This window comes from Hippoglossus hippoglossus, chromosome 14 (assembly GCF_009819705.1).
Source record: "Hippoglossus hippoglossus isolate fHipHip1 chromosome 14, fHipHip1.pri, whole genome shotgun sequence".
Taxonomy (NCBI): domain Eukaryota; kingdom Metazoa; phylum Chordata; class Actinopteri; order Pleuronectiformes; family Pleuronectidae; genus Hippoglossus; species Hippoglossus hippoglossus.
Window position 1 is genome coordinate 21,786,374 of NC_047164.1, and position 51,750 is coordinate 21,838,123.

The window sequence follows — 51,750 nt, forward strand, 5'->3', positions numbered from 1 at the left end:
TGTCATCCATTAACTGTTTATGCAGCAGCCTGTCTATAGGGGTAGATACAGCTGTTAACTAATACATTGATAAACTCTGGTTACAACATCAAACTCCAAAATAAACCATTTATTTAGTGTACTGATTGTAAAAGCTAAACAGAGGAACTTGCCACATGATCTCCGTTTCAGTTTTTGTTGGTGTTTCAGCTCTGAAAAAACATTACGGAAATGTATTACTTAAGCCTTGTGAACACCAAACTAAATAAATGACATGATAATTAAAAAAAAAAAATAGCTTTCTGTGTATTCTATTACATGTTGACAAATGCCACCATGCTCACAAAAGAGAAAAAAAATCCTTGATTCGCCACCTTAATCTGCTCCAAAAGGTAATGAGCTCTACCTTGCTCTTGCTCAATCAAATACATTGACCATTACCATGCATGTACTCACAACATCCATGGTTTGACTTGCACAAAAACCCTTATTTCCAAATATCTCTATCACTGGTTAAAGACTGAGACATAATATATATCCTGGACCTGATCTACACCAAAAGCTGTTTCACTTGTTCAGATTGAGGATACTAAAATATATTATTTCTATGCCTCACTTGAGGGATCATAAAGAATATAAGCCTGTATGATTGTGTGTCCATCATCCAGGACACTGTGTGTTCTTTAAACAGAGGAAAGGCAGGTGCAGGTTGGACATAAGCAGCATATGTACTGTATCGAACTTGTGCCCCAGGGGCTAATTTATAGTTCAGCTGTCAATGACATAAGGAGCCAGACGCAGCAGGGTTCATGGATGGCAGTGAGCCAGTGAAGCAACAGGGGGAGGCAGACAGCTTGTCTGACGGGCTGCTGCACCCAACATACTGTGCACATATCCCTCAATACAAAGCAGTGTTGTATGTTATGTAGGTAACTGCAATGCCAGGGCTTAGTACTTGAAGTGTTTGTCCTTTGAGTGACGCCACAGGCTGTGGCGGAAAAGTGGGTCAACACACAGTGAGATTATGTAACAGACATTTAGTGACATGAGCACAGCTGCTAATTATTGGACACGTGCTACTGTATGGACAGACATTAAAAAAATTTAGGTTTTGAGTTTTTAAACCCAGTCAAATAACAGTTGGGCTCTGTGGTGGGAGCAGTCAATCATTTAATATCTATAAACTCGATAGAGGAAATCCAAGCTTGAATTCAAATTCCAAATAACCAAGTCATGTAACAAGTCAGCATGGAGAGTGAGTTTTTTAAAAACATATCAGCACCATTAAGTGTTCGAAAACAATGCACATACAGACACGTAGGCTGAGAGAACTTTCTCGCCTGGTGATGTCCAAATAGTCATACGACACCTGTCGACTACCCCCGTGCCCCTGTGCATTGTGGGTTTGCTGACCAGCGTCTGTTAGAGGTGAACTCTGGCTGCCTGATAATTCATGAGTTAATCCAGTCAAGTGGTAAAGCAGATGAACAAACAGCTCTAGCCTCACTGGAGGGATGATACACACATTATCTCTGCACTTAGCGGATGAAGAAGAATCCCCTCCAATAACGATGGTGGCGCGCAGCTGGAAGCTGAGTTAAAGCAGAGCACCGCTTATTTCACACATATTTGACCTGACAAAGTTTCAGGTTTAGTTTCAGTGTTTTTGAAGCATGTCTCATACAGGCAACTAAAAGCCAATTTATCTACTGCTTTGTCTTTGAGTTTGGTTTAAAATAAAATATTACTTTATAGAAATGTAAAAGTAAATATGTCAAAAAATGCATAATCACTCACGAGGACAATAAAAGAACAGATGAATGTGAGAGCACCCATGTGTAACACAAACTGAAGACAAACCTTTAAATGTGAAAGTTGAACTTAAAACTAGATTACCACTATATATACATATATATGGCTGTGAGCCAGGTGTAGATTCACGTTACATTGCAAAGTTAAGCAGTCACATCACATGTGCAACGATCATTACATACTGTACTCCTGCCTCTGCCCTTAATTCATTCAGATGCACTGATACATATTTGATACGCTTACATGAATATTTTCCAACTACAGCACATAGTGTTCATGTGTTTCAAGTCCAGTTAATCCTATTGAGAGGGCCATACCTATTTGCTTAGCAACAGCACCTGGATGACTCACTTTTTAATACTGTGGTGAATGGAGGAAGTGAAGGACAAATGCCACGTCCCTCCCCCCCTTAACCCACAGTTTTATGATAAAATGTGTTTTTTGTCTGATGCAAAGCTTTACAATGCATGCATGAAGTGCATATCATGATCATTAGTGATCATTCGTTTAATTTGACCACTGATTGATCAACTAAAATTTGAAGCTACTGGAAAATTTGAAGGTGTCTAGCTTAATGTTGACTGGCACAGCACCACAGCAGCTACATTTTTTAATGCAGTAATTATGCAAGGTCAAGTTGATCAGATCCCATTTTGATGCAGGTTTCGCTAAAGCTTGGAGATATGTAGTCAAGTCTGAGATTGATGGAGAACTGACTCGATGAAATTGAATCAGGGTTCAGGGTGGGCGGAGGCTCCTGTTTGACAGGGTGCAGATGGACCAGTAAGCCTGCTATAATTATAGCCTCCCCGTGACCACACTATGTACAGTACATGTGACACTAGTTGCTTAACTTTCAATGGAGAAAGACCAGCACCAGTACTTCAACAAGCACTGCAACAAGAACACCAACCCAGGCCTGCATTGTTACATTATATTATAGAATAAAAAACTAATTTGGCCAATTTAATATAATCATCATTCAAAACTTTTGAGTGGTCATTCAGGGTTTGAAAGGTTTGTGTCAGTAGATAAAACAAACTTTTAGGAAATAATATGGTTCCTTCAACTTTATGTCGTGTGCATGTTCTGCATCTCCCAGCAACTTCTCTATGGACAGGTGTTGAATTTAATGTGGGAGAGAAGTTTTAAATAGTCTGCCATAAAGGTGTTATTTATAGAGGCCTGACCCTAACCCTAACCCTAACTACATCATTGTATTTGGTTGCCAAGCACATAGTGTTACTTTTCCAATCACTGAAATGGTTCCAAATTGATGGAACAGCTGATAGGTCTCACTACTCCAGGAAGAGGTAGTGCAATTGCACATTTCCACTTAACTGACCCATAATTTGCTCTGACCCAATACTCAGGGTACCATGAAACACAGCTGCAGCTTGACACTGTGCTATTCTAACACAGGTCAGTGCAGTTGGCATGAATTCCTTTCCAAGGGTCAGGTTGTATATGTTTCAAGAGAGTGTTCCGAGACAGAAAAACTCCACCAGCACTTGCAGTCCTCACCGGGGGCATGATAAAAATCATTTTTGTAATTTTTAAACAGGGTAGGATATGAGGCAGAAAAAAATACAAAAATGCCCAATATATGCAACACATGTGCATAGATGGGTTGGGGAAGAAATTATCCTGCTGGGCCCTAAACAAAGGCTCAAACACAGAGGCACAAGAAAAAAAATAGTTCCAATTTTGTGCACACTGAATTGAAATCCTTCCACTAGCCACAAAATTATTCATCACTCAAAGCTTTTACACCTTCCATCTTATGACAAAAATACATTAGAATTATCCTCATTCAATAAATGTCCAAGCTGTGCCAGGTGAATATTTCTGTGGCCTGAATGTTTCAGCGTTGTGCAACACTTGAGGAACTATGTGGGTGACATTGGCGAAAAGCGCATGCATCATATTACTGCCCTGTTGCATAACTGTTCCAGACGATCATTATTTAATTGCTCTGGGTGAAATGTCAGAAGGTATGGCCACAATATCTGGTGTCATATTTGTAGGTGATAGAACTTCCTTATAGAGACTAAATGTTAGCCAAACTTATTATTAATTACAAACAGTAGCTTATATATCAGAAATATACTGTAAGAGAAATAGTCTCTTCCAATGCAAATTATAGGTATTTGCAGTAATCAGTTCACTTGTATACTTGTGATATAAAATGCTGCAGGGGTTAAAGGGCAAGACTGATATATGGAGAGTTGGAAACTTGCACCGATAACATTTTTTTCCTGATGATTCTAAGTATAATGTAACCTTTACTGCTAACTGTTGAGTTCTGTCTTTCATAGTTTTTGTAAATTTTTCTTCAGCTAAATAGAGTTTGTCAAGGAGAAAAAGAATGAAAGAAAGAAAGAAACCTGAAAACACGCACAGAAACTAATTTGGAAAACTCCCCCTCGCAGGACATGGCAGTAGACAGCTGGGTAACATGAGACGGGGTTTCAATTCAAGGCAAGGGCACAGTGACCAGCCGACTCTCCTCACCTCTACGTCTGTGGAAACTGGCTTTCAGCTGCAAAAGCAGAAAAGGAGAGCACATGGCAAAGTACAACACAAGTAGAGTTATAGAACATTTATGCATAGAAAGCAGAAAGTCTTGCGTGCACAGACGTGTGTGAAAGGGATACGAGTGTGGTTCTACTTGCTGGATGACAGTGGGTGGTAATGATGCAGAGGACTGGAAGGAGCAGGTGTGAGCCAGTCAGAGTTGGATGGGACATCCCACAGACGGGGCCGCCCCCACCAACCCCAACCCCTATTGGTACAATGCCTGTGATAACGTCCCTGTTGAACGGTTGATGCACCTTTACTCTTTCGTCTTAACATACTTAAAATGCATGGGGTGATGTAGCTTGCACAGCAACAGTGGACCAACACAGTGTGGAGAACAGCCTTCTCACCTCATCTGACAGAGAGAGCAGGCTGTTTTGACTTTATTTTTCATCTTCATTCATTCAATGACAGAAACATAGATTTTATTTTGTCTTTTTTACATTACAAATATATATTTAATTCAGTTATATAATAGCAAATGTAGTCAGAATGATGACAATAAACATTTTGGGTCTTTTGTCAATTTGGCATGATTGAAAATACTGGGAATTTGTATCATTAAACATCACTGTGTAGTTGTTAAGACCAGGCTTTGGACGCAGAGGCAGAGAGAGGCTTGAGACAGAAGTCAAGTCAAACAGGGTTTAATAGTATGACCATGTGGAACAGGTAGGCAGGCAGGAATCCGAGGCTGGAGTCAGGGGTGATGAATGTCCGTGTGGAGCAGGCAGGCAGGCAGGCAGGCAGGCAGAAATCTGAGGCTGGAGTCAGGGCTAATGTCCAGCTGTTGATCCTGGGCAGGGAGACAGGGAAAGTCAGGACACAGCAAAACAGGAAGTTTCAGAATCTTCTAATATCGTTTACTAAAGGTGATGGCTGGCAGTACTGACGGTAACTTAGTCTATAGTCCGGCGAAGACTGAGAGCAGGGCTGGAGCTTATAAAAGGTAGCTGACCGATCAACAGCAGCTGTGTAGCCAAGACCCCAACTCCAGCACACCAGGTCCTCATCTGCAATTAGTCTCCACACGCACCGAGAGAGAGAGAGAGAGAGAGAGACACTAGGGGTCAGATGAGGCAGAGGGCATGACAGTACCTCCCCCTCTACGGCGGCGATCCCGGCGAAAGTCAGTGATGAGGGAGGGGTCAAAGATGTCCCGCCGGGGGACCCAACAGCGTTCCTCAGGGCCATAACCCTCCCAGTCCACCAGGTAGCGGAAGCCACGCCCCTGGCGCTGCATGTCCATGATGCGCCGCACCGTGTAAACGGGACCACCGTCCACCATCCGGGGGGAGGGGGGGCAGCATCAGGAGGAGAGAGGGGACTGGACTGAACAGGCTTCAACTGGGACACGTGAAATGTGGGGTTAATCCTACGAAAGGAGGCAGGGAGCTTCAGCCGGACAGCACAGGGGTTTACAACAGCCTCTACCTCAAACGGACCAACGTACCGGGGGGCAAGCTTCCTAGAGTCCACTTGGAGAGGGAGATCCCTGGAGAGGAGCCATACCCTGTGCCCCGGAGCATAAGCGGGCGCCAGGGTACGGCGACGGTTGGCCTGGACCTGAGTCCTGGAGGAAGCACGGAGCAGGGCAGCACGAGCACGCCTCCAAGTGCCACGACAGCGGCGCATATTGGCCTGGACCGAAGAGACAGCGATCTCGGCCTCCTGATCTGGGAACAGAGGGGGTTCATAGCCAAGAGAACAGAGGAAGGGAGACATACCGGAGGAGGCGTTAGGGAGCGTGTTATGGGCGTACTCCACCCAGGGCAGCCGAGCACTCCAGGACGATGGCTCAGCAGCAGAGATGCAGCGGAGTGCCGCCTCCATCTCCTGATTGGCCCGCTCGGTCTAGCCGTTGGATTGGGGGTGATATCCAGAAGACAGGCTGGCGGTCGCCCCCAGGGCCGTGCAGAAGGCCTTCCAAACCTGGGACTTAAACTGCGGCCCTCTGTCAGAGACGATGTCTGACGGCAGACCATGGATGCGGAAGACATTCTGCACCAATAAGTCAGCAGTCTCCCGAGCAGAGGGTAGTTTGGGCAGGGCAATGAAATGAGCAGCCTTGGAGAAACGGTCAATTATAGTGAGGACCACAGTATTACCTCCAGATGGGGGAAGACTGGTTACGAAGTCCAGGGCAATGTGGGACCACGGACAACCGGGGATCGGCAGAGGACGGAGCAAACCAGAACTGGGCTTGGTGGAGGTCTTATTCCGGGAACAGACGGTGCAGGCTGCTACAAATGACCGAATATCCGTGTCCATGGTCGGCCACCAGAAGCGTCGTTTGAGGAAAGAGATGGTTTGATGGATCCCCGGATGACAGGTAAGGCGGGAGGAGTGTGCCCACTGTAGGACCTGAGAGCGGACAGAGTCTGGGACAAAGAGGCAGTTAGGAGGTCCAGTACCTGGGTCGGGCTGGGTGGTCTGAGCCCGATGGACCGTGGTTTCGACCTCCCAGGTGAGGACAGCAATGATGCAGGACGGAGGTACGATGGTCTCTGGTTCAGCGGGGGCCTCCTCCACCGTAAACTGGTGTGACAGGGCATCCGGCTTCACATTCCTGGAACCTGGACGGTAAGTCAAGGTGAAATTGAATCTTCCCAAGAACAGGGCCCACCTTGCCTGACGAGAGTTCAGACGCTTGGCAGTCCGGATGTAGGAAAGGTTCCTGTGGTCGGTCCACACAATGAAGGGGTGCTCCGCACCCTCGAGCCAGTGTCGCCATTCCTCCAACGCCAACACCACAGCGAGTAGCTCCCGATTGCCAACATCATAGTTCCTCTCCGGGGGATCAAGCTTGTGGGAGAAGAAAGCACAAGGATGCAGCTTGTTATCTTCGGGAGAGCGTTGGGAGAGTATAGCACCTACCCCAGTTTCAGACGCATCCACCTCCACAACGAACTGCAGTGACCGGTCAGGGTAGACAAGGATGGGAGAGGAGACGAACAGGCACTTGAGGTCGGAGAAGGCCGCCTCGGCCTCAGGAGTCCAGCGGAATGGGACTGAGGGGGAGGTGAGCGCTGTCAGAGGAGCTGCTATGGTGCTGTAGTTCCTTACAAACCTCCTGTAGAAGTTGGCAAAGCCATTGAAGCGCTGCAGCTGCTTGCGGTTGGTGGGAGTGGGCCAGTCCGCGACAGCAGAGACTTTGGCGGGATCCATCCGGAGCTCCCCCTGAGAGATGATGAAACCGAGAAAGGAAGTAGTGGCGGCATGAAACTCACATTTCTCGGTTTTGACGAACAGCTTGTTCTCCAGGAGTCGCTGCAGCACTGTGCGGACATGATCCTGATGATCCTGGAGAGAGCGGGAGTAGATAAGAATATCATCCAAATAGACGAACACAAACCGGCCTAGCATGTCACGGAGCACATCATTCACCAGGGCTTGGAAGACTGCTGGGGCATTGGAGAGACCAAAAGGCATTACCAGGTATTCAAAATGACCTAACAGGGTATTGAAAGCAGTCTTCCATTCATCACCCTTCCTGATGCGCACCAAATGGTAGGCGTTGCGCAGGTCCAGGGTGGTGAAGATGGAGGCTCCTTGGAGAGGGACAAAGGCAGAGTCAATGAGAGGCAGAGGATACTTGTTTTTGACTGTGATGTTGTTGAGCCCTCTATAGTCAATACAAGGTCTTAAGGTACCGTCCTTCTTCCCGACATAGAAAAATCCAGCACCCATCGGAGAGGATGATGGACGGATGATCCCAGCCGTCAGGGACTCCTGAATGTACTTCTCCATGGCCAGCTGCTCTGGGCGATTGAGGTTGTACAGACGGCTGCTGGGATGAGGGGCCCCAGGCAGAAGCTCAATGGCGCAGTCATATGGCCGATGGGGAGGAAGAGAGAGAGCCTGCTCCTTGCTGAAGACTGGGGCGAGGTCATGGTAAGCTTGGGGAACTGAGGACAGGTCCGGGGGCTCCGCTACAGACGGCGGCTCAGATGTGGGGGTTTGGGCAGAACGGAGACAGTGGGAGTGACAATATGGGCTCCAGGAATGGATCTTTCCTGTAGTCCAATCAAAATGTGGGTTGTGGAGTTTCAGCCAGGGAAATTCCAGGAGTAGGGGAATGTGCGGACAGTCGATGACATGAAAACGGATCTTCTCCTGGTGATTTCCAGATAGATGTAAGGGTATGGGGACGGTCCTTCAGTCAACCCTGGCCAGTAGCATACCATTTAGGGCCTTGGTATCCAGTGGGACATCGAGGGGCTCCGTCTCGATGCCCAACTGTTGACAAACCCTACTATCAATAAAACTCTCGTCAGCCCCTGAATCAATTAGGGCCGTGAATGTGAATGACCTCTCCCGCCACACTCTGCGTTACCAAGAGTTCCTCGTCATGAACACAAGGGGAATCAGGTAGGTGTCTTCAATGTCTCTCTTTATTACTCCACACACACGTCAACAAACATAAACTTAAATCACACATAAAGCAACTAGCTTGGTTACTCTGAGTTTCTAAGTCCGGGAGTGATCTCCTGGTTCCCGCGCCCCAGCGCGCTACTGCTGATAAAGAGGAGAGAGTCATTAGTTGAACTGGAACACCTGTGTACAATCAGACTCTCTCCCTGGCACCGATCCCAGAACCCCAAGTGGCAAGGGCCCCCAAGGGCCCTTGCCACTTGGCGAGTAATTTAGAGCTAGAAGTGGGGAGCAATACAAGTACTTTTTCTCCCGGTGTGAATTGTCTAAGCTTGGCTCCTCTGTTGTACAGGCGCTGTTGACGTGCCTGGGCCTGAAGCAAATTCTCACGTGATAACTGCCCCAGTGTGTGGAGTTTCACTCTCAGGTCCAGGACGTACTGAATTTCATTCTTACTGGGGCTTGGACCTTCCTCCCAGTTTTCTCTAAGTAGGTCCAGTATGCCCCGTGGTTTTCTGCCAAATAACAGTTTCCCGTGGAGGCCTGGGGCACCTCCCGCACTGCAAACAACAGAGGATCAAGCCATTTAGCCCAATTACGCTCGTCTTCGTGAATGAACTTACGGATCATGGATTTTAACGTCTTATTCAGCCGCTCGACCAGCCCATCAGTCTGTGGGTGGTACACGCTGGTCCGAATAGACTTAACTCCCAGTAATCCATAGAGTTCCCTTAGTGTTCCTGACATAAACAAGGTGCCTTGGTCAGTCAGGATCTCTTTTGGGATCCCGACTCGGGAGATGACCTGAAACAGTGCCTGCGCAACACTCTTTGCAGAGATGGTGCACAGCGGCACTGCCTCTGGATATCGCGTTGCGTAATCCACCAGGGCTAACACAAAGCGATACCCACGTGCAGTCCGGGGAAATGGCCCGATGAGGTCCATACCAATGCGCTCAAATGGAACCTCCATTAATGGTAATGGGCGCAATGGCGCTCTAGGAATGGCTGGTTGGTTCACCAGTTGACATTCACGGCAAGACGCGCACCAGCGGCGCACCACCCCGCGAATGCCAGGCCAATAGAATCGGGTTATTATCCGGCTTAGTGTTTTATCATACCCCAGGTGACCAGCCATTGGGTTAAAATGAGCCGCCTGGAAAATCATTTCCCGACGGCTTTTAGGCACCAGCAACTGGGTGGTTTCTCCTCCTATCTGAGTGTCTAATTTCCACTGTCACCATCGGGTATCTGTGAATATCCCCATGCACACACTTAATATTTACCCAACCCGCCTCCAACAAAGCCCCGGGTCGAACCAGGTTCTGGTGAATCATTGACTGCATGCAGCCAGAATCCACCATAGCCTGGTGTACACCCCCCTGAATCCTTACCGGGATTCGGTATGTCGCTCCTGCACCGGGGGAGGGTGTTGCAGGGCCGGCAACCCGGATCACTTGCCCCACGTTGGGCGCCAGTGTAACAATGCCTTTGCGTTACCGTGAGTTCCTCGTCATGAACAAAAGGGGAATCAGGTAGGTGTCTTCAATGTCTCTCTTTATTGCTCCACACACACGTCAACAAACATAAACTTAAATCACACATAAAGCAACTAGCTTGGTTACTCTGAGTTCCTAAGTCCGGGAGTGATCTCCTGGTTCCCGGGCCCCCGCGCCCCAGCGCGCTACTGCTGATAAAGAGGAGAGAGTCATTAGTTGAACTGGAACACCTGTGTACAATCAGACTCTCTCCCTGGCACCGATCCCAGAACCCCATCCCCACTCCCTCCCTCCTGCAGCCGATGCTGACCACGCCCCACTACCACAGATGCTATGCAGGGCCTCGTCGTGGTGGCCCAGATGTGCTCCTTGGAGGGCCATTGTCCGTTTGAGGGCCTCAGCTTGCTCTGCCAAGTCCATTTTGGCCGGACTATACTGTTAAGACCAGGCTTTGGATGCAGAGGCAGAGAGAGGCTTGAGACAGAAGTCAAGTCAAACAGGGTTTAATAGTATGACCGTGTGGAACAGGTAGGCAGGCAGGAATCCGAGGCTGGAGTCAGGGGTGATGAATGTCCGTGTGGAGCAGGCAGGCAGGCAGGCAGAAATCTGAGGCTGGAGTCAGGGCTAATGTCCAGCTGTTGATCCTGGGCAGGGAGACAGGGAAAGTCAGGACACAGCAAAACAGGAAGTTTCAGAATCTTCTAGTATCGTTTACTAAAGGTAATGGCTGGCAGTACTGACGGTAACTTAGTCTATAGTCCGGCGAAGACTGAGAGCAGGGCTGGATCTTATAAAAGGTAGCTGACCGATCAACAGCAGCTGTGTAGCCAAGACCCCAACTCCAGCACACCAGGTCCTCATCTGCAATTAGTCTTCACATGCACCGAGAGAGAGAGAGAGAGAGAGAGAGAGAGAGAGAGAGAGAGAGAGAGAGAGAGACACTAGGGGGCAGATGAGGCAGAGGGCATGACAGTAGTAAAATAGATGTACAGAGTTACACAGTACTTTTTGTCCTTTTTTGTCTCTGTTAAAGACCTGTCAATCAATTTGAGAGGGACAGCTGGTTCCAAACTTGGGTTTTGAGTTTTAGTGGAGGGGGATTTCATGTAATTACATTAAATGTATGACATATTGAGAATTGAAAATAATGAGGCTCATCTTGACTGGAAACCATTTTAATTCTTCCAGGCAAAACTTAATTCATATAGTGTACAGAGCAGCTGCATGGCATAAGCACTGGTAATATAGTGTAAAACATTTGAGACATAACCGTATCAAAGACGGGTGCTAATGAAGCTAATGCCAAACATGGCATCATCTTTCATCCTCAATGTTCCATCTGACTGTCAGTATTCCCATCGAAGATTCAATGTCTTATAAGCGGCATATCAATCAGAGCTGAACTGAGTCATGGCTGGTTTGACGTTCCTTCCTCTGCAGGTCGTATGGGGTCAACATCAGCACCAACACAGCATTAAGACCTGCATAACCTCATGGTATCCCATTCAAAAACCCTGCAAACAGTTATTCTTATGAAGTTGTGGGTGTTCAGTTTTTGTTGAACCCAAAGTGAGCAGGAGGTGGACCAGTAATGGGTCGGTTTGTGGAGGTTTTGAATGTGTGCACTTGAGAACTGGCACATTTGATTGCATTTGGACCAAGTGACCATGAAGCCCTGGAATAGTTTAGGTTGTGTTGTGGGTGGGATAAAGGGGTATGCTGCCCTTTCTAGGTGGGTCAACTTTGGGCCGTGATAAATGAAGATATTTCCTGAAGTTTGGTCCTGTTCATGTAAACACATAAAATTAGTTGATGAATTAATAAGGCCTGGGCAAGAGGCTGAGTACAACCTAGACAGGTCACCATCATATCACAGGGCCAACATACAGAAACAAATGACCATGCAGTCACATCCATTAGTTGCCAGTTAGCCAAAACCCAATCTCCATGTCTTTAGATGTGGGAGGAGGCTGGAAAATCTGAAAAGAATTAAAACATCACTTCTTTCTTATTTTTAGGGGTTTACCCCATTAAACATATAATTGAGGGACTTTGAGCACATGCGCTGTTCTGTTCTTTCAATAAGAATATATATTTCTGGGAATAATTAATTTTGATATGAAACCTTAATTTAGTGTGATGTATTAGAAATACAAATCTGACATTTGTAACAAATCAAACTAGATGAGAAGTGATGCGACATCTGGCGATTGGCGGCTGTTTCCTGAGAGAGAGCAAGCTCAAATCGTGGAGGCGGCAGCTCGTAAAGACACTTCCGGTGGCAACAGAAACTGCCACTGATTTGTAAAGGCAGTTGCTGCGATTTGAGGCAGCTGTCAGTTGCCACAGCTGTTCGGGGGCAACTACCGCTGTTTGTGACTTATTCCCTGAGATTTTTACGTAGTTTATTAATGTTTATCAGCGTGTTACTGTTCTGAGCACCAAGAATTATTGATCTGTATTTCTTCACTTGTATTGTGAAACATGCTTGTTTATTGTTTATTGTCATATTTGTACTGATTCTCCTTAACTCCTGTTAATGCTTTGCCTATGTTTTGTCTCATTGAACGGGAAGCTTGGGGGGCTGCCAGGCTGCATTAGGGCACCTGCCGCTGCTGCAGCTCCAACCTTTGTTTGGAGGCATCTGCTGCCTCTGTTGCCACACTTTTTGGAGGCACCTGCTGCCTCTGTTGCCACACTGTTTGGAGGCACCTGGTGCCTCTGTTGCCACACTTTTTGGAGGCACCTGTTGGCTCTAGCTTCCTCCAAATAGTGTGGCAACAAAGGCATCTGGCTTTAAACAGTCTGGCATTAAAGGCAGCTGGTTTACATATCATTGGCAGTTTCTGTTGACACCGGAAGTGCCTCTACCAGCTACTGCTGCCACGATTTGAGATTTCCCTTACTGCTTTTCCTTTGTCCATTGACAGCTAACTGCTACTGAGGTGAGCATATTATATTATCTGTCTTTTCTACCATGTAATGTTGTGGGAACGGAAAGATAAATGACAGATCCATTTCACCTTTGTTTTTTATAGATGAAAAGTCCAAATGATAGTTATTTAGTAAGTAATTAACTAAAACATACCACACCATAAATTAAATTTGGCTGTGTCTTTGGCTGTGCCTCTGAGCAAACATAGGATGATGTTATTTAGAATTTTCTCTTTTTTTTATCAAACTCAAAGATAACCTTTATCCTAAACAATTGGGGCCTTTGCTCTTCGTTTTTTTTTTAGCAAATATAGGATGGTTGAATAAAACTTTTTTCTTTTCTTTTTTAAATCAAACAAACAACCAAACTTTACACAATTAATGTGAATGTGAAATCTGAATCTGAGCCCATCTGTAGAAGCAGTGTTGAGCCAGTTCACACTTAAAAAGAACGAGTTCCAAGTTCAGTTCATGCGGATGAAAATGAAATAGTTCACGTTCATAGTTCATTTTTTATTGGGATGATTAAGGAGACAAACGTACGGTCATGTGTTTGGTTATGAATCTATGGTGTCGGATCATGTCTGCGTGGTGCTCCGCTCATTTTAACACTGAGTCCTGACTGTGAGCCTCACGTCTCGTGTTGTACTGAGCACAACATGTTGACGAGTCATTTTCATGATGTTTAAATGCAGCCTCATAGACTCTGGAGCAAATCAAACAAACAGTAAGTTACTTCATGTGCTGATCAGGTCCTGATAACTAGTGATGAGTGTTTATTAGTTCAAGTGAGAGCAGAGTGGAGGAGGACACAGAAACTCCAGCTCGGTACAAACCAGTTGCAGCTTCTGCTCTGATCATGACGCAGCTGTGACCAGAGAAACTCTGTGTTTCACTGTTCTTCTACAAAGTCACTGACCGGCGGCGGGTTAAGTGTAAACTTAAAATAGTTGTGAAACATTACATAGCTGCTCTCAGACAGTGTGGTAACTGCCCCCAAACACGTGTGGCAACAGAGGCAGATGCCTCTAAACAGTGTTGCAACAAAGCAGCTGCCTCTAAACAGTGTGGGACAAAGGCAGCTGCCTCTAAACAGTGTGGCAACAAAGCAGCTGCCTCTAAACAGTGTGGGACAAAGGCAGCTGCCTCTAAACAGTGTGGCAACAAAGCAGCTGCCTCTAAACAGTGTGGCATCAAAGGCAGCTGCCTCTACATATCAGTGGCAGTTTCTGTTGATACCGGAAGTGCCTCTACGAGCTACTGCTGCCACGATTTGAGCTTGCCCTTACTGACTTTCCTTTGTCCATTGACAGCTAACTGCTACTGAGGTGAGCACTTTATATTATCAGCCTTTTCCACCATGTAATGTTGTGAATAACCAGTTAGCTCATTTAAACCCATTTGAACCCAGTACAAAGACATTTTTAGCTATCTAGTATAATTTAACACTAGATTACCTAGACAGGGCTCCAGTGAATTTATTGCGCCCCTCGAAAGGACAGGTAGTGTCAGTGGTTAAGTGTAAACTTAAAATAGACTATTTGGGCTTTTTAAAGTGAAGTTCAGCAGCAGCTCTGACAGCTTTTTTTCTCTATCTCTAAATGAATAGACTATTTAACTCGGTAATTTGCATTATTATTAAGAGCACAGGGCCCAAAGAAAAGTTAAATGACATAGTAAATCAAATCGCTTACAGGAAAAGCAGGGAAATGGAAATGCACATGCAAAAGGAAGTTGCACTTTTAAATACCTGATTTAAATCAATTAAAATTAGTTCAGTTTGTGAATCCAGTTATTCTTTGTAAATGATCTTGAAATTGACCCCCATTTAATATGTAAAATTCAAAGACCAATATTTCATTTATAAGTTATTTTTATCGTTCATTTTTATTGTTATTAACATATCAAGCAATTAATTAACTTGTAATTTAATTATAGATTCAAATGGATTAGCAAACATTTATTCATAGTTATTTCTAATGAAGTGCTTTCTTACTGTTTCTGTGAGCTTTGTTGTCTTTGTGGTTTTTGCAACATGACAACCCATATTACTTCTCTTATCAAGAAACAAGGGCAAAATTGTAGATTTCCAAAATGTTTCATATAATTTAATGTTTAAAGCATTTCCTTTATCCAGAAAGCTGGAAGAAAAAATTCCGTCAACCACCTGATGGGTAAATTGCGTCTTTGGTCAACATTTCCACCTATGTGTGAAAAGAACACAAATCATTTCCAACCTTCATGTCTGACACAAAGACGCCTGATCTCCATAGCATGTTTGTCAAATGGGAAGCTCAGCTTTTTTCAGCTGCTTCAACTCCCCCCAACACACCCCTCACCCACCTTTATGCCCCCCACCCACTTGGATACTCCCACCGACCAACTGGTGCTATGTATGGGCCAAGGGAGGGTGAGGGGAGGCGAGGATACAGCTGCAGTACCCGTCTTGGATGACTGAGATGTAAATGTGACCCTTTCACAAACTGTTCAGAGTATCATTGCAGAGGCTCTGGCCAATGAGGGCTAAGCAGGCACTAAAATGGCCTGACCAATGACAGAGCGTTTGCCAGCTATATAAACAGGGAGCAGGCACCCCCAGATTCGGGTGCCCCTATTTTGGCTGTGGTGAACAGGATTTGATCCCAAGGACTGTTACCTTTATTTTCTTGTCTGGTGTGCAGGTAAAGACTTATCACAGCGATGATTACTTTGTGGAGTTAAAGGAGGAGGAGCAGATGTGTGGATTTGGATAACCATTGAAACACTTTTTAGACTTGCAGTCCTCGATGAAATCCAAAGATTATTACACAACAATTCTGGGATGTCTGAATGCATTCGATGCATTCTCTGAAAAAAAGACTATGTGTCAGATGTCATTGAACTTTGTCAGATTATTGTTAGTTAAGTGAAAACGGGGATGAGCATGTTGTTTTAGCAGAGCAGTAGCACCACTTGTTAAATTGTATAACATATGCTGTTGCTCTCTGCAAATGTTTTTTCCTTTGGACAGCGATTCAAGTAGACAGGTGGTTCTCAGTTTGACACGTCTAAGAGCGATTGCCTGAAGGCCCTGAATCTCCTATTACTGAATTCGGCCATTAAGCAGTCACACTTTAAAGCTTTAATCTAACAAAACTGTTCTGAGCAAAGTGATAACTGCATTAAAATGTTAGCTCTACAAACCAATATGGCCTGTTACCAAAATGCTATACTGTAGTTCAGCACTGATTAGATTTCATGTGATCTAACTCGTGTGTAATTGTATGTGTCATGCCTTTCTTACTCGTGTGATCATTCTATGGAAGCAAGACTCAAAGTGAAAAAGTATCACTGTGTAACTATAAGTAGTTAGAAGTAAATTGATCTTGGTAGATGGGGGGAAGCATCTGCAGCTTGTCAGTCAGAAGTTCAGCATAGTGACAACTTTAAGTGATGTGGTAAGTGTTTGATCCTGTCGACTCAGTTTGATAGAATGAAGGTGATTGGTATGTGTAACTTGTTAACATGTGAACTGTGAAACTCAGCTCGTGTGTGTCATAATAATATAAATGCTACGTTTAAACGCTGGGGACATTTTAAGGACAGGGTTAAGAGTCACATGTTTTGGTGCTAAAAATACCCAGGCAACTATTTCAACCGGACATTTGAGCTTTTGAGAATCGAGCGACACTTGTTACCAGGATTCCAACGCCGACCCCACTCGAGCTCTGCAGCTGTCCTGCAGAATATCTCACATCTTCCAATGCTGAAGATCTTTTGTGCATATTCAGACAACCCTCAGAGACACTTTCAGATTTAGAGAATTGGTTTATAATAATTGTCTCAGCTTAAATTTTCTCATCCAATGTTTCCTTCTCTTTGCAGTGTAAGAAAGCAATCATGCCTTTCGGAAACACCCACAACAACTTCAAGCTCAACTACAAGGTTGAGGAGGAGTTCCCCGACCTGAGCCAGCACAACAACCATATGGCCAAGGTTCTGACCAAGGAGATGTATGGCAAGATTAGGGACAGGCAGACACCCAGTGGCTACACTGTGGATGATGTCATCCAGACTGGTGTCGACAACCCTGGTGAGGCCCAGAGACACACTTCAATTTAGACTTACAAATCTTTTTAGGATTCATAAAATCATTCTGCCCTATTTAGGTCTACAAATATGTACAAAGCTGCAGTTATATAAACATTTCTTAATTTTGCCTGTGAATAAACACCTAATTAAATAATCACACTGTACAGAAGCTATTATCTTCGTTCCATCTTTTAATTCCTGCTTTCCTATTCTCTTCTGATGTTTAGGTCACCCCTTCATCATGACTGTTGGCTGTGTCGCTGGTGATGAGGAGTCCTATGAGGTCTTCAAGGAGCTGCTGGACCCCATCATCTCTGACCGTCATGGTGGATACAAGCCCACTGACATGCACAAGACCGACTTGAACTTCGAGAACCTGAAGGTACAGTACTTTTAGCCAAGAGCTGACAGCACTATGGGTCATTGTGTTAAGGCTCTTAGAAACTTAGAAATCACTAGAGAAAACATATCCACTGTATAAGACTTTCACTTTGTAATCAAACATGATCATTTTTGTTTTTAGGGTGGTGACGACCTGGACCCCAACTATGTTCTGTCCAGCCGTGTTCGTACTGGCCGTAGCATCAAGGGATTCACCCTGCCCCCCCACAACAGCCGTGGGGAGCGCAGAGCTATTGAGACTATGTCCGTTGAAGGTAAACTGTGAATAAATTGAGTACATTAGTATACCATAGGCTTTTCACAAGACTGATAAATGCAACAATATTTCACTCTGCTAATTGATTTTATGTTAAATCAGTTTAAATGGTCCTACATGCAGACTCCTAACAGCGCGTCTCTCTCTGCAGCTCTAGCCAGCCTGGATGGTGAGTTCAAGGGAAAGTACTACCCCCTGAAGTCTATGACTGATGCCGAGCAGGAGCAGCTGATCGCTGATCACTTCCTGTTTGACAAACCTGTCTCCCCCCTGCTGACCTGTGCTGGAATGGCCCGTGACTGGCCTGATGGCAGAGGCATCTGGTGAGTACAACCCAGACTTTAGTATGGATTTACACATTCATTTTGAATCTGTGGGCTTTATGTTAATGCTTTTCATCTGTTTTCATCCAGGCACAATGAGAACAAGTCCTTCCTGGTCTGGGTCAATGAGGAGGATCACCTGCGTGTCATCTCCATGCAGCAGGGTGGCAACATGAGGGAGGTCTTCAGGCGTTTCTGCGTTGGCCTCAAGACGGTAAAAGTCCAAAAAGCATGATTTGATTTGGAGAAAGCAGTGTTGATTGCAGCTGGATGTTCCTCTGACTTATCCTCTTTCTTATTTGCCAGATTGAGGATATCTTCAAGAAGCACAACCGTGGCTTCATGTGGAACAAGCATCTCGGGTACATCCTGACCTGCCCCTCCAACCTGGGCACTGGACTGCGTGGTGGTGTCCATGTCAAGCTGCCCAAGCTGAGCACACACGCCAAGTTCGACGAGATCCTCACCAGGCTGCGTCTGCAGAAGCGTGGCACAGGTATGCATGTGCACACTTTTAAAAATGTACACCTGTGGATCAGCATGGCCGGTTCATGAAGATCTCTGCTGGGCGTCTCAGCACTCTGAGCTCTTATGTGTAATCTGTACCTGATCCCCTGTCCTTGGTCCTCTTTAGGTGGTGTGGACACAGCCTCTGTGGGTGGTGTGTTCGACATCTCCAACGCTGACCGTCTGGGCTCCTCTGAGGTGGAACAGGTCCAGCTGGTGGTTGATGGTGTCAAACTGATGGTTGAGATGGAGAAGAAGCTGGAAAAGGGAGAGGCAGTCGACAGCATGATCCCTGCCCAGAAGTAGAGAGGAACAATCTCATCTTTCCCCGTGACCATTCATTTACGTTCAATGGAGCCAGCTGATGGCTTTTCAGAGGAAACAGCTGCTCATCTAGAGACTCTTGACTCTGCTCACCTTTTTTCTCATTACAGCTTTTTCTTTCTTTTCCCTGTCATAAGTTTTTTTTTCACGTTCTCCTGTGTTGGTTGGTAACATCCTGGGATCAGCCTCCACTGAGCTGGGCTCGCCTAGCAGACGTGGCATCACCCACTTTTTATAGTTAAGAGTAATGGTTATTGAAGGTGTTCATATTACTCAATAAAAGGTGCCCCGTTTAACAACTGAATGAAACATTGGTCTTTTTTGTTGTAACATTGAGAAACTCGAAAAAACTATTTTGAGAACAAGAACATTCTTTACATGTTGATACTAATCATGATGCTCAGAAACTATCAACAAGTTAAGATCATGTGTCATAACTGAAAACAAGACACCAAAATGAAGGAAAAAATGCCAACATCAGTGAATTTTATTAATCTTCAGCTCCATGTTCTCCTTAAATACCAGAATGACGCAATCTCACATTACAGTTTCTTTCTGAGGGGAGGAATTAAACAGTAGAGCAGTGTAAAATTACTCATTCAGGTAAAACTGTTATTCTGTCTTTTTTGCATATAACATCAACAGTTTCCATAATCAGTTTTGAAATGACAGTGCAGGTTAAATACTGAGCCCCCAGGGGTCTTAATACTGTACCATCCACCATCTGATCCAGACCAGTTACACATGGTCTCTAGCAGGTACACAAGCATTTACTCAACACTCAGGTCAACAAAAAAAACTCAACTCTTTAAGAATTTTCACAGTAGATTTCACCTTAAGACAATGTTCATCTGTCTTATGCTAAGACTGAGTTGTTTTACACAAAGTCATTTGCTTTTTAGCCTGTTTCATGTCAACAATTTCCACTGAATTACTTTGCAAACAACCTGATTTATATTTGCAATCAGGAGACATTTCTATGGCTTGAATGCAACCCAGGGCTGTCAACGTGTAAGGGACTTAACTGGGATCTCTGTAATTTCAAGTCAAGTAGCAATTGGCAATAAAAATTGCACAATTTATTCCCTATGTCCCTATTGCGATTTATTTGAATTACACACTGTATATTGTGGTACATTTCATGGCATATCTAAATACTTCTAAGACCTCAGAAGCCCTCTTGAATGTACTAAACCTATCTTTTATCCAACACGGTGAAGTCATTGTACCTCACCTACACCGTCCTGTTTGTTTTTGTGAAAGGGGGGAATGACCTGGTGCTACGTCTAGCACCATTTTCTTTGTATCAATTCATATCTTGAAAACTGACTGTGTCTGCATCTCACAAAGCTTCTGATTCTAGGTGTGCATCATGTTTCATTTTTTACCCTAAAACCCAAACTCTGAAGTCATGCAGGATTGCAGGTTGATTTTGTTCCCCATTGTCACTGACAGAAACTGCTTTAAACTAGAATTACTTCCCTTGCTCTAGCTATAAATAAACCTTGAGCTCTAAGATATATACTATATTCATATATTTTATATACAGCCATCAACTGACTGATATAAATCCTGTTTTTTTAATGATATTATTCTAAAAAATAAATAAAGTACCTGTGCAAATATCCACAAATTGAAGTGTTTCACATTTAAGACATTGGCGCCCTCCAGTGGCTAGTTCTGGGTATTACCTATACAGGTACACTGGAAGGAGCTGATTCAAGTCAAAGCAAAGTGCATTGAGGTCTATATTACCTAATGCTAATATACACCACAATGAGAAACGTCCAGGGAGAGGACAACAACAGACTCCTAGCGCCCATATTGGTTTCTGCTTCTCACCATGAGGAGGAGGACGGGTCAACACCACCCTCCCCACTCGTCGGGCTCCAGGAAACAGCACGCACCAAACAGGACTGAGAAGATGCCATACATGGGTCTTACAATGTGAGAGTGTGGATGATGAGAGTGCTCCCCTGTGAGAAAAACCTCCAACAAAGAGCAGAGGTAAGCCATATGCTCATTGTGCCGACGGAAAGAAGTAGGTGGTACATATGCGTGTGGACAGCTGAGCCTGTTAAATTTAAAGAGTTTAACATCAGTGGGGAAGGAAATGAGGGTGGGGCTGGGGTCTGTCTTGGGTCACTGTGAGCAAAGCCACAACTGAGAGAGAGTATCAACAGTAAATTAGTAGCCAAACAACATGATCCGTAGCCTACAGAAATATCACAGTATGTTTTTCACTAAAATAAAATGGGGAGGGAGAATAGAAAGCTCTCTGTTTTTTTTTTGTTTGTTTTTTTTTAACATTAAATATGCACTGTATGAACGCGCTGGGGGTTGTTCACTTTAAAGGCAACGGACTGAACAGAAGAAAGTACCGTCCACACTGCCTCCATCATTTCCAAATTCAGAAGACGCCCCCTCCCTGATACCCACAGCCATCAACAATGCACACACCAGTTTATACACTGTGCCACAAAAACAGGAGGGTGGATACTTGGACGTGTGTGTGTGTGTGTGTGTGTTTTCATTGCTTGGCTGATCCACTTTTGGGGGTTTCCCATCGACATACTGACCTGATGGCTGAGGTGAGGTCACATGGCACAAAACAGAACCATAGAATTGCATTGCACTGAAAATACATCAGACTTACAGTGTGTCTTATTTTGAGACGACTGACTGCTTTCACAGGGACAGGTCTGCATGACGTTAGGAGCTCATGCTGACTTTAAGCACCTCGCCCAGTTTTTAAAAGTCGAGGGTTGCGGGTTCGAAAGATTTTCTCAGGTTTGTGTCACTGCTGTTGTGTCTTCAGAGCGATGCTTTTGAAGAAAGGTAAAGGGGCAAGAATGAGGTGGGAGGTTACTGTCATTGACCAGCACTGACAGGCAATGAATCTAGCCAATCAGGGAGCAGCATGTATTGCGCACGTTGTCTTTCTGAGCGCCAGTATAGATGAAAGTTGTAAGTTATTTAACTAAATCAATTTTGATATTAATGCAACAAAAATCTAGAATTCAACATGATTTTTCCAAATTTATGAGGGTTTTTTTCACAGTAAAGTTTATCTACATTTCTATTTTCTGCTTGTCTCATAATGTGATTGGGAGATGAGAACTCTACTGGATAATCAAGCTCAACATGTCACTGGTTCATTAGTGTCAGAGTCAGCCTCTGATTGGCTGTTCCAAAGGCCTGTCAACCCTGCTCCCACTGACCTTAATCCAGTGCAGCCGTCACTGCTGTGTGTGCACCAATCAATGCGATGCAACCCTCTGCTACTGCTCACCTTCTCACCGAATCTGACCATCTCCACATTTGTGCATGTTATTGTCCCCAGGTGATGAAACGTCAGCAGGTAATCATTGTGAGGAGAAACAAATTAACAGTGTACATAAACATATAAAAGAACAGTTTAAAAAAAAGGACTGGCTTGTCAATGACGTCCACTACACAATGGTGTTTTTCCTGTAGTGGTGATAGTGACAGTGGGTAAAAACAATTATCAGAGCAATAAATAACAAAATTAAGAGTCATTATGGCTAGAGTAGCAATAAAAAATATTCAACTAGATTCCATCTGATCCAGGTCCAGTGGGTGCAGCAGCTCAGAGAAGAAGTTGGCTGAGCTGGGTGGGGTGATAGGGTGAAGTGTGGGTGCATCAGTCTATGTGACTTTACGGGTCAGGCGTGTGTATGTTTGTGTGTGTGTATGTGTGTGTGCGTGTGTGTGCGTGTGTGTGTGTGTGTGTGTGTGTGTGTGTGTGTGTGTGTGTGTGTGTGCAAGGGGGGTTGTAATGAAAGAAACAGAAGGAGAAGTCTTTTCTCTCGGGTCCAGCCCCTCACCCCTTCTCTGCTTTTTTTTTTCTTCAACTATTTCCACCCCTTTGAATTTGCACACGCACACACACACGCATCAACACTCACACAAAAAAAGCACAAGCCTACGCAAACACACCCTTTGTTCAAAGTTCAAGGTCCTTAGAGATTTGGGTGGCAATGTCCCGAAAAGCTAGCGGTGCCCCCCAGAGTCGCGTGTAGCGCACCCCGTTAGAAGTCTCGGAGTTGCCCGTGGAAAGATGGCACACCTCGGCCTCGAAAGCCACGCGGCCCCCTGCCAAGCCGTGGGTACAGGAGAGCAGAAAGGGGCCGGCGTGGTGGACCTGGCAGCCACATCCGAACGCTGCCTCCCGCAGAGCCAGTACCACCTCCGCAGGGTCCCGCCGCCCCCCGCCTCTCAGATCCCAGCCACGTCCGACGGCCCGGGGCTCGGACGCTTTTTGATACCCAGGTAAATGGCAACTAGAGGCAGGAAAAACAAAAACAAAATGTTGGTAATGAATCATGGCTGCAAGTACTGCATTGGTCTCATAATAGCAAAAAGAACTATCATCTAGTTGCAGTCAATGCAGTAGGAACATGTACTGACCTTGTGACCGCAAATCTCCTGATTCCCTCAGATTCATTTGTGACCCTGTAAGACAAACAGGCTCAGTAAGATGTAGTCCACTGCAGTACAGTACCACCAGCCCACAACTCTCAGATGAGATGGTATTCAGCAGTGGATATAATACAGTGAGACCAAGCAAACATCAACAAGAAGCATGAGATGTGTAGAACAGTTTCTCCCTCTCCTGCACTCACAGGGATGTCCTCTTCTCTCACTCACAGCATGCAGAATCATTGTTGTGTATGGTACTGCACATTCCCATCCACTGTTCCCAACAACATATGGAATAAACATTCAGTGGGTTTCATCCCATCAACCACAAATACTTAATGAAAACATAAAACAACTTTTCTAAGGGTTTATCTAGGATGATCATGGAGTAAAAGCCAATGTCTTCCTGAAACTGAAAGTTCAAAACAAAAGTCAAATGGATTTTCCTTTATTGCAACCATGCTTGAAACCAAATGTGTTAGACCTTGACGACATGAAGATGACGAACAAGTGCATGCAGACAAGCAATAATTCATAGTTGGAGGTATAAGAAAGTCAGGCAGGCATTCATGGACCGGAGCAACGTTCCACATGACGAGGCAGACAGATGGGGCGGCACAGGTAGACAAGAAAGAAGCGTGAGACATGGGAACTTACTAACTGTTTTTGATCCTTGTGGAAGAGTACAACCCGAGACTGATTTGTTTGAGCCCTGGCGCTTGGACGGGTCAAGGTTGACCCTGATGCCATGACAGGGGGAAAACAGAACAAGAGAGAAAGAGGGAGTACAGGGTGAGAGCAGGGCGTTGGGGAGGGGGTAAGAGAGAAGATAAATGAATCACAGGAGAGCAAGTGGTGAAAAAGAGCGCAGCGCAGCAGCTGATTGGCAAGGATAAAGATGAGGTTTGATAAGATTAGACATGTGTGATTATGACGACTGGGAGGGAGAGGGGAGTGGAGGATAATCCAGGGCCACACAAGGGCTTGCCAAAAAGCCTGGGTGAATAAAATGCTCTGATAAGCATGGATCCATACTCGGGCTGCCTCCAAGCTGAAAGGCAGAAGCTGACAACAACAATGCTTCATGTTTTAATTTCATATATATTAAATTTAATTCAATAGGAATAAGGGAATCTTGTTCTAACTCTAAACAAGCCTTAACCACCAATGACCATGCAACAGCATGTGGGGACAAGATATAAAATAAAAACCACCCAGTCTAGAGAGTAAGGGAGGTTTGTAGCAACTGATAATGCAACCACAGCTTTATCTTGTCAAATCAAAGAAAATTGAGAGCAGTACTAAATCCCCTCTACATATTCTGATATGATGTAAAAAATGCTAACATATAACCTTAATCTGACTGAAGTACCTACAGAATTACTAAAAACATTTGACAGCGTATGTGTAGTTAAGGGAATAGTTTAAACATCTTTGAAAATGTGCTCATTCACTGTCTTACTGAGAGTTAGATAAGAAAATCAATGATTTTTGGTGCAGTTAAATCGCAATCCGACTTCTGGAGCATTCACATGCTCCTCAGAAGGTTTTCCCAGTTGTGAAGTTGTTGTTCCGACTTTGGTGTGTTCAAGTGCTTTGAAGTTGGAGTGGGGAAAAAACTTAGACTGTAAACACAATTACGATTGTAAAATACGTTAATTTGTTTATAAGTGATGATGTTAGTCATTTGGCAACTCATGAACAAAACATTTCCGGCGACTTTCTGAGTTGTCCTGACTTGAGATGGCGTTCATGTCAATTTTCCCAATCTGAATATTCCAATTATTCGGACATCACATGAACGCACAATTTATTTCCCTCCTTGGTGTAATTCATTTGTGCAGGTGTGACAGTCATCACATTTGGGTGTGGACCAAACTAACCACACCTTAACCCTCAAGAGGAGGTGGTCTCGGTTTGGTCCCAAACCAACTTGGAGTGGTTAGTTTGTGGTGAGAATGGGATCGGACCAGCTTTACTCTGTGAGCGTGAGCTATTCAGCTCCTTTAGCCAATGTTGCTTTGCTTTCTGGGATGCAGCCGCCTACGTAGTAGCAGCAGCAATGTTCCTTTCACAGAAGTATTACCACTGACAGTACTGGACCTTCTTCCAGTACTTCTAGTATTTACATGCTCCTGTCCCTGACACATCTAACCAAGTTTATAGGTTTGTAGGGAATTTTCTTGTGTGAAAAGAAACAGAACCAAGTGTAAAACGCTGCAAGTCGACTGATTTGGAACAGATCAAACAGACTCTAGTTTAAATATGAAGCTACAGCCATGAGAATGTTAGCTTAGCTTAGTTTAGCTCAATGGTTTTAAGCAGAGAGAAACAGCTTGTCTGGCACAGACATAAGAGTGGTATTGATCTTCCCATTTGAGATATTGTCTGAATGAGACAGACTATATAGCTGCGCTGTGGGGGAAAAAATCGTAGTAAAAAGCATATTCAAATATGAATAATAAGTTCAGTAAGAGGTGACTGCTAGTTTAGCTCAAACTAGCAACGGGGAAAATGTCAGCCTGGGGCTGTAAAAAGTTTCAAAATACACCAACAAACATCTAAAACATAAAAACTCACTTTTTAAACTTTAAACACATTACATCTCATTAGACTTACTATTGCTAACTATGCTTGTATAAATAGTCCAGCAAAAAGACCCTGGTTTCTTTATGGATTCAAATACGTATGACGTGCAACTGATAGGATTTAAAGGTGTTTGGCCGGTGTATTTTCAACTTTATATTATGTAGTTTTCCCCCATACCTCTAGTTTCTATGAAGTGACGGCAGGACAGGTTGTCCTAGATTACTAAGACAACCTGTCCTCCGTCACTCCAGCTTCATATGAATTGAACAAATATATCTTCTCAATAGGCATATTCCCCCAAGTTCAAAATTAACTTTACAATGTTAACCTTTTTAAAGTAAATATTAAATTTTCATCATCATCATCTATAAATAAAATATATTATTCTACATTTAATATATTAACAGTGACTGGGGAGTCTGATTAGGTCTATTACACCTAATCAGATGTAAACTGCATCAAAAACTGGTGTGCTTCTTGTGTTTGGAGGCCTAGGACAGTTTGGTGCTCTGATGCTCCTGTAGAAGTACCTGCGAGTGAGTTTCGAGGTCAGCTTGGTGAAGAGGTTGGAGGTCGCCCTGGTGCGGGCGTGGGGCAGGGGGCTAGCGTCATGGTGAGACAGGGTAGGTGAAGTGGGTGGGGCAGAATAAACCGGAGGCCCGCGGTCCCTCAGCTGTCCCCCGTGAAAGGTGCTGCGAATTGTGGAGCCTCGGGTCAGGCGGCATCGGTCCGAAGAGGAAGAGGAGGAGGCTGCCCCCGCCCCAGAGATGCTGAGCGTGGAGGGAGACGCTGCAGGCAAGCGGTGGCTCAAAGAGCTGCAAGAAAGAGAGAGGAACAGGAGAAATTAGTTAATAAATGATGTCTTGAGGAAAATCAGTACTATCAATCATTCATTCAAGAAAACACCTTCTGCATTGGTTGGGTCAGAAAACTACAAGTTTGAAAAGTAGAAAATATCTGAGAGGGTAGAGTAAGGAAGGAACGAACACCTTAGTAGCCTGCTACTTATATTTGCTGTTACTATGGCACACTCAGAACGATTTTTTTCCCCTATCTTTATTGGAGAGCATGATCATTCAGTTTGAGAGCAGAAAAATTTCAAATTTTTCAGATTTTGTAATGCTTTTAATCAAAACCCTGCGCTCACACTCTAATAGCCCCTGCCTGGGCATAAATGTGCTCTACTTGTGCTCAAACTGTACGCTTACACTCAGATCATTTTTTTGCAGATTTCCCGCGCTTCAGCTCTTCTCCTCACTCTCAGATTTTTTCTTCAGAATTTTTTTGTGCAACAAATTCCCTAACCAATAGAATGCCAGGTTTAGTGTTGATGAATGAAATTGTCCTGCCGGTGTTGTGGTTGTGTTAACCGCAAACAAACAAATGGTTGCATTGTGGAAGGAAGAGGAATATATTTAGTAAAAAAGACAATATTTCTGGTTCTGTGGCATCAAATTTGATCCCTTTTTGTCAATTGTTAGTCTGAAAATTATACATGAGTGTGATGCTAAATTTAAGCAGTAAAGGCAGCCGTGCCTGAGGGGGTAGAGGGGTTGCCCTCTAACCAGCAGGTCAGCGGTTTGATCCCAATCTTACCCTTCGGTATGCAGAAATACTGAACCCCGAATTGCTGCCCACAGATGCACTGTATGAATATTTGTGTGAATGGGTGAATTGCAATAACCTGTACTGTAACAAGGTCAACAAGACTAGAAAAGCTCTATATAAATGCAGACCATTTAAAGCAGAACTGTCTTAATATTGTCTTATAATATTCACCACAGTAAAATGTGTGTTATTATAGATACATTTAAATCTACATTAACCCATATTCAAGCAAACTCTTTTCCAAATTTATTCAGTACAGGAATTCTTCCATTTTCTTGCTCACAGTTGAACCCCAACTGTCACCCCAACACATTTGACATCCAACAGCCACACACAAGCATACCGAACAGCTACGCTCCCTATTCAGCACAATATTTAGCCTGTGGCTGTGTGTATATTTTGGTTTGAAACAACTGAAGGTGATGACTGCCAAGTAAATATTATTACTCTAAATGATAATAAACATGCACCCATCTTACATTATTTTAGTCTTAGTGTGTGTTAGTGACTTGTACCGATGCAGCTCCATCAAATAGTTGGTGCACTCACTTAAAAGTATCCCATGGTAGCTACTGTATGAAAACAGCAACCACTGTGGTGTTAAAACATTAAAACCTTCAGTAAAAAGTGGTACCTGTTGTCTTTGCCGTTCTGCAGGAGAGAGTGTCTGTCAGCGCCCGAGCGGTCTGTGCACACGTATGTATTCCGGCGTGTCATGGCACTTCCAGGGATGTTATTCTACACAGAGAGGAATAAAGTATGATGCAGATTAGATTAGACTACTCCGACTCTTAAACAGCAAAGCTGCATCTGTATCTATATCTGTGTATTTCACAAAACTATTTGCATATGGGTCTATACAAGAAGTGGTCTTGGTTTTCATAAATTGTCTAGATTGCTCCATTTTCTCTGTTTATTCACTTTCTACTACTAATTATGTTTCTGATACAAATACATGCACAAAAATATACAAAAGAACAATCTTATGTTTTAAACATCAAATAATGACTGTTATTCATCCAGGAGGAAATGATTGGTGGAAATAGAACTGGATATTTTAACAGTGGCAAAATAGAAAACCTCCTTGGGTCCTGTCCCACCCCTCAATGATAAAGGAGAGAAGTCTCTGAAAAGCTCTCCTGGGCCATCTACATCTTTGTACTTCTGTTTTTTTGTTTATATTCTGACAAATTAGTATCAAAGAAGAAGAGGTATGGTGTTTGTGGAGAAGTGTGTCAGGGTTGATTAGCGAAAAAGTCAAAATTAAAGCAGGTTGGTAATCATGCTAGCAAGAGCATGCTACACTTTCAAAGAATGCATGCGATACGTCCCATCCCCTCCCATCAGCCCTCTCGTCAAAGCTATGCCCCCAAAGGAGCAGTGGAAGAAGTCGACTTTTCCGTGACTTGCTTGCTAACTCCTGACTGGCATCTCTGATCATATGCAGTGAGAGCATGGGTAGGATGGTCGCAGGCAGGGAGGTCGGTTAGTGACAGACAGGTATCAATCATTTCATTTGGTCCTTGTCTATTACAGCACTGTGAGGGCCACAGACACCAGCTTTTTTAAGTAGTTTCAAAGCTCCGGGCCCTTATGGCAAAGCCTGGACCCCTTTTGTTCAATGCAAGTAAGACATAAATTCATAAGAATTCATAAAAACTCACTTGAGAAGCACTTACTGTGGTGGCAGTCATGTCTTTGCGGCGGTCTGGGATCTCAGACTTGTTGGGGTTGTTGGCACTGCTGACCATTGGGCTGGAGGGAGGGAGGCTGTGGCTCCCCATCACGCTGCAGCTGGCCTTACGAGAAGGCATTCGCCCCTCCCGTAGCTCCCGGTCACCTGTGCTGGTCGGGCTCCGTTTGGGGTGCATGACGGGCATGGAAGGCCCACCTTTGTTGTGGAGGACAGCAGAGCACAGACAGACAGAGACTCATATAAGGAGTATTCTGCAGTGAATCTGCAAACAGCAAAACGCATTATCTATTCAAGATGAAATCTGCATGAATTCTGATCGAGTTATTATCTTATCTTATATTTCTAACTGTAACGCCTCATGAATTAGGAGGTTAGAGAAGAGACTCACAGAAGTCACTGTGCCGTCGCTGCCTGTGGTAAGTGGAGGCACTGCGCTGGGTCTTGCTGTGTGAGGAGGAGGTGGAGGAGGAAGAGGAGCCAGTGGCTGAGGAGTGCTTGTTGGTCCCGTTGGTGATGGGGCTGGGTCGTACCCTTGCCAGGGACAGGCTACTGGCAGAGCGAGCCTCACTGGCCTCCTGTAATGTTGCAGTCACATTGGAGAGCGAAGCGTCAGAAAGTCTGAGCCAATATAACGTTAGATAAGCTTAGTATCACAGAGAGAAGGCTGAATGGGTGATTGAACACACCAGTGTTTAGTCTTATTATTGAATCACATTTTCTGAAAAATGTTGCTGGGTTTTTAAACGTAGATACTTTTTGAGAACTGAACCACATGTGACAGAAGCACTGAGTATCAAACACTGCTGTTGTATTGGATGTTTGGTCACATTCCCTGCAGCTCCTGAATGAGCACTCTGATGCTGGTCAGATAGCTCCATTGTCAATATATCAACACATGAAGCAGATCCCTGATAGAGCAAAGGAGCATATGGAGATTGCCATCAATTTTTGGAGGGGATGTAGAAACCTCAGAGAGAGCCACATGTGAGAGATTCCTCTCCCAGGATGGACTGAAGTGCAATAGATGATTTTGTCTAAAAACCTTGATTTAATTTGTTAAGCAAGAGATATTGGCAAAAGTCACTTGAATGAAAAACAATTCTGAGATTTTCAGAGTTTTATAAGAAAAAGTTGTAATTTTAAATAAAGGCACAATCTTACAACAGTAAGTGGTAATATTTGTAAAATAAAGTCATCATTTTAGGCTATGTGTCTTTTGACAGGGGGGATATCAGAAGATCAGTCTGTTGCCCATGTTAGAATGAGGAATTTGTAGAATCTTGTTTCGCATAAGTATCAAAAATAATGAATTACTACTTTTTCCTTTTTTACACATCAGCTCCACATTATTATAAGTATCAGGACTTTGAAAAGATTGTGCAAGAAACTGAGTCTATTTCAAAGAAAGAACCACACAGACTTGAGATTGGTAGCCAATAAACATTTTGGATCCAGAAGTAGTGGAACTCCGGCGAGCCTGGATTCTCCTATTGCTGGATGAATACTGTATTAACCTGCATTAGGTAGATCTATGTAACTCACGTCGCCTTTGCGGCCCAGCAGTAAGTAGGTGGCGGTGACCTCATTGTATTTCTGATTGAGCAGAGCGTCCTTGATTTCCTCTGAAGTGAAGCCCATCCCCACCATCACCTCTGAAAAACACAAGCAAAGGTAAGAATGAGACGGTGATACAATGAAACATCTTTGAGTGTATCTCGACAACGATAAGTTTGTATTGGCACGGCAGCTGTCTCACCTATGCGAGCTGGATCACTGAAGTCCTCAACAGGTTCTATGTGGGGCTTCAGGTCCTCCCCATCATACCCTGAATTTATCCACTTGTCCTTCATGACTTGCTGTAGAAACAGAGAGACAAAAAAAGCTTCAGCTGCGTTCAGATTTAAGGTTACATTTTTAATCCATGTGCGGTTTGGCACTCCTCACCTCAAGGGTGCAGCGTTTGGCAGGGTTGAGCACCAGGAATCTGCGAAGGATCCCCTCGCAGTCTGTGGACATGTAGAATGGCACACGGTACTTTCCCCGCAGCACACGCTCCCTCAGCTCCTATTGTCACATCAGAAGTATGTTACACGTAAAGCACATTTCAAATGCAACAAGCCATACACAAACCAGAGGCAGCTTGAAACAACAATATACAGATTATAAAGGAAGAGCTGGTAAACTTTATATGCTTTAGTGTCAGGAAACAGTCAGAGTAAATTGAACTCCATGGAAGAAATTCTGACTTTCCCCTCTCACAACTGTTATTCTGTCCATTTATATAGAGGTCTTACTGACAACATATCTAATAGTACATGAACATATTTCATGATATTCTGAACATCTAAGACCAATCAGTACAAAATCATAATGAGTTGCACAAAAAGTGAATCCCCCGGTCCCTCGCTGCAGGCAGTATGCTAGGGTACAGTCACATATGAGAGGGGTCAAATACACATTTGTCTCCACCCTCTGGCCGAGCTCTAGGGGGCCATTCATTGCCATCTGCTGGATTATAAGTAAAAATACTACTTTTACTTTTCTGTCCAACAGCAGGTTTTACTCCAGAGTGCAGTAACATTACTGAATACAAACAAAGAGAGAACAACATCATTCTTTAACACCTCAATTATTCATGGAGGCAACATTTGGAATAGAAATTATTAGCTTAATTATCAAGTACTATGAACATCTGTGATAGTGTACAGCTGAACATTTTAAATGGCAGTGTATCCTGTATCCAGCTGTAGATTTTCCATCTTTTAACGGCTAAATTAAATTTTTTATGCAGTAAAATACTCTTTTATAGTGAGCAGGCTTTAAATTGAATCATCAACCTTTAACAACAACTCTTCTGCATGCTCAAAGGTGAAAATCGTTTGAGGTTGCCAAGGTCCACCTACAGACACCGACACAAAACTGAATGAAAAAGCGTGAAGCCACAGTCACAGTGTCCTCTTGTCCCATGTCAGGACCCATGATATTCATCAGTTTAGAGGACACACATACTGAACATACTATACATGCTGTAACGTGTTTCACACATCTATTGACATCAGGACAGCAGAAAGTCTACACATCTCCCGCCGCAGGCTAAAGACACATCTCTTCCGACTACACCTTGGTTAAGGAGATGATGTCTAATAACCACCGTCAACTCTGGTGTTTATATAAAAACAATTCATAATAATAATAATAATTATTATGTTTAGTTGCATTTATATATTTGGCTTTTTGAAGCTAATGTATTTACATGGTTCTTGCTGTTCTAGGTTTGTACCCTAATTGTTGAATGCACTTGTTGTAAGTCGCTTTGGATAAAAGCGTCAGCCAAATGATATATGTAATGGAATATGTAATGTAAAAATTCAGTGTGTAGAATTTAGTGAAATCTAGTGGTGAAGTTGCATGTTGCAGCTCACCTCACCCTCCCCTTCCAAACAAGAAAAAACCTTCAGTTGTCATAAAAACTCAAAAGTGTTTAGTTTGTCCAGTTTAGACTACTGTAAAAAAACATGGCGGCCTCTGTAGAGAGGTACCGCTCCCAATGTAAATATAAAGTATTTAAATATAAAGGGCCCATTCTAAGGTAAAGAAAACAACAATTCTTACAATTTACATCAAACATACTAGTGAAAACATCATTAGGATTATTTACATTAAATTTCCGCCAATAGATCCCTTTCACCTAAACCTTACACACTGGAGTTAAAACAATCAACTGCATTCTGATTAACAGTTAACTATCTGTTTTAACAAAACATTAAGGAGATACTTTTTATCTTATAATTAATAATGAAGATATCTACATCTCAACAACTATCTTACATTTGGTCTGTGTAAAGAATTAGCATGAACCTTAAATAACCATTACACACTTTGGCAAACAGGTTTAGCAACTAGCTGGAGAGCACAGTGCAGCATTAAGCAGCTAAGGGGCTGATATTTCCTGATGAGACAAAAAAACAAAGCAAAAACCTCACATTAGTCAGATGGTCAGAAAAATGACCCTAAATGAATGTTAATGGTGCTTTGTGTCTGCTTGATTTGTGTGTGATGCAAACATGTTCACTACGTCAACTTTTTCTGGCAATAAGATGTTGGTGTTTACAGCTTCTTGCCCCCAAAAGGACAAAAAGCACTTCAAAATACAGTTTGTACTATATTTTTGCTAATGTTATGTGGCAATGTAAAAAATAGAATCGATTTCGCCAATACCATTATCAGATTTGTATCAAAAATCCATACCAGCCTTAAAATGTCAGTATTGGTTTGGCTGTAGTTCCTTCCTTTCAAATCTCAATTTCAACCACAATTTTACAGCCAATATTTATAGAAATGCAATTCTATTTTTAAAAGAAATCTAATTTGGCAGCTATTTAATGGACATGAAAAATTGTGACCTATCAAATCAGAAAAAGATCATAAACAGAGACAAATGTCCTGCATCACAATCAGGACCACAAAGCCACAGCTACACATTGCAAGCTGAAGCCGCTTTTCCACTGGTCAAGAAAACCCACTAACATCTGTTTTTTGTCTGCAATGGGAATGCACTCCCAGGTCAAATGACACTGCACTAGACACAGATTTGAATCAGCTCCGGCAGTGATAGAAACCTGACATGAGACTAGCTGCTCCTATATCCCTGAACTTGATCCAGACTTTATGCAAAGGTGTATCAGCACTTAGGGGCCACTTAAATAAATAAATAACATGTCAACATTACAAGGACGTCTCACACAAATCAGGCAAATAAATTTTGTTTATCAGTTGTACACAAGACAAGTTAAAGACATGTGTGAATACTGTAAAGGCAGATTCAATCAATCAATCAGTCAATCAATCAATCAGTCAAATTTGATTTCTATAGCCCATATTCACAAATCAAAAATTGCCTCATAGTACAAATGGTAAATGGCCTGTATTTATATAGAGCTTTTCTAGTCTTGATGACCACTCAAAGGGCTTTACAGTTTATCGCAATTCACCCGTTCATACAGTACATCGATGTGCAGCACTTTGAGAAGGGGCAATTTTAGGGTTCAGTTTTTCACCCAAGGACACTTTGGCATGCACCGGAGCCCTGAGACCCTGCGCCACAGCCGGCCACAAGCTTTCTATGTATGATGCACTCACATTCAAGACAGTAAAACCAAATAACACTCTGTGTCTCACCCTCTGTATCTAACCAAGCAACTTGCCTCAGTTGTCATAATTGACTTAGTCAGATGGATGTTGGAAACTATGCACTTCAATAAAGTGATGTTACCATGCCCCCTGTTGGACACAGACTCTCCTCCCATCCAACTTGCCTTCAGGTTCTGCCCGTCAAAGGGCAATGAGCCGCTGACCAATGTGTAGAGGATTACTCCCAAACTCCAGACGTCCACCTCAGGCCCGTCATACTTCTTGCCTTGGAAAAGCTCTGGGGCAGCGTATGGCGGCGAGCCACAGAACGTGTCCAGCTTGTTGCCCAGTGTGAACTCGTTGCTGAAGCCGAAGTCTGCGATCTTGATGTTGGCGTCGGCATCCAGCAGAAGGTTCTCCGCCTGAGTTATAAATACATTGATGCAGAGGACAAGGAGGCAGGGATGGCCAGCCAGAGAGAGGGAAGGATAGCATAAACAAAACAACATATAGGAAGGGAAGGAAGGGGGGAGCAGTGGAGAAAATATATGGATGGGGGAGGAGAAAGTGGGTGGACACAAAAATTGGAATTGTGATGAAGAAAAAAAAAAGAGCACGAATGAGACAGATGGGGAGGAGGGGTGTTAGCGTGTTGTCCAACAACATAGATACTGGACATGACTCATACTTTATATATGTCACTGCATGTGATGAGAAATGTTATAATCTATCACAAGAGGCAGACTGTGACTGTTTTACCATTCCCATCTCGGTAAAAAAAAGTGCTTCTCCACTCACCAGTGCTTCACATGCTAAAGGGCCCTTCTCAAAGGGAAAGATTAGGACCAGTCCAAGAAATTAACTTTCCCTTTAGTGTAATCTGTCAGCAAAATAAATGTCCCAGTTTTGGACTAGCCTTAATCCCTTGTCTCTGAATGAAGCCCAAAACATCTTCTGAACTTTTCTCACCTTCAAATCTCTGTGGACAATGTTCTTCGTGTGGCAGTAGTGGACAGCGGAAACAATCTGTGAACAGGAGGACACGGACAAACCTGAAGAACTGACAGTTAAACGTGAGGATTGGTCCAATGTGGGCATCGAGAGGTGGTTAATTCATACCTGTCGAAATTTGGCTCTGGCTTCGACCTCCTTCATTCTCCCATGAGACACGAGGTAGTCAAACACTTCACCTGGGAGTGAGCACAGGAGAAACGGCTTGTCAGATCAGTCATTACAGTTAATGCCATTATTCAATCATATATTACTGAAATACATAATCAATTTTACATCAATTGAGTTCTTAATATTTCTTAGGTACAAGTTCTGTCAAGGTGTCAATTTCAACATTATTCTCCTTAAGAGGAAAGACTTAAAGGTTCAGTGTGTAAGATTTAGTGACATCGAGTGGTGAGGTTGCATGTTGCAGCTGAATACCCCTAACCTCGCCCTCCCCTTCCAAACAGGAAAGAGAACCTGTAGTAGCCTTCAGTTGTCATAAAAACTCAAAAGGTGTTTAGTTTGTCCAGTTTGGGCTGCTGTAACATGTCGGCCTCAGTAGAGAGGCCCCTCTCCTGATGTAAATATAAAGAATTTAAATATAAAGGGCACATTCTAGGGTAAAGATATCTAGGATTATTTTATATTAAATTTCTGCCAATAGATCCCTTTCACCTAAATCTTACACACTGAACCTTTAAAGGAAAAGATTGATATTTTTGGGAAATACGCTTATTCATTTTCCTGCCAATCGTTTGATGAGAAGATTGATATCACTCTCATATCTGTCTATTCACTGTGAAGCCGCGGCTAGTCAGCTTAGACTGCCATACAGACAGGAAACAGGGAAACAGCTAGCCTGTTGCAGGCAAACGTAACATGATCCACATATGTGCAAATCTTAAACTCACTATGCTTTACCTTGGTAAATCATTAAGTGAGGCAATGTTTATTTGGAAGGAAGAAATTACACCTTGTTCTTTCTGAATTCACAAACAATAAAATGCATCCTTGCTCAGTTCAGTACTCCGGTTGGTTTTGCTGTGACCACAAGCTTATGGTGGCTAATGTTAGCTAAGATGCTAATTGGCTAATGTTAGCAAAGTTGCTAAGTAATTGACATACTGATGCTATGCCTCTTTCTACCTTATTAATGATCATTTTAATTATTATCACAGTGTTATTATGTAACTTGAATTGATACAAAACAAAAAACGTAACATAATATTGTCTTTCTTTAATGTCAAATTATGTCAAAATTAAAAAACATAGAAGGACATACTGTGAAACAAAACCCAGTGTAAAAATGATCATAAAACAATATCAATCGACAACATGAAACCTTGAATACATGAGAAATGTGCTCGCTGTTGGATTTAAGGGAGCAAACTGTTGTTGATATGATACTGAAAGATACATAGCACTTTTTGTTATTCACAGGCACACGTCCCTATAGTCTTTTTATCTGTGACTTAAAAGTAATATGGAGCAGAGAAAAACCCACATTTCAAACTGTGTCTATGACATTCTCCAAGGTCACGGTGAGCAAATGATATGGTCTGGGCCAGAACATAGAAAAAAGGGATTGGTGACAAGAAAGCGACACAAATAGAAACATAAAGAGACTAATGGAGGAAAAAAAGAAAAGGAGACTTAAGATGCACCAAGCTGGCTCTGCTCCTGAAACTTTTAAGAGTCTGTTTAAACAGCAGCAGCATTACGGCACAGGGACTGCTCAGTTATTTATGCTGTGGTTCTACACTCTATTAAGTTCGAATGTAACACTGTACAGGACAGTCTGCAGTCATCTTTAATTTAAAGATACTGTCCTTCATATCAGATTAACAGGAAAAACGCTGACTGTACACTGCCTTTTACTGTACATGGCCTCAACATCTCAGGATTACCAAACTCATGGGTTTGGATAGAAAAAATAATAATGTCAATTTCACTTGTTTAAATTCTCTAGAATAAGTGATTTCAGGAAAATAAAAATGACCACTGTTGAAAAAAGTGATATATAAAGAAGTGACAGGTTTAAGGTAATTCGGTAAGACTATACAAATATAAATATCAATTACATTTGATATTTGATATATGATATATAAATACAATCACTATCAATTTGCTTAAGTGGGATGATCTATATTGGTATATTCATATTATGGATATACGGCATGGTTTTTCATTTTCATTATTTGAATATCTGATATTAAAATTAGTGAGAGTTGTATTGCAGGTAATGACTACTTTTTTTAATGATTTGTTGTCTGGCTTTTCACAGCATAGTATACTGTGACACTACATTATGTAAATAACTGTTATTACCTGCGCTAAGGAGGTGAAGTTTTCATCCGTTTATTTGTTTATTAGTAAGCAGGATTACTTAAAAAATATAAGAGTGATTTTCATTAGATTTTGTGGAAGAGTGAACCAAGGAAGAACCCATTTAATTTCGGTTGTGGATCCGGATTAGGAGGCAGATCAAGAAAATGTCTTTCAATTTCTTTAATGTTGCTTGATAGGGCATTTTGCATGATGTTGTGTACAGTGCATATTGTGTACAGTGCATATTGTCCTGTTCAAAAAGAAAGAACAATACCTTTGCACCCAGCTAAACTAGCTGTTTCCCACTGGTACCAGTCTAAGCCAATCAGAACATTAGCTTTATATTTTGGAGACAGACATGGCAGTGATATCAGTCAATATCAGAGTATTTCCACAAATGTCCAACTATTTCTTTAAACTGCTTTATAATTATGCTAAAAAAACAATACATCCTCAAATTTACCAGTAATTTTGCAATGTGTTTTCGAGCCCTTGTTCCTCACCATTCTTCCAAATGCTAGAACTTAACTGCATAATAATCCAAAAAACAATCAAATACTCACACATAATCATTTCCTGTTGGAACTGAATTTAAAAAGGTGTACTTCAACCAAACAGGTATACTTATAGCATTGCCTGGACATGACGGCCAATATACCCACCTCCACTGGCGTACTCCATGATTAGGTAAAGGGTCTTATCCGTCTCAATCACCTCGAACAGCTGCACTGTAGGCCCAAACAGAATCAGATTAAAATCAAATGTATATAAGCAAATCCTGCTCACGTTATAAATAATAGCACAGCCGGCTGCCTGTCTGTCTTAATACGGAGGAACCCGCTGTTAATGCTGTGGGGGTTTTGATCCATATGACATTTCAGCTTTAGAAAATCCCACATCGTGACCTCTGTGTAAGGCCTGAGACATCGGCTGCTAGACTTCGGTCAATGAATGTTCTCAAGCTTATTCAAAGCATTAGGCTTCCGTCTGGTCACATATGGAAACAAATCTATCTCTCTCACACACAAACACACGCACATACGCACAGGCTGACACACAAAGATTCAGACCATGATGTATGTCTGTGCCTTACCTATGTTAGGGTGATTTAAGCCTTTCATTATTCGTACCTCCCGAAAGAGCTGCAAAGGAGAAATGTCATTTTAATGTCATGAATATACTGGTCATAAATAAAATGAAATAAAATCCAATCACTGCCTTTGAGTATTGAACACTGTCTCTCCACACTGCAGTAAATCTGTTATAAATTGTACAGATAAAGACTCAGTTGTTATCGTGTTCATCACAATACATTTACAACATAGAATCATGTATGTTCTTTGATGATGAGGAGTTTCTCATTACCCCGTCTTTAAGTCCCAGAATTCTCATGACCCCAGAGAGCTGTCAGGTTGTCATGTAAAAAAGGAGCATGACACACTTTTGTATTTTCACCAGCTGGAATTAGTCTGAAATGTCCAAAAAGCTGCAATAGTCCTTTTGGGACAAATGTGATCCTCTTATAAACATAAAGTTTTAATGTAAGTCTAAATCTCATTTTTAACTGTTCAGTTTAAGAAAACAAAAGGTCATTGAATTTCAGAAGTGGATCATCACCAAAATCACTCAAAAGACCAATCTGGCTTTTTAATTCAAATCTGAAATTTATAACATTTTAAGACATCCTGCTGAGACAGCAACATAATGTTCCAAGGATTTCCCTGGCGTCTTAAAAAACTAAAAATAATAATAATTATTGAATTTTGGATGTCAACATGATTTAACAATGCTTCCGCCGCACTTTAAAATATTATTTTTGTTTTGGTGGCTTGTAGTTTATGATTTCACTGTGTGTTGTAGCTCTACATCAACAATACAGGTATTAGCAAACTGTAATAAAGCTATAAACAAGACCATGGTTACGTCCTCTTGTTTTACGTCCTCTTGTTACTCTGTCCTTATCCTTCCTGACTGATTCTTCTCTAGTTTTGTGTTCTGCTAGTGTCCTTGTCCCTACTGGTAGCATGAGGTGGCACCTGCAACCCAATCAGGTTGCACAGGTAGTCAAGCTCCTCCAGGGTGGCACATCCATACGTGCTGTAGTAAAAAAGTTTGCTGTGTCTCCCAGCACAGTCTCAACCCAGCAGCAGGATCGGTATCTGCTCCTTTGTGCAAGGAAGAACAGGAGGAGCACTGCCAGAGTCCTACATAATGAACTCCAGCAGGCTACTGATGTGCATGTTTCTGACCAAACTGTCAGAAACAGACTCCATGAGGGCAGCATGAGGGCCCGACGCCCTCTAGTGGGACCTGTGCTCACAGCCCAGCACCGTGCAGCTCGGTTGGCACATGTGACCAGCGGGAAAGAGTCTGGAGACGCCATGGTGAACGTTATGCTGCCTGTAACATCATCCAGCATGACCAGTTTGGTGGTGGGTCAGTGATGGTTTGGGGAGTCATGTCCTTGGTGGGTCGCACAGACCTCCATGTCATAGCCAACGGTACCCTGACTGCTGTTAGGTAACAGGATGAAATCCTGGAGCGATTGTCAGACCTTACGCTGGTGCAGTGGTTCCTGAGTTCCTCCTTATGCAGGACAATGCATGGCCTCATGTGCCCAGAGGGTGTAGGCGGATCCTTGATGACCAAGGCATTGATGCCATTGACTGGCCCTCACATTCCCCTGACCTAAATCCAACTAAGCACCTATGGGACGTTATGTATCGTGTATCCGATGCCACGTTGTTGGGAGTGGATACAGGCACATGGGGACCAGTCACATTATGAGTTGCCATGAAATTCATGCAAGTTGGATCAACCTGTGATTTCAATCTTTTACTTTTTTTACAATTTTCGATGTGGTTTTGAATCCAGCCCTCAATGGTTTGGTGATTATGGTTTCCATTCTCTGTTATTCTCTCTACTATCAATGACAGGATCAGGCCTTTCAGAATCTAAGAAACCTAATTTTGCTCACAAAAATGTAATGTTATATTTTGACTAATTTTATAGCTGCAAAATTTAGCAATTTGAACCACAGGAAAATAATTTCAATTGTTGGAGTCAGAATTGCACTGTCGGTAAAGTAAGCACCAGGTTTTGGCAAGAATAAATTATTGATATTGATACTGTATATTTTAACTCCAACAATCTAGTAGGAGTACAAATATTCTTGAGATTAGATTAGATCAGATAGATTAATGAGGGAAATCTATGCTTTTATTAGCACACTTATGTGCAAACCAGTTTAAGCAGAATTCATACTTCTGTCCAAAAAAGTACAGTATCACTTTCTGTGTCTGCCAAATGAAAATCTGCAAGGGTGACAACAACCAATAAAACCTCCTCACACACAGAAAATGGCCCACACACAAACGTGTGAAAAACGGAACCAACTTCCAGTGTGTCCGAACATGTCTCACTGCGTGTGATATGTTTACTCCTTGGGGACACATTTGTACAATTTGTCCGAGCAGAGCAGGGGATCAATTGTGAGCCAGCTCCCCTTTCATGTAAATAACAGTACACTCCATTGGTAAAAGGCCATCGCTGAAAACCAGAGACTCTCCTTCATGTCATCAACTCTATCGGAAAAAAAAAATTATGGTGCGATAAGCTTTTCTATCCTCTTTTCTCAATCCTCCCCCTCTCCTATTTTCCGACGTGTCTCCCCCTATTCCCTCCTCCTTCATTCAACTGCTCCGGCAGTCTTCTCCTCTAGCAGCGCCCCCAACGTCACTGTTGCCATAGCAACCCAGGTATTAAGACCGGGCTCTTTCCCTGCTTCTCCAGCTGTGCTAGAGGGAATCTTGGGTAATGTAGTGCTCAAACGATCTCATCATCCTGGCATTTCATTAATTCCCTGCTTGTCCCGGTAGAGCAGAGTGGCCAGATCTGTCAAAACAACACACGATCCCTCGGCAACATGTTCGACCCGGTCATTGTTAATGACCGCAAATAAAAAAAGCAAACCGACAATGAAGCAGACACACACGCTGTGTCAAAAAGGTTCCTGGCTTTATTCAAAAATCTAGCAGATGGAAACAAATGGCTTTAAAACGTAAATTTCATCTTGGACATGTTATGAGAACAAAATGTACAATTAAAATGTGACAAAATCTCAATCTGACACATATTTTGCTTTCAGCTGTCTGTCCTCTCACAAAAATTTGATTTTTTTCAGCGGTGCTTTTATTTCCCTCGTTTCCTTCCTTCCTCTCCCTCTTTTATCCACCGCTATACAATACATCTCCCTCTTTCCTTTCCCCCCTCTACATACATCACCCCCTAGATTATGTTAATATAGGCTCTTTCATGTCTTCAGTACTAACGATTTTCACTAGCCCACGGGTATGTAAAGAAGCCTGCTATCATCAGCAGCCAATTGTAGAGAATTCTCTCCGATCAGTGGCCAATCCTTCACCCCTCTCCTAAAATGTCTTTTTGTCTTTCACAGCATCTAGTCCGGTCCAGGAGAAGCATCAATCATGGCATGAGTTGAGTTTACAGTTCCTGCTAGAGTATCTTATATTCAGGCCAGGTGAGGTAAAGAAAATCAATTCTCTGTCATGGTATTAGCAGGGGCAATATGATGAGTCAAAGTATCAGGATTACAGGAAGCCAGTGATCAAAATGGCAACGGACAACTGTGGGAAAAAGAAAACAATTGGAACCTGCATTTATGGACTAAAGCCTTGATAATAGCATAACTACTCAAGGTCACTGCTACCGCTGCACTGTCAATATAGAGATTTAGCAAAAGATTAGTTACAAAAAAGGAACTCAAATATAATCAGAAAGATTATTTTCTTTAATCGCTGTTTATTCTAGGAAAACACATTTTTTTTGTAACATATTTACAATCATTCTTCCAATAAAGCAAAGTGAAAAATAGAGATGATTATGTGGGCACAAAATATTTCCAGTGGCCACATAAGGTAAGGGATCTTAGCAAGAGGTCCAGAAATCCTCTGCTACTTTCATTCTACATTTCACCTCATGGGGTGAAACACTGATGTTCTTACCATATGTAGCAGGACATACAGACGTCTTCCAGTCAAACAGAATCACACGCACACTACGCACATATAAAGCACAATTATTTCATCCCTGATTTGATTCTTCTGGTCTGTTCACTTCTCGCCCGCAGGCAGAGGAGCTCAGGCAGGCCAAGCGAGGTAGAAAGAGATAAGAGGGAGGGGGGGCAGACTCTTTGGCCCGTATGTGTACATATAAGCAGCATTACCAGAAAATATGGGTTGACTAAATTGTCCGCACCCTTCGTGTCTCTAAGCTTGTATTCACATGTATTCCTTCACCGCAGCTTAGATGTTCACCTGTGTGATCCAGCTGCATGAGGCACATGACAGAGCAGAAAAGGTTTGGATTCCTATGGTTGGGAGCTACGATGTGAGACCAGTGAGCATGTGATCAGACCTCAATGCAGCCATGTTCTGTCTGGATATCTACCCATCTATTCTCCAGCTCTCAATTTCGTGGCTGCAACCATCGGAGGTTGCATTTGAAGACCGATTGTGTCACAGCGGCATGACTAGGCCGTCCCATTTCAAAGGCGTCCTTCAATCCCAGTGAAACTCAGGCTCCTGGATCCTTCCCAGTGTCACCTATCCCAGGATTCATTGCGTTTCAGTTACAAACCTTTTTTTTTCCAAAGAGGTAATGGTGCAGGGGAGCGAGTATCAGGCTTCAATTCAACTGAACGGCTAATAGTGCACATGTTAAAAACCGAGGGGTATCTTTCTCGTCATGTCCAACTTCAGCTCCACTGCTAGGCAACAAGGCAAGGCAAGAGGGGGGGACAAGCTGGTGATACTGATCATGGAAAGCCTCTCTAGAACAAACCGTCTCATTTCTGTTCAACAATCGCAGTCTAAACAGCCAACGAAGGAGGCAGCCTAAATGGGCTGGGTAGACCGCGTCCTACAAAAGGATGCAGCCCCTGAATTCATACACAGCTCACAACTCCTGCTTCTGCATCTGAGTCTAGTGTGTGTGTGCACCACTGTGAGGTTTCCCTTGATAGTTGGTGAAGAGTCCACTGTTCCGCCTTTCTCTGACCTTCATGCACAACCAACCCCACTATTCAGGCTCAACACTCAACCTGCTGACCAGCAGGAAAAAAGAAGCCAGCCCATCAAAAGCTCTCCTTGTGACACACTGTACGCAAGCTTTTCCAAAGACACCTCTTAACCAAACATTGAACACAAAGACATTACCACAGCATCTTTGTTATCCAAAGTAAGGTGTAGTTCGGAAGAATATTAACACACAAAAAACTGAATAGGTTAGGTGACCACAGCTTCCGACATGAGTCAACCCCCTCTCAGGGCAGCGATTACCCCAGAGAGACGAGAGATGATCTCCGGAGCAGGGGTCTCCTCTTGCTCCCATCCAATCCCTAGCACCTGCCAAACAGCATCACATCCAATTTGCCCCCTCTCCATGAGCCACTCTCTCCTTCCTGCCCCCCTCTGAGGGGAAACAGCTGAGGATAAACCTTAACCTCTACAAATCCCCTATGGCAAATCAGTACTTGGATGAATAACATCAACATAACCTAATCAACCGCATTTTTGATGCATTGCTGCTGTTGATGAAGGAAGATGGTGTTAAAAAGTGTGGAGTGTGTTTCATTTTGAACCTGAAGAAATTATGCACATATTCCACCATAAACAATCAGTCAGTGTAAAGAGGAAGAGCTCACCTTTTGTAGGCTGGTTGGGTTCAACTGAGTTTTGTCAATGATTTTTATTGCAACCTGGAAGAGAGACATCGACCAAGTTTCAGATGAGCACATCAACATCATCATTTGCCTTTGCTTAGAATCACCTCCCTGCACGATGCTCAGAAGCCTGCCCCACTGATGTCACTGATCCACATCCAACAATCATTTCTCAACATCCAAAAATAAAGATAAATATAGTTTAGAGGAGATTATTCAATTGTTTACCAGAGCAGGTGAATGTGGGCTGAGGGCCGTGTATACAGTTATTTCAACAAGCTGTAGTAAAGCCATTTTGAGTGGGTTTTAATCCCCACTGACTTGCATTGGCACGACTAACCTAGGCTAATGATGGTTCACTGCCAACTTCAGAAAAACAATAGAAAAACTGGTTTCAAAGTGTTTCTGGCATCATGGAGACATGGACTAAAAAACCTGTAAGTAAAAAACTCCATTATTTAATGTATTTTAGACAATAGTGCCAGACCCAGGTCAAAATAATACACATCATATACATTTTTGTGTACCACTTTCAGTGAAGCCACCTTTTATAAAAGGGGTTTATTCTGCAATTTATGACTTCAAAGACAATAAACTAAACATCATTAATGCTTTATAGATCAGATATATGCTCTATATAACAGATAATACAGGATTTCCAGGGAGGTTGTAACTTCCTTTCACCAGTTCAGATCCTTCATATGTGGCGTAACAAATTTGACTAATCCATTAGGAAGGTAAGTGGTCATACGGTGCCATCAGTCAAAGAAATCTTTTACAGCGTGGCTTTCCAAAAGTTGTTCTTAATGGCTTATAACTGATTTATAAAGCTTCATTAAATTGCTTTAAAAAAACAATTAGTTACAATCTATAAACCTTTCATTAAGTCCACTTATTAGAAAGTGATATGTATTTGGGTTATCATTTTGTATTCAGCTTTTTAAAGTTGTCTGTAAGTAACTGGACAATGGACAAAAATCTCTTCAATTGAAAGTTACGGTAAAAAAAATTTGAACAGAGAAATTTTAGAGGAGGTTCAATAAGGAGGTAAGATAATTACTTCCTGAGGACACCAGTGACATCATCTGATTCTTGCCTTTCTCTCACCCAACAAACACCTGTTTCTCATTCAGCATCTCCTAATCCATCCCTACTTTCCCTCCTCCCACCCTGGAACCCCAGAGCCCCCCGTGTCTCACCTCCTTGCCCGTCAGAATGTGGCGGGCCAGCTTGACCTTGGCAAAGTTTCCCTTGCCGATGGTCTTGAGCAGACGGTAGTTGCCGATGTGCGGCTGCTCGTCGGAGCAGGAGGCGATGGAGTTCCTGCACCGGGCACCCAGCGAGCGGCTGGACTGGCTGGTGGCCTTGTCTGAGCGGCTGGCCCCCAGCGACACATGCTGGAAGAAAAAGGGAGAGAGGGGGGGTTAAAGAGAGCAGCAGCAGCAGCAGCAGTGGGCTGGCAAAGGACCTCCAGGAGGCTTGCCTGTACACTTGGAGCACTGATGGTCCACAGAGGTAAAATGATGTGGGCGAGCCCCTTCTGTCTCTGCTGACTGGTTATACACACTGCACACTGAAGAAAGTGTTTGGACATAGGTCCAGGGAACTTCATGTCACACTGTGTCACTGCTCACAGAAGCTGTTTTCACACATGACCTCCGGAGAATGTCCGCAAAACTGGGTCTGGACATTCTCTGGAGGTTGCGTTCGCACATGAACAAGTTAGCAGGAGATTCTTCACTCAGACCTGTGTCAGTGAAGAGTGTTCAGGTGAGGGTGGCACTTCAGGCAGAGGCAGGACCTAACTCCACTGCTGAGATCATGTGAGTTTGTTTACAGCACATCGACACCAGCATCGACCATTATCACCAAAAGCTCTTTTGACATCTTATTCAGGGTCCTCTACGTTTATGGCACCACTTTTTCAGCCTTTCATCCTGTTTCAAATCCGCCCTGTGTTAGAAGCGTCATTAACACGTCACTGGTGGTGAATCCTCTGGAGGATCTCCTGCCATGTTCTCCCATGGGCTCATTTGGAAACTCTGCTGAGTATTTACTAGGGGGCTGACCGCAGAAACCCCTGAGAATGTCTGGGGACTCTCAATCAGACATTTACATTCTCGCATACAGCCCCTCCGGAAAATGTCCGGACATTATCCGGAGTCACTGAGCAGCGACTGGTCTCACAGGTATGTGTGCATCTCTGACATAAACCACACTGGTAAACACAGTGACGGAAAGCAGCCCAGTGTTACATACAATATTATTTATTGAAAGACGGAGAAAGTAACATATGACTATCACAAACAGGAGGGATGCTGAGCTGAGTGAACACGTGCCCTTTACTTTTTAGTTAACAGCTGTTGTCCAGCTCATGAACACTAGAACATAATGTTTCCATTTTGGGTTCCGCATCATCGTCTTCAGAGCTCGACCACTTGACTGCTGGAGGATGTCTGAATGCAGTATGACAGACTATAAAGGTGATGCTTTCACTGCAACATGAGGCAGCCCTGAGGCTTTCACTGCCCTGTAAACAGTCAGCTGCTCGACGCTGCTCGATTCTGGAGCCCAGTGCTTCACAGTATTGTTGTGCAGCGACGACAGAGTCCAGAGCTTGAGTCACAGCTAATTTTCAGCCAGGAAGCAGAGCAGAAGAGAAAGGGAGGACAACAATATGCATTTACACAAACAAAGCTTGATGTATTACAGTATGAAGCGGCTTCTTGTCATGTGACAAAACGAGGGAAGAGGAGGAGAGAGAGAGGATAGATGGTGAGGGGAGGAATATAACAGGAGATGGAGAAACCAGGATGTCTGATGGAAAGGAGGAAGAAAAGAAGGAGAGAAAAACAAATAGTGGAGAGAGGGATGGAGGAGGAAAGCAGAAAAAGGGAGCAGATGCTGGCACAGTGGTCCCTGGCCAGTCCCAAGCCCTGAGGCATTGCACTTCCATCCCCCCAGCATGTCATTTTGCTCTCAGCTTCCCACACACACACACACACACACACACACACACTCAGAAATGCAAACACAACCATGCAGCCCTACGCCCCACCTTCAGACACTCCCTCCTTCCCAATCTCCCACTCCTGTTCTCACGCCCCACCTCTGAGCCAATTTGGACTCTCTCTACAGTCCACTCGACTGACCGGCGAGTCCCAACCAAGAGCGTTGGAGGCTTTCGCAGCGTGCAGCCGAGTACATGAGTCCACCGACTGTACGCTGTTGGAGAGAGAGGCCTCACCTGTGCCAACATGGCAACACAATGGTTCAGCCGGTCAATTTACTCAGCTGTCATCATCGCTCGATTGTGGAGTGGTGACAGCAGATCCAGATGCATTCTCATGGAAGGAACGGATCTGCATTCATAATCAATCATGCACGTCGTAGATACTCACACACATATGCACATCACACACACATATCTCTTGTTCATGACTTTTGTGGACATTGCACTGACTTGCATTCATTTCCTGCAGACTACGTTTTAAAAATAACTACTAGTTACTTAACACTAACCCTGGACGTAACCTTACCCTGCAACAATTATTATTATGAGGAACACAAGTCCCCATAATGTGACTGTGTAATGAGATTAAGGTCCCCACAACATGAGTAATATATGTAGACCACACACACACACACACACACACACAGACACACACACACAAATCTACTGGCTTAACCATCCCTCTGTGCTGAAAGCTCTGCTAACAAACAGATGGGGGGGATCTTGCCAGAAGTGTTTAAGGCAGAGAAATGACATAATGCAACGTCAATCAGTCATGTCACCATTTTGATGCACATTAATGAAGAGATATAGACAGATAGATAGATAGATAGATAGATAGATAGATAGTGCATGTGTGGACTCTGTTATTCTCTCTGCCTCACATGAATAAATCCTCCTGGCTTCTGTCTCTCCTGCAGGCCGCTTCTGTTCTCCACTGTACTCAATGTACGGCTCTGTCTGACACCCACTGGCTCTGGGGTTGGGCGCTTTGTAGGCTGCGCAGCAACGGACTGCACATCATTTTACGCAGTAATCCCCTCGCCTCATGCGAACAACCCAGATATTCTCTATACATTTATTTTGGCCTTCTGTGCTCCTGTCCCACCCATCCAATTTCTAGAGGGGGGTGCACGCACGCACACGCACGCACGCTCACACACAGCAGCAGCAGGGAGAAGCTCTAATGTGACATCACTCTCTCTCCACAGCCTTATAATAAGAGGTGACGGCTGGTTTTCGGGGTTTCTGCGCATCCCCGCTGAGTGTTATCTCATGCGGGTGGACTCATCCCCGGCTGCTCGCCTGCCATCGGCTCTTCCCCTGCGCACACACTCAAGGTTAGCACATCCTGAACGATGTGGTGCTGCTGAAGCCTCCATCCGACACAACGTCCACAGTCCCTGCGCCTAGCGAGGAGGAGCAGCAGCATCTGTGACCCCGGTGTGCACCGTGAATAAAGCCAGCGAGCGCCAGAGGCCACATACATGAGGAGGGACGTGCACGGTTTATCTCTTGCGCGCACACGCACACACATACAGGCTATAGGCTGTAATTGCACTTACATGGTCTCCGGTGCTCCTGTCGTTTCCAGACGGTAATGCAGATCGAGAAGACATGTTGCTTTCTTTCTCCCCTGTCCCTGAGTGACAATCACGGCGTGTGTGCGCGGGTGGTATTTACAGCAGGCTCCACGCACACAATAATAACATCCGCAGATGAGACCCACCGGCCCGAATCAATCCGCCTCTTCTCCTACCGGCTGAGCCGCGGTCGAGAGGAGACCTCTGCCTGTCATGGCAGCAGCAACGGACATCTGGAGGGGGGGTGGGGGGGGGTGTCCTCAGACGAGCTGCATTTCCACTGTGCACTTTGCAGAAAAAACACGATCAGCGGCGCAGCAGATGCGATGCAATGCAAGTCCCGGGCACCGAAGAAGCGCTAATATGCGGCGATGTTTGGCCGGAGCCCAGCGTCTCTGTGGCGTCTCTCCACCCCCTGCCTCATTTCGCCATGCAAAACAAACAGGGCTGCTCCTGGATGAGGATGATGACCGTCATCTCCGTCTGTCATAACACTGAGCGACCGACCAGCCTCCGCCTCCACCCCGCGTCGGCAGCGAGGGCCAGCCGCTCCGCTCTGCTGCAGCTCCCGGGAAAACGCGGCTCTCGGTGCGGCGGGGAAAAGGCCGAGGTGTCCACGGATCTGCGTCCCGGTCGGTGAGATGCGCACCAGCGTCATCCACAGAGAAGACACCGACACAGCACTTCCGGTCAGTGCTTCGGAAGTAAAAGTCCCAATGGCTACCGCGTCATTCAACTGTATGAAACATTTACTATAGAAACAATAACAAATACATAATAAATGTCACGCATATTTTTACTTTTCAGTTCATTTTGATCAGTTATGTTTATTAACATATCTTATTATTATTATTATTGTTATCATCATTTAATACATATTAAATGTAATTATTCGTTTTTCTACTTGTAGTGGCCTGAGTTGGTTTCACTTTTCATATATAACAATAATAATAATTCCAGCGGCAACAACCACAACAACAACAACAACAATCATAATAATAATATTAATGACAATAATCATTATTATTATTATTTTTAGTAGTAGTACTAGTATTGTTGTTGTTGTTGTTGTTGTTGTTGTTTTTGTCCTTTACTTTTATTCAATGACCTTACTCAGAGGATGTAGCATTAAATCTAAATAATAAAAAACCCTGAACACTTTGAGTAAGATACATCGATAATCCTTTAGAATAGGCAATCAGTAACAAAAGCTCCTTAAAAAGAAGGTAAAAATCTAATGTGAAATGGATAAACGTCCCAATGCACGGTTTCTAGTGAATAAAAAGCTCCTCAGCTGAGCTCATCGATACTGTGTCTCACATGCGTTCTTCTTCCAGTCCTCTTGACATCCTACCCACCTCACTCCTAAAAGAAGTAACCGGTACTATTAACCCTGGCCTTCTCAAAATTATGAATTGCTCCCTTTCTTTTGGTTTTGTCCCTGATCATTTTAAGAAAGCCAGCATTCAACCTTTACTGAAAAGCCAAATCTAGATCAATCACTCCCACAGAATTATAGGCCCATTTCAAAACCCCCGTTCATATCCCAAATTTTTGAAAAGGTGGTATTAACCAACTTTTAGCTATGTGTGACAACAATAACATTTTCACTAAATTCCAGTCTGACGACCCCTTAAGATTACAAATGATCTATGATATCTGCCGATGCTGGTAATTGCTCAGTCTTATTGCTCCTTGACCTCAGTGCCGCATTTGACACCATAAATCCAAACATTCTCATTAAAAGACTAAAACAGTGTGTTAGTTTATCCGGAACTGCCCTTAAATGGTTCGAGTCTTATCTCTCAGACAGAGAATTTTCTTTTTCTATTGGAAACCATGTCTCTAGGTTCTATTCTTGGTATTATTATTGTCCCTGTACATTCTGCCATTAGGAAACGTCAGCAGCCATTTTAATGGTGTATATAATTGCTATGCAGATGACACCCAAATCTACCTGTCTTCTAAGCTAATAGAGTGGCTAATTGCCATTAAGGAATGGATGTCACTCAACTTCCTTAAGTTAAACTCTAACAAAACAGAAATAATAATCTTCTGTCCCGATCAGCTATAGTCAGCAAACTCCTATAGCCTCTCGGTCCCCTAGCAACTAATATCAAAACAACAGCTAAACATCGAGGTGTCGCATTCGATTGCCAATGGAATTTTAAAACACATGTCAATGATATCATTAAATCCTGCTACTTCCATCTACGAAATATATTCAAAACTAAATCAGTTATATCTCTCCCTGACTTAGAAAAGCTAATACATGCCTTTGTTCTTTCCCGCCTGGACTATTGCAACACACTGTATACATGCCTTAGTCAAACCTTAATCACTCGTTTGCAGCTTGTTCAAAATGCTGCTGCTCATATTTAAATCAAAATAAACCGCAGGTCTCATATCACGCCTATCCTTGCATCCCTTCACTGCACAACCTCTCCTCTCTTCCCCATTTTTCTCTGCTCACCCCAACCAGTTGAGGCAGATGGCCGCCCACACTGAGTCTGGTTTTGCTAGAGGTTTCTTTCAGTTAATGAGGGAGTTTTTTCTCTCCAC

At 43.5% G+C, this 51,750-nt stretch overlaps 2 protein-coding genes across 5 annotated transcripts; one reads left to right on the forward strand and one right to left on the reverse strand.

Annotated features, from left to right (window-relative positions):
• Window positions 1-15,631: 15,631 nt before the first annotated feature.
• ckma (creatine kinase, muscle a) lies at window positions 15,632-19,364 on the forward strand. Its single transcript, XM_034607394.1, has 8 exons — window positions 15,632-15,858; window positions 17,042-17,249; window positions 17,476-17,630; window positions 17,772-17,904; window positions 18,058-18,229; window positions 18,320-18,443; window positions 18,536-18,725; window positions 18,864-19,364. Exons 2-8 carry the CDS (start codon window positions 17,057-17,059, stop codon window positions 19,040-19,042), a joined length of 1,146 nt encoding a protein of 381 aa, XP_034463285.1. The 5' UTR covers window positions 15,632-15,858; window positions 17,042-17,056; the 3' UTR covers window positions 19,043-19,364.
• On the reverse strand, window positions 19,180-49,857 carry mark4a (MAP/microtubule affinity-regulating kinase 4a). 4 transcript variants are annotated; one of them, XM_034607392.1, is made up of 18 exons: window positions 49,171-49,857; window positions 45,792-45,989; window positions 44,575-44,628; window positions 38,944-38,992; window positions 38,513-38,578; window positions 35,646-35,716; window positions 35,496-35,552; window positions 34,712-34,948; window positions 31,341-31,460; window positions 31,153-31,252; window positions 30,939-31,048; window positions 29,785-29,971; window positions 29,380-29,591; window positions 28,335-28,438; window positions 26,623-26,907; window positions 24,161-24,243; window positions 23,492-23,536; window positions 19,180-23,364 (listed from the first exon to the last, which is right to left on the reverse strand). In XM_034607392.1, exons 1-18 carry the CDS (start codon window positions 49,222-49,224, stop codon window positions 23,300-23,302), a joined length of 2,097 nt encoding a protein of 698 aa, XP_034463283.1. In that variant the 5' UTR covers window positions 49,225-49,857; the 3' UTR covers window positions 19,180-23,299. The 4 variants fall into 4 exon arrangements, with proteins under 4 accessions (XP_034463283.1, XP_034463284.1, XP_034463282.1 ...); XM_034607393.1 differs by having other exon boundaries at window positions 19,180-23,419; XM_034607391.1 differs by lacking the exon at window positions 24,161-24,243.
• Window positions 49,858-51,750: the final 1,893 nt, after the last annotated feature.

What these genes read in the sequence shown, in the direction of transcription:
- ckma (XM_034607394.1), top strand. Translation starts at nt 17,057, where the DNA reads ATGCCTTTCGGAAACACCCACAACAACTTCAAGCTCAACTACAAGGTT. An exon ending in TGAACTTCGAGAACCTGAAG is followed by an intron (nt 17,631 to 17,771) that starts GTACAGTACTTT and finishes TTTTGTTTTTAG; the next exon opens with GGTGGTGACGACCTGGACCC. An exon ending in CCTGATGGCAGAGGCATCTG is followed by an intron (nt 18,230 to 18,319) that starts GTGAGTACAACC and finishes GTTTTCATCCAG; the next exon opens with GCACAATGAGAACAAGTCCT.
- mark4a (XM_034607393.1), bottom strand. Translation starts at nt 49,224, where the DNA reads ATGTCTTCTCGATCTGCATTACCGTCTGGAAACGACAGGAGCACCGGA. An exon ending in ACAGGAGCACCGGAGACCAT is followed by an intron (nt 45,990 to 49,170) that starts GTAAGTGCAATT and finishes TTTTTCTTCCAG; the next exon opens with CATGTGTCGCTGGGGGCCAG. An exon ending in ACAAGGATCAAAAACAGTTA is followed by an intron (nt 23,537 to 24,160) that starts GTAAGTTCCCAT and finishes TTTGTCTTACAG; the next exon opens with GGTCACAAATGAATCTGAGG.